This window comes from Rhipicephalus microplus, chromosome 7, assembly GCF_043290135.1.
Source record: "Rhipicephalus microplus isolate Deutch F79 chromosome 7, USDA_Rmic, whole genome shotgun sequence".
NCBI classification, from domain to species: Eukaryota; Metazoa; Arthropoda; class Arachnida; order Ixodida; family Ixodidae; genus Rhipicephalus; species Rhipicephalus microplus.
Genome location: NC_134706.1, coordinates 54,373,207 through 54,434,154, shown reverse-complemented (window position 1 = coordinate 54,434,154; position 60,948 = coordinate 54,373,207). Strand labels below are relative to the sequence as shown.

General features: G+C 45.2%; 2 protein-coding genes across 2 annotated transcripts in view; one reads left to right on the top strand and one right to left on the bottom strand.

Moving 5' to 3' along the window:
- Positions 1-8,100: 8,100 nt before the first annotated feature.
- Positions 8,101-33,689, top strand: LOC142767770 (uncharacterized). Its single transcript, XM_075870005.1, has 6 exons — positions 8,101-8,299; positions 10,467-10,629; positions 16,908-17,017; positions 17,915-18,068; positions 28,487-28,523; positions 33,682-33,689. Exons 1-6 carry the CDS (start codon positions 8,289-8,291, stop codon positions 33,687-33,689), a joined length of 483 nt encoding a protein of 160 aa, XP_075726120.1. The 5' UTR covers positions 8,101-8,288.
- Positions 33,690-57,919: 24,230 nt separating this feature from the next.
- LOC142767769 (uncharacterized) overlaps positions 57,920-60,948 on the bottom strand; it is a 4,962-nt gene continuing 1,933 nt past the window's right edge. Inside the window, exons 3-4 of the mRNA XM_075870004.1 lie at positions 58,755-58,848; positions 57,920-57,928 (exon numbers count right to left, since the gene is read on the bottom strand). Coding sequence (XP_075726119.1) covers positions 57,920-57,928; positions 58,755-58,848 — 103 coding nt within the window. The remainder of the gene's footprint in view (positions 57,929-58,754; positions 58,849-60,948) is intronic.

The following is a 60,948-nucleotide window of genomic DNA, read 5'->3' as shown; positions in this document are numbered from 1 at the left end:
ACTTTGGCATAACGTAATGACTTATGCCACAGTGCGGGGGTTCTTTGCCAGGAGCATGGTGAAGGCATCGTCGGCGATGCCTTTAAGAACATGCGTGATTTTGTCACCCTCTGACATATTCAGGTCGACTTTCTTGCACAAGTCAAGGATTTTCTCGATATAACTTTTGAAGGACTCGCCGGTCTGCTGGGCTCGTTCACGCAAACGCTGTTCAACTTGCAGCTTACGAACGGCTGGATGGCCAAACACGTCGACGACAGCGGCTTTAAAAGCGGACCAAGTTCGAAAATCAGATGCGTGGTTGTTCTACCACATGCCGGTCACACCGGTGAGGTAGAAAAACAGGTTGCCGAGTTTACCTGCCACGTGCCAATGGTTTGGGACGCTCACGCGTTCGTACATGGCCAGCCAGTCCTCGACGTCGGTGCCATCCACGCCGGTGAAGACAGGAGGGTCGCGGATGCTGGGGACACCGGGACATGGCGTCGGCATAGGAGAATGCGTTTGCTGGGCGGCGTCTTGGTGCATGGTGTAAGGCACGGTACGGGTTCGAAGCTCCAAGGGCATCGAATTCAGACCGAAGGTGTTGGAAGGGCACAAGCACTCTCAGCACCTCCACCAAATTGTTAAGAGGTTTATTGGCGGACACTCCGCGATGATTCCTGACAGCGACAGTCGATGCGGGGACCGACTCTCTGCACAAGCTGCTCTTCTTCTTATGAAAAGCCTTTGAACAGTGGGTCGTCCTCTCCAGTGCCACTAGAAGGCACTGGAGAGGACGACCCACTGTTCAAAGGCTTTACCACGAATGCAATATATGAAAATATCCAAAAGACTAAGAAATGATAAGGTGTTATTTGTAAAATTAGATGAATTCGTGAATCTGCACATCGCAAATACTCTTCGCAATTGTCCAACCGCTGTATTGACTGATATATCAAGCGTCACAACTGCAAATGTTTTGTATGAATAATCGGAGCGTGATATGTTCTTGTATATATTAGCCCAGATGCGTATTCTATCCACACAAAATTCCCAATGTGTGACGTAAATTATTCAAGAGCCAGAGAAAGGGAAAGTAACTTTCTAACGAGGTTTGCACCATGTAACCGTAATCTAGTACTGGCTTATATAATTACGAAATGTGCTGTCGCGGGCACTCTATTTTTTCTCTGTGATGCTTTGGCAAAAATACTTCTCAAAGGCAGCCCCAGGGGCGTACTTGTTCTCCATGAATGGATGAGATGTAATTTGAAAGGAAATGAAAAGTGTAACCCGTGCTCTCACTATATATAATCGAACTGTTCTGGTTCGAGACAATTGCCTGGAAACTGGCCTAAATATTCACAAAGAACAGTGTAGAGCAAACAGGAAGCGTTTACAGGCAGCGAAATACTCAAGAAAGCTATTTTCTCAATCTGTCTGAGAACACAGCCTCTAAGTAAATCTGCAAGGTTGTAGTCAGAATCACTACCTATAGAGTCATCTGCTAGATCGCAAGCATTATGCACAAATACTAGAGAAATTTCCTTCAATTGTGCAGATGTCCCATAAACTTTGCTCTTTGTTGTAGAACGAGCAAAAAATTTAAAGGGACGTGGGCTTTAACGCAAAGGTGAGTTTATTCTTTAATTACTACAGGTCGAAACATATATTTCGGCGTTATGTTTCGAAACCAAATGATCATATAGCTTTGCCAAAGACAATGTGTTTTGAATAAACCATGGTTATATTATTATGAATCAAACGTCCCGTCAATGCTGAGGTTTTTTGTAAACATGAGAAAAATTCGTAAAGCTGTACTTCGCAAGTGCGCTTCCCCATTGCCAAACTGATCATCTATTGCTTGGGAAGGCTCGTGTTGGCTTGGCCAACGATTATAGCTGAATCAATGTACGCTGAACTGAGTAATCTTTGAAAGCAAGAACATTATTTTTGGCCGGCCACATACTTGCGGTCGCGCTTTCTCTCTCCAAATACAAGTAAATTGTTGACCGGTGAAATGAAGTCTTACAGTGAAATGAGCCTATGCGACAAGTATGTTGACTGAATGTCCCACCATTCATAATGGAAGAACTCACCTCAGTGAACCTTGTGGCTGCGTCTTCGTAAACTATGGTGAGCCCAAATGGCATTAGCTGTGTGGGCACACGCAGATGAAGTCCATTTAAACGAGCAACAGTTGTTGTATCATGGCAGACTACACTTGCGTTGATGACAGCGTGCACGTTAAACGGACCACAAGCTCCACACTATCCTATGTAGCATAGCGCGCTTTGATGATTAAAATTGGTGATAATGTTGCTGAACTAAACGAAACAAGGCACTAAAGCTGTAAACGAGTAGCCTAGCACACTCGAACACTTCGACCGTTCCAATTTATTCATCACCTTCGAATGCTATAAACACAATCTCACATCAGAAATTGCATGAAACCGAAGGAGCAAGATGACATGCCATTGTACACGACCATAATGTCACCCTCTATCCCCCCCTCCTGCACGGCAAGGCTTCTCTGGTGTCTTATCAATTTACGAAACTAAACTGTGGCCGTCACAATAATAAATGCTTATTACTACACGTTCTCGCATACAAACTAAATACCGAAGGGCGCAGAAAATGAGTATAGACATGACTTAATTGTTTTCCGCTAAGCACTCATCAAGTCACAATAGAGTGTTTGTTTTTACAATCGAAGTAACATGTACTGAAGTTATGAGCTAGTGGTAGCATGCTGTATATTATCATAAAATAGATTAGCAAGTGAAGAACTGAGCCTAAATGTCACAAGATTAGGACACAGACAAGAGAGGACAAATGACAGGCTTTGGTTCACCCTTGTCTACCTGGATTATTGAGCGCTTCGCCTTTGTTAATAATGAAAACAAGAACTAGAACACCCAACCACCCAACTAAATGACGCAGTGAAGAGACGCGAATTTTTTTTTTTTTTTTTTTTTTTTGCAGGGCAAAAAGTCTAGCCCCAGCGTGACGACAAACCTAGCGAGCAACGTTACAAGCAGCAGCAGTAGTACCGACCAATCGGCGAGTGAACCGCAGGCTACCACTGCGGCTGCCAGATCAGACGCGGCAATTATGCCCCAAGCGGTGCCAGCACCAGCCGAAGAAGCTGCTGGAGCACCCATCGCAGATACGACTGTGTAAGAGTGCGAATGTCTTGTCTTTATCCATGGGCCCGAGTTATGCGATTTACGTTATGGCGAGACGCGATAATGTGTCGATACTACCTACGACGAAGCTTTGAACGTTTGTTACAAGCAATTGAGAAGCAGGCTAATGCTACTTGTAAGAGTTGATATGAAAGAATACGTGTAGAGTTCGTAAATATAACCGTGTGCTGTGCATTGTTTCTTGTAGGTTCGAGCTCTTAAGCACACATACTTGATCTAACAGCACTCATCTGTGTCTGACTGAAAAAGGAAAAAAAACATTACACCATCTACCAGCATTTAACAGTATCTACTAGCACTAGCATCTACAACCATCTACTAGCATGCGAAGCACCGCATGGTTTGACTGAAAATTCCGTTCACTACGGGCACCTTGCCCGATGCGAACACTTCTTTGCAACTGGAGCCCAGCACGAACTATTCGTAGTTTCTCTTGCTGTTACTCGTCCCGAACACGAACACTTGAGGGAGCACCCCGCGCGGGTTCATCGCCACGCCACGCGGGAGCACGTGGGTCCTTCGGGAGTCCGCAAAATCTCGTTTTCCTACACCAGAATGTGCTTGCTGAGAAAATATAAGGGGGAGTGGTCACAGCACCTTACACGGCCGAAGGAGGATTTTAAAAATGGCTGGAGTGGAAATGACTGCGCAGAAGTGAAGCCGTTCCTCTAGCAAGATGGTGGCTGTGGCGGCCATCTTACTAGGGGCGTGATAAGTTATCACCGTTCAGTGAATTAAAATAAAGCATTTCCCTCGCAGGCCCATCAAGTTTAATGTGAGAACTTTTTTGGACCACATAGTGCTCCTAGTGCGTCTTAGTGTTACTAGTTTCCCTTCGTCAGCCTCTGATTGGAGGCAAAGTTCTTTGAAGATACAGTCATTCATACCAGTTTCTGTGTGTTATTTCGTCAGGAACAACTATCTTTTAATACAAAACTAACATAGCATTCACGCAACATATCAAAGTTACTTGATTTTTAAGTGGGCACTATCAGAAAAGAGCATGTTTCCGCCATCTTGGCAGTGGCAAAAGGTGGCTTCAATTCTTCTGGCAAGGCATTGCTAGAGCTTCCACTCCAGCAATTTTCCTTTATTCCTTTTTCTTTGACACGGCCCTTTACATAGCCAGGAACGTGGTAGAGCATGAGCGAGTTTTGGCATTGCTTGGGCCAGCTGTTACGCATGCGCACTAAATGTGGTCCCGCCGAACACGGAACGAACTCCGCCATAGGCTGCTTAACGTCTAAAAATTTCATTTCTCCTCGAAGCGAACAATGGCGGCAAATAACTAATTTCATATATCATGCCATGATGTGTCGAAATTTGTGGTGTCGTGAATAATCATTGTAGATTGCTCAAAGGGGTGTAGAGTTCTTTCACGGAGCCCCACTATCTGTAAAAAATGCCAAAGTCAACCTTCACAGAAGTGCGCTCTTGACCACCACTGGTCTACTACGTTCACAGAACCGAATAGATCTACTTTTTAAACGAAAATGGCCACTCATCTGCACAATATTTATTGGTCAGAATACTTTGCTTTCACGTATTTTTTTTTCACTTGCGCAGCTATTGTTGTTGATATCTTCTTCGAACGTTTATGCAATACTCGTTTTATTATAAGTTAAAATTTGATTGGTTCTTCTGATTGATTGATTGATTTGTGGGGTTGAACGTCCCAAAACCACCATATGATTATGAGAGACGCCGTAGTGGAGGGCTCCGGAAATTTTGACCAACTGGGGTTCTTTAACGTGCACGCAAATCTGAGCACACGGGCCTACAACATTTCCGCCTCCATCGGAAATGCAGCCGCCGCAGCCGGGATTTGAACCCGCGTCCTGCGGGTCAGTAGCCGAGTACCTTAGCCACTAGACCACTGCGGCGGGGCTTGATTGGTTCTTCTAAACATCAACCGTTAGTTCTTGTAGAATTAAAGGGCCTTCCTCTTTTATTTGATCACATGGGACGGATAGCCTTCCACAACCATTGATAGTTTACTTTTTCACCGTGCACTATTCTATTTGGTCTTACTCGCAGGAACAAATTCAGGGCAGCATAAGCTTTTAGGCAATAAAAGTATATAATAGAGGGTCTTAACTCATAGAAGAAACTTGAATGGATGTGCATTTTCAGTTCTAGTTTTTCGCTGCATATAGAAACCTTGTGTTGCAAGCAAGTTTATACTGCCAGAACCAAACGTTTAAGCTGTCTTTTTTGTACGCATAAGAAAGGGTCAAAAATTATCATTACATCATTTTTAGTTGGCACGGGACAAATACTCCCTCATATCACGTTCACTTCTGTTATTGAAATATTTCAATGATTGCCCCTGTAGTGTGCGTTACAGTTCGAAGGTCTAAAATTCGCCGAACTTAAAAAAAAAACAGTTGCTTGGAAAGCAATGGTTTCAAAAGTGTATTTGATCGCGTCATACGAAAATCCACCTAGTTTTTAAAACAGGTAAAGGAAGTGATCTCGGAAAGGTATTAAGTATTATTCAATATTTCTTGTGATTTCGTGAACTACGATTACCATTGCTTGCTTACCAATATTGAGTGAGCTTTGTTCCGAAGAACGCTTTGAGAATAAAACATTATCTAAATAGGTGGAAGTGTGTCCCGAAAGCACTCTACATTAACTGAAAGGCCAACAACTGCGCTGAGGTTCATTTTTTTAGAAGGAAATAACACTTCCCTAATTAAGCGACAGCTGAATGAAATCTCCTCGTTGGTTCATGCGTGCCTGGCTGGCACTCTATCACTAGGAGTAACGTTACGTAAAGCACAGATCAGCACGCATTTACAGCGAGATGCAAGTGAATATCTCCCACATTATATTTTCCTTCAGCAATTCATTCTAGAACATGCATCCTACCTATGCTTACCGGTCGGAACTTTTTTTTTCTGCTGAGAAGTAACCCACAATAGAGACTATGGATTGAACATCCTGGTAATGTCCATTGCCCGTAACAATATTTCACCATTAAGATGAAACATGTCCCGTCATATTGCTGGATATTGTTCTGACCGCGGTAGAGCCAAAGTTGGTGCCTTAATGAATTCTCAATTCACCCATCTTAAGATATTTTGCCTATCGCTCCGATTATACAGAAAGTCAGTTTGCCCATGAACAGTTGACTACCATGAACGAACACTTGTGGACATTGTAAGGGGCTTTCCTAAGCCAGATAATGCGCCTATGATGTACATATTCTAATGGTGTAACTGTTCTCTTTCGACCACGGTTCCCGGTAGTCGACTGCATGCACATGCAAATGTTTCTCGGTGAGAGATGTGACTTTTGCCACCATACCTCCAGAATATACCTCCAGACATTCTATATAGACATAGAATGTCTTTCACCATCGTGGTGGAAGACATTCTATCTCTATGTTGGGTTATGAGAATGCATAAGAGCGTATGTTTACTAGGGTCATCATCTCAGTTCTTTTCGTGCGAACTTTTTACAGCATTGCCGCAGATGCCAGAAAGTCGCTTTGGCCTCACTTCGTGGCTGTCTGCTGCCTGGTCACTGTGACTGTGTCGGGGGCCATTGTGTTCTACGTTGCATTTTTGTGTACGTAATTGCCCGCAACGGGTAGTTCAAGATGCCTTACATAGCGACATACATTGTTGCTTTCGCGGTACGGACAACACAAACACGTATTTAATTTTAGATAACTAACTACAGTTTATCTCACCCTAGTCCCTTCATTCGTCTCTAATGTACATATGAGCCGAGCGTAACAAACAAACATCATACTTTCCGAACAATGATTGTCCATAGTCGTTGCTGTAGAAAGCGCATCAAATGCCAAGGGAAGAGCAAGTGGTGTCAATACAAACAGTCCACAAATCATGTGAATTGTTTGAAACGTTTGCTATATTTTTTCTGCAATTTTCTGGAGAGGTCATGCTATATGAATATCGTATCTGTAACACAGCCTGATGTATATGAGCAATAGGTTGTTATCAATTTCAATATACTGCAGGCCAACTTGGCCCTAGAAGAAGGGGCAGTGCACACATAGAAACAAAATACATGGATGACTTATTACATGCAATATTACAATTTTGATCAAGGCCGTATAAAATAGGGTGCGTAGAATTGTTAACGCCCATAGCCAAATAAAACAACACCAGCGCTAAGAACACATATATTCTAACAAAAAATACACGCTTCCAGACTTTGAATGAAGTGTGGTGATGTAATGACTAAATATGGAAGTCTGTTCTAGTCCTCTAAAGTTTTCTGAAGAGAGTTGTAGTGAAATGACTTAGTTTTAGGGAAAATCCGTTTTGGTTAGTGGGGCCAACTTTGCCATGTTCATCTTGTTGTAACAGGATGAAGGTATGGCAAGTGACCTACATTCAAGCCACCAGCTAATATGATATTTAGGGTCCTTATGCGAGGAAGATTTCTTCTGCACTGTAAAGAAAATGTTTTGTTGTTTTTTTGTCATCAGAGCACTAGGTGAATATGTTCGTTTATATTTAATAAAAGTGGATGTAACAACCTTGAGTTGAATTATTTCCAGCTGATTAGTGTCGTTTAACCTATAAGGGTAACATTCTGTGTGACCTACAGTAAGCCCGAAGCCTCCACGTGTATACCCCTTCCAGGGTAGCCAATACGCCGCGCCGAATGTAGTGGCGCTTCTTGGGCGCGATCAAATGCGCCGTGTGCTCCCTAGCTGTACTGATAGCTGTAAGCTACAAAAACTGGACACAAAACAGCGACGTGTGTTCTTTACACTATTGCTGACTAGTCTATGCTGCACGTAATGCAAGATTCCAATGAGAATTGCAATTTACAAACCACTGACAAGGTAAAAGTGCGTAATCATTGAGTCCATCGCTATTGACGCACTCGCAAATGTGTGTGTGCAGCTCCCCGTGTGACCGCTACACCAAGTACAACTCCAAAAGCAACCCTACGCCCGCGTGCACCAACTACGACAAGTACGACCCCCAAATCTAAGCCAAGTCCGAGTCCACCGACTACAAGTACGACTCCTCAGGCTACGCCAAGCCCGAGTACACCAACTACAAGTACGACCATTGCAAGTACTTCCCCAGCACCACCTACTACTACGACATGGAAACCACGTAAGCAACACTGTAGAACGTCTTAATAACCAGAAGTTTAACCATCGTTCTCCTATAGAAAAAAACAATCATCTCTCACGCCTGAGCGCTTGGAATTATCTAACCTAAAAAAACTGAAGAGCTTTTATGTTTTAATCAAACTTCTTGTTTAGGAAGGACCGACATTGTTATCCACGTTGTCATTATTTTTTATTTGCGGTTATGGCAGCGTCAGCTTTATACCACGTGGAATAAAAGCTTGTCATTCTACGCTGTATACCCCCGTGAGCACTCTGAATGTGTGGACGCGGAAACATACGTCATCTTTCTTTCCTTTGCCCCGGAGCCAATCCTTAATCTGACGCTAGGTTCAGCCGCTCAATGGCGCCGCGTTTAGCCTTTGGTTTAGCTGAGCTTACACTCAACTAGGTGCCGATGTAGCACCTTGAGACGGCTTTTTTTTCGTTCAGCGGCCGTGGCTTATATAGGCACTCGGCGACAAATTTTATTGGCACTGAAGGTAAAGCTACGGAGGTGGAGTTTCTGCACATGTAGCACTACGCGAAGTAGTCCGTTTTGGCACGCGTCTTGTAACACTGTGGAAAGTGACGGGGACGCACCGTCAACGTTTCATGTAGACGTAGACGCCGCTTAGCGTTTGAGGTGCACGTAAAAAAGGCAGGACTTTATAACGTGTTCCATAATGTAAGTCACAACAGATAAATTAAAAGAATTACGAATATCTTACTGGTGTGGGCTGCGTCCTATCTCAAATAGCTCCACGTAGAAAATAAAGGAGGGACATTTTTATTTCACGTTGAAAATACGGGCGCTACTTTGGAACTACTTTCACCGGCGGGACGATACACGTGATTTAGCTCCGTAGCTTTCCCTTATGTGTCAAGAAACGTTGTCGCCTAGCGTAGTGCAGGGGATTTTATGCGTAGATATCGCTTTCTTAATGATCGCTTTCTTAATGATCGTTTTGGACAAAAAGCGTTTCATTGTATGAATATCAGTGACCTAGTGCGCCAATTCAGCAATTTTTTCGTTCGATGAGCACCAAGTAGCATATCAGTGATTGCTAAGGGCGAATACTTTTCGTGGTAATTTGGCGGTACAATATTTTACCACCTTACGCGCAGTGGGGGTTGATGGCGACTCATTTTTCTGCACCACCTCTCTCGGACTCGTTCCGATTACGGTGCCAGCTGACGGTATCTGTGACTACGTGTTCTTCGACTCACTCTACACGAACGACGACTTTAAGTTTATTGACGATGCACCGAAGGGAGAACTACTTACGTTCCTCACGGTCGCAAGGACCACGCGCAGAACGGAGTATGGGTGCGGCATCAACGTACGGTAAGAGGGTGTTACCTACATGCCTAATACTCCTTGTTGGTCAGCTAGTTCGTCTTGAGGAGAGCTCACGTGAAGGACTCCCTAACGAATGACCGAATGGTTTAGAATTAAGCACACGATGTAACCAGACAGTCCTTCTGTACGTTTAGCGGGCACGAAGTTTCAGTGAAAGATTGACGTTGGGGAGAAAGAACCACTAGGGGTTCTCTCGCGCATGCGGGAGAACTGCAGTGACCCCGCTGCTGTAATAATACTGCACGTATCAGAACTGTGAAACGTGATTAAATGCACCCGTTAAAATGCTTTAAAATTTATGACGGGGTCCGCCAAGACTTGAGTGACGTATTTTTCCAAGATTCGTGAGTTATCATGACTTCTGCCTCGTAGTTAATTTCGGCAAATAGCCAAGACATTCTCTGTGATCTTGCAGTAGACTCAATAGAATAACACAGCAATGGACACATATCCAGTGCAGGCGTGAATGCCACTAGGCCTCAAAAGCTTTGTTCTCACAGAAACTAATGTGCCTTAGGCACATTACTTTCTCAACGCTTCATTTGAAATTCATAACGCCGCGTGTAATCAGCAGAAGTATTCTGCACGTAATGTGGCGGACTTCTCTAAAAAATTTAGCCACAGTTGTGTAGATGATGAAGATAGTTCAACGAGCTAAATTTGCTATTCCGTAAGCCTAGAAATTGTATAAGCTGTCTGGCATTTAGGCTATCGCTTATGATTTTAATGAAGTGTCACTCATGCTTATATAGACAATGCGTTTGTTCGGGATCTCTAAAGGTATTTCTCTAATTTCAACTTCCATTAGATATACTTCTGACGCTCGAAGCCACTTACGAACGCAACCAGCCGAGTGCATGAACTTCCTTCAGGCCCTGATCAACAGCAACATTATCGGATTTGGCGTCTTAAGCATCAACAAGAACCAGTTTTCTGACGCCGTCTTCCAGGGAGCCGTCTCACTTCTCTCGGTACGGGTACATATTCCTTTCTTTTGATATGTAAACTCTAAATCTGCCGAAGAAACCTCGGTAATCCAACAAAATAAAAGCTTAAAAGTAAACTATAGTATTGGCTTCCAGACACTACTGATGTCATATGTATAGGTTTCGGCACGTCAGGAAAGCCCTACACGTTGAGCGATGGAACGTTTCCATCCCTACGATTCAATCTATGCCTCGTAGACTGTAGCTCTAGCGATTCGAGATACAAGCGTGACTTTTCGTTTTAATGCGATAGCGTCAAAGCGCTCGTGTCGCAGAAATTCTGCCGTCGGCGCCGGCACCGTTGGCTGTGAGCAAAAAATCATCCGTGAGAAAAAAATGAGAAAGAAGCTAATAAAATAAAATTTTCTGTCCCATTGAGGATCGAACACGGGCCGTTCGCGTGGCAACCAGGTATCTCACTACAAAGCCACTAATGTTACTTGAAGCTGCTGCGAAAAAAAAAAAACACTGTATAAATGCCATGTAGAAAAAAGGTTCTCCTGAACACATTTTGTTCGAAAGGTTTCACTACGAAAACGAGCCCATTCTGCGATTCGTAGGCACACTGAGAAGGCCAGCAGACTACGTCAAAAAAGGCCGGGACAGTGCAGCCATCGCCGCTAAAAACACACAGGAACTTTCAAACAGGTCTAAAAATGGGCAACTATATCCATCTAGGGAAAAACTTATCGTGCCTTTCTAGAGGCATTCATCGAGCAAACAGCAAACGCTAGATAAAGTGCTGCAATTTGTGAGGCATTGTGAAACTCTCTATGGCCATCCGAGATGACGAGCGCGCGGCGTGCATCTTGGAGGCCATGCAACTCTTGCTTTAGATCGAAAACCTGTACCATTCGCGCGCGCGCGGGCCTGTTTGTGTGTGTGTGTGTGTGTGTGTGTGTGTGTGTGTGTGTGTGTGTGTGTGTGTGTGTGTGTGCGTGTGTGTGTGTGTGTGTGTGCGTGCGTGCGTATAACAAAACATATAAATAAGTATGCACTTAGTGGTTGAAGGTTGTGCTAGGGGCCGGATTTCGTTCAACTCTTGGAGGCGAAGCTTGAGGGATCCCTATTTTCTTTTTTATTTCAATGATAATCACGTTTGTCCACGCATTGCTAGATCAGTCATGGCTGCATGCTCGGCCAGTTATTTGTTGGCCACTTTCTCCTTTTCGACAACGTTCCGATGCAGGCGCACGCGCTGTCTGAAGTAGCCAGTTTTCCCGATGTAAACCTTTTCGCCGTTCGAATAAGAGGCCTGGTAGACAACTTCAGGAGACTTTTCATTCGGTAGCTTTTCTTTCCATTTGCAAGTGGTTGCCTTAACCAATTTCCGTCGAACACTCGACTACAAAGTATTATTCTGTAAAGTAACCGCTGATGAGTTACGCAAGCATAGCTGGTAAGCACGATCACGGCCAATGCTCGCAAACATATTTTGATTCATCACACAAAGGAAAAAACGAAACTATAAAAAGACTACATCTCTTCAGCCTTAGTACACCTTGAGAAAATGGATACATTTACTTGCCGTGGGTGTAGCCCGGCAATGTTTTAGCTCAACTTTTTTTATTGCCTGTCGAAAATTCCGTATTTTTTATTGCTGATTTCTAATCTGATTGCACTAAAAGTAGCTATTAGATGTTGAAAAAATATTTCTCCCCATACTTAATCAAACACACATAATAAAGTTTGCAAATGAGTTCTGCGGAAACCCGCAATGTGGTGGATGAGTTAATAAATGCAAAAAAAGACAACGACCTTTTACATCACGAAGCCACAAAAAAATCCGTACAAAGTTCTCAGAAAGAAAAGCTCGTTAGTTGCAGAAAAAACAGATTTTTTTTGGCAAATAAGAAGGTACTCTTTCTAAATAAAGCTTTTTTTCTTAACGATACAAAGGAAGCCAGCTAGCTTCTGGTGATAAAACTGAAAACCTTTTAAATGAAACTCCTGCGGACGCACACATCTTTCTTCACTTCTGTGGACTAAGCACCCTTGGGCTAATTCACTCGGGAAGGCTCGGGGTTTTGTGAAAAATTTCAAAATGAGGAATTACTCGAAGGTGCTTCTCTGGCGGTCATTCGCAATGTTCGCGTCCGAGCTCTCTTCATAGTCACCGGAGGAGCTACTCAATTTACCGTCATCGTCGTACACAGCATAAATATCTGCACTAGAACCATCCTCACTTGAAGAAGAAAACGAAAACGAATTGGTTCTTTTTCTACTACCCGGGCCACCTGTGCATGAGTCACCAACCCCGCGCGCCGTCTTTACATACTAAAACCGGCCTTCTGGCACTGGAGCAAACTAAAGTGAATCTTCGAGCCAATGCTACAATCTCGTGGACGGCACGCAAAGTAAACACTATAAGCGCGTTTTTCCGTTTAAAAACTATAGGGGTGTACCTATTTCCCCAAGACGAGTTCTGCTCATCCAAAGCAGATTGGTGACACTTTGGGTCGGACGATCTCTATCGTCCGAAGCGCTTAATGGGCTAGTGATAGAACGTTTCAGTCACGTGAACGTGCCTCGCCGCCTGATGCTGTCCGCGTTTACTGTAGTGGCATCGCTGCAGTCCACTATAACACTGAAAACGCCACGCACCGTTCGTAAGAGCTGCTATATATGCGCTTCGGCTCCCCCAGCACACTTTTTTGATCAAAGTATCTTTGTGCCTGCCCAACATTGATGTTTAGCACATGCTGCCATAACGCCAAAGTACTGAAGTTGGTGTGTTTAGAAAAGTTTTACCGGTTTAGAGCACGAGGTACTGTACTATGGGAGAGCATAGCCGTACCGCTCCGTAACCACCCTTGCAAGAGATCGATACTTTCTGATTTACTTGAGGTTGATATGTGGGGTTCGATTGATTGATATGTGGGGTTTAACGTCTCAAGATCGCCATATGGTTATAAGAGACGCAATTTGCTTGAGGTTAAACTTTCATACTGTTAATATAGCTACTGTAGGTATGAAACCTATGAGAAAAGAATACTTGATTGGCACACGCAATCGTTATAGCCTAGGCACTGTTAGACACGTTGCCTAAAAGTAGGCGTGTTTTCAAGTACTTTGCTGGCGTGATCATCAGCAGAAGCGCTTGGATTGAAAGAGCTGGTATCACGGTAATTGTCAGAGATGTTTGCTTCGGAGATTTTAACAACAAGAATCATTCGTGTAGAATATATTCTGTCGAAAGCGCACCGAGCAAGGAGGCCTTAAAAGGGGGAAAGGGATTGAATCTAAACCCTCTCCACCCCAAATTTTCGCTGGTTTCAAGGGAATACTAAAAACTTACGCGCATTTACAGCGACCACCAATTGCCAAAATAAGCCGTTGTGCACACATCAAACACCCCGCTTACCCCATCCCCCCCCCCCCTCCAAAAAAAAAACAACGCTGCTAGCCCTGCACAGAAAGGTAATTGTTGGCGAAGCTGATTAGCCACTCTCTTGTCTTTTCGCAAATGCGCAAAGTGAATTGTACTTCTTCGGCAGTATGAGCTAGGCCTGAATAATACGGCTAACGTGGTCGGATGAGAGGTGTAACAAGTACTAATTGCGGCCGTTTTACGAGGTATTGCTCAGACATAAATAGTGGGGCACGACGGCGACGTGACCCAGCTATATATATATATATATATATATATATATATATATATATATATATATATATATATATATATATATATATATATATATATATATATAAATTGACCCGTGTCTACATGTGGACAAAAACGATGATGGGGGGATTTAGCGGACACCAGGTAGTGGGCCCAAAATGTCCATGCCTATCTGGTAGAATGGAGCTGTTGGGACCTGCACGGGTTGCAGTAGGCCAGCTGGTTTAGTCGGTGGTGACTTGCGTCGCTGGCAGTCGAGACAGGTACGAACGTGGTGCTTCACGGCTGTGGTTAGTCTCGGCCAGTAATACCTTTGCTGTACTCTGGCCTACGTTCCCATGTAACCCAAATGGCCAGAGGTCACCTAGTTGTGGCATGCTTTGAGTATTTCGGTACGAAGGGCTGCTGGTATGACGAGCAGATAGGCGGATCCTGTCGACGAAAAGTTTCTTTTGTAAAGTACTCCGCCCCGTAAACAAAATGATGACAATACTCTTGCGAAAACTCTTGGCGCCTTCTGAGATCTGCCTTCCAAGTAGTTAATTAAGCCAAGCAACTCAGTGTCGTCACGTTGTTGCTGCGCAATGGCGGTCGTGTCGAGGACACCGAGAAATGCCGGGCCCACTTCCCATTTCCACTGCAGGAAACCGCTGGGTTATCGTCGCGACGGATCATCTGACCCGTTATGCCGAGACAAAAGCTATTCAGAGAGGTACAGAAGCGGAGGTGGCAAGATTTTTCATCGAAAATATTGTACTGAGGCATGGTGCACCAACCGTCTTGATCACAGACAGAGGAACCACATTTACGGCAGCTCTTTTGGATCACGTCCTGATGCTGAGTGGAACAACGCATCGCAAGACCACTGCCTACCACCCACAAACAAACGGGCTGACGGAGCGTCTGAACAAAACCATTGAAGACATGCTTTCGATGTACGTAGACATTGAACACAAAAATTGGGATGAAATCTTGCCATTCATAACGTTTGCGTACAACACGGCCAAGCAAGAAACGACCCGCATGACCCCGTTCAGCCTCGTTCATGAACGAGAAGTACGAACTATGTTAGATGCGATGCTGCTGCACGAAAGGGACGACATTGACCCAGACGCCAACACGTTTACGGAACGCGCGGAAGAAGCTAGACAACTGGCACGTTTACGGATCCGCCAGCAGCAAGAGTACGATGCAGGCCGCCACAATGCTCACCGCAGAGCAGTTGCCTATCAAACTGGCGACAAAGTATGAATTTGGACACCCGTACGGAAACGAGGACTATCAGAAAAGCTCTTAACAAGATACTTTGGGCCATACCGAGTGCTGCGACAACTGAGTGACGTCACTTACGAAGTTGTTCCCGACAATTCGTGTAGTACCAATCGTCGCATGCACCATCCTGAACTCGTTCATGTAGTGCGCATGAAGCCTTACGTCAGCGAGTGATTGCGTGAGACTTATCTTTTAACAAAAACTGCATTATTGACTCAGCATCGGGTCGATGCTCTTTGAGAGGGAGGCAAATGACCCGTGTCTACATGTGGACAAAAACGATGATGGGGGGATTTAGCGGACACCAGGTAGTGGGCCTCTGGCTTGACGCGAGAACGAAGATCTTGTGGCTCAGCTGTTGAGAACACGCTGCTTTCGCTGCCTCAAAACGTACTTGTGCTTTGTTCGCGTTGCACTGCGACAATATATATATGTGCAGGCATGGTGACTGAGTGGCCGTAGCGTTGCATACAATCCAGTAGATCCTCCGTGAGCGGTCACAACGTGATTTATTTCGACGTTTCTGCCTAGAGTCTGGCCTTCATCAGGATGAAGGCCGGACTCTAGGCCAAAACGTCGAAATAAACCACGTTGTGACCGCTCACGGAGGATCTACTGGACTATATATATATATATATATATATATATATATATATATATATATATATATATATATTTATATATATATATATATATATATATATATATATATATATATATATATATATATAAAATATTTAACAGACAATGTTGCCAAGGAAAGTTTAGGAGAGGTTCTTAGACTGAATTGTAAGGTAAATGTGAAGAAAGAAAAGTGGGTGAAAAGATAGCTTGCCATGGGCAGGAACAGAACCTGCGACCTTCGAATAACGCATTCGATGATCTACCACTGAGCTACCACGGCGGCTACCCTCCCAGCCACTTTATTGGGTATATGTGTGAATTTAAACGAGGGAATGTCAGTCAGCTCCATCTGTAGCCGTGGCGGTGACTGTGGCACACACTTTTATTAGCCTGTGTGCCGTCACGTAGCACGTGAACCTATTAAGAGCTCGCAGCTGACCAATAGTCCCTCGTATACAACCTAAGGCACCAAGTCTGCCAGTACGAGACCCTTGTTAATGAATAAGGGAAAGAAGTGTTTCCTAAGGGCTCGTTTTTCCGTGTTTTGACACAATAATAATCAAATCCAACAGACATAATAAAAATAAGACGTAATAATATTAAGAGCTACTGAAAGCTTGTGTACCGCTGTCTAGACGCCTTTCGCACGTTGAAGAATTGCTCTTACAGGCATCTCACGTATATCAATGCTCTCCCTAATATGTTCACACATTATGTTATACTTTTTGCACTTCATTGTCAGGAGCTGAAGGCGTTCCTCCTTAAGGAGCTAGGCCGCGATGACCTGTTCACACTCATCGGAATCTACATCAGTGGCACGGATACTAAAGACATGATGACAAAGTTCTTTAGGTAAGTACTGAGTATATTGATATACACTACTGAAGCGTATACTGCTGGATCCTGTCACGTAAAGAACGAAGGGTGACGTGCTCTTCTGAGAGCCTTATAAAAACTATTTTTATGCCGCACATTATCAATCTTACATAAAGCACGATGTTATGGCAGACTGCACTGCAGGTTAGTGACACAACAGACGAGGCATCGCTGATGAAACTTGGAACTTTTTTCATATTCCTGTTGCTGGTGAAAAGACAACTTCCGCCGGCAGTAACTAGTTCGTTGGTAGAAAGGAACGGAAACGAAAGAAAGGCGGAGATGTTAACCAATCTAGGAGGACTGCTATGCTCCCCTACGGAAGACAGAGAAGTGGGTTGAAGTGTTAAAAATGGAGAAAGAAAAAGTGAGAAGAGACCGCGCACAAAGTCACAGTTTACAGTGACACTTGTGGTGACTCTTACGGGGATATGGCTGATCTAAGTTGATTCATGCGGATATTTTTAGTTACGCAACTCCGCTCATATTTTTTCTTAATACGAACTTGTTTTTGGGCTAATTGGTGGTTACACAAAATGGGGGCTATACCTTCAAAAGACGAACACATTTTGTCCTCTCTCACATTTGTTCTTCGTGTCAGCGTTAAAATCAGCATGTCATGTCTTATTTTTTTCTTTTTGTTATTTTTAAATGAAAACCGGGGGGCTTGAGCTTTAGATAAGCCTATTGACTTTTGAATAATGTCACGTAATTGAAAAGCTTCGTGAGGGGCAGGATGCATATATATGAACTACGTGCTTACGTTTGTCGCCCCATAGTCATGACTTAGTCGTGAAGTAACGCTCTCTTCTTGATCATCATAACGATCGATTGCAATAATTGATGAAATTTATATCTGAGTGATTATTTCAGCACTGTCAGAGCGCCTGACGTCATCATCGGGCTGGGACACATTGCCTACGTAACCAGCAACATGACAAACTGCGAAATGTTGCCTCATAGCACGTACAATAACACGCAGAAGTCACAGCAGCTGCGAGCGAAGTACGGCACTCTCTATGAATTGGTAAGTTCAATAATCCTCCTACACAACGTTAAAGATGTAATGTTATGACACTAAAGTGTTTGTGCTGCGGTTCACCAAGCTCCCGCTGACTTATTTATATAACGAATATGACGCTGTAACAAGTGTATAATGAGAGATTGAAAAGTTAAAAAATTAAAAGGAAAAGTTCTGTTGCGGGGCGTCGAACCAGCGACCTCTCGTTCCCCATGACGCTGCGTTGACATCTGAGGCACAGATCGTGTGTTGCCAAGTTAGTCAACGGCGAGTTCTTATGTACACCACAAACCGTTGGCGGTACTAGAAGCTCAGCAGCATCAGCGCATTTTGTGATCAGTAGCGAGATGGCACGAAGGGCGCGCACGCAAATGAAGGTTCTCAAGCGCGTTCTCAAAGTCGTTTCACCTGTGCGTTGTCAAGTGCACACGCCTCAGAATGACTTGTCCATGCGTTTTTTTTTTTTGCTTTTTTGGAATAAGAATGCCTTGTACCAAACCGCGTTTGACCTAGTGAACTCAATCCTACACAAAAGAAAGGTGTTTCCTAAAATGAATTATTTAGCCAAAAGAACTTCGTGAAAGTTACCTAGCACCTGCCCTAAGGTGCCGTGTCTCGCTTGTCTCATTTTGCTCTCCTCCTTCAATAACAAGTATAAGTACCTAAATGAAGGACATGCATAGTAGTACAAGGAAATACACCGGAAATAACTGCAACATTTTCGGCATGCATGTGCCAGAGTCGGCAATGTACAGTCAGACTGAATTGGATACTGACATAACAAAGAGCAGAATATGTGAGAAAACTAAAATCGAAATATCAATAATACCATTCCTTTTTCTCTTTACTTAAAATGGGTCGAAATCTGCCGGCTACAAAACGCTGAAAGCAGTGGTTGGAGGATGTGGTTTCTTTTTGTGGCGCATCCTAACATCACCAAAAGGCATACACATAGGCATAAACATGCACACACGCATTCTCTGTGCATCGCATCTACTTGCGCAGTGAAGACTTCGCGCGCAGTTTTCATCGCGTCTTTCTTCCGCTTTGGCTAACCAATGGGTTGAAAATCCTCCTCTCTCACCGTGTCATGTGTTCTCGAGCACGCGCTTCCATTGGTTGACTTCTTTCAGCGGCACAACCAATCACGATTTTTTTCTCTCCTACACTTCACGCAAAGGCACCAAATTTTCACTCCAGCTCTCCTCTGTACTGAGCTTTTAGCGACTCGTGTCATATAAAGTTGGTTCTAAGTGCTTTCTTTAACGATACATTTGAGCATAGTTACTTCTGCAGTTTCACGTTGCAATGCATGTTACAACTTTTCAATGTCCCTGCTCGAAACTTGCTCTCACATCCTCACACGCCCCTGTTAAAGCTTCCGGTGGTTCCATTTTTTTTTATATTTCATCCCATTACGCCAAATAATGCTTCTGACACATACGTTGTGTCCCATGCGTTACGGATGGGTGTGTTTATTTGAATAGGTAATAGTGCTCTGTTTGAATGTCTTTGTTTCTCGCTGGAAGGGAACAAATGTCTTGTAATGCTTTAGGCACACATCGAGAGTTTGAGATAAATTTGTATTGATTACTCCCAAGATTGCTAGGTAAAATATACAAGCGAACCTGAAAGCGCCGTTAAATTATTGCCGTTTTAGCGCAAACACCACCTATTCTGTAGGGTCATGAATAACTTCAAAAACCCAACTTTTAACTCTCCAGGAAGTGTTAATTGAGAAACTGTGAACCACTCCGTGAGTGCATACTTCTTTCGGTTGTACAACCATCGTTTTACTTCGTCAATTAGGGCGCTTTTATTGGTTTCAGTAATGTTACAAAACATATTGTCGCAGTGCGACGCGAACAAAAGATGACAGCAGCTTACGGCAGCTAAAAGAGCGTATTCAGGATCAGCTGTACAGCAAGATGCCTGCTTCGTTGTCGTCCCGAAAAAGCATCTGACCCACAAACTGGAATCTACGGAACATTCCTATCATCGTTCTTTTTCATATAAACACGTGTCACTTGCCCCTCCTTATAAGAGCATCGCCCCGATGCTGATGCAGACGCACAGTATTTTTTTTAACGTGCAGTCAGTGACTCACGTACGGCTTCATACGCACTACAGGAACAAGTTCAGGCTTGTGCTGGCGACGCCTAGGGCATTGGGGACTGTCGGAGACAACCTCGTAGGTGACGTCACTTAGCTGGCGCGATACTCGGTATGGCCCGAAATATCGCCTTAGCAGCTTCTCGGACAGTCCACGTTTTCGTACGGGTGTCCAAACCCACACTCTGTCACCGATTTTGTACGTTACAGTTCTATGGCGAGCATTGTAGCGGCCTGCATCGTAGTCTTGTCGCTGGTGGATCCGTAAGCGGGCGAGCTGTCTAGCTTCTTCCGCGCGTTCAATGAACACGTCAGCGCCTGTGTCGGTAGCGTCCCATTCGTGTGGCAACATCGCATCCAGCATAGTCCGTACCTCCCGTCCGTGAACCAAGCTGAATGGAGTCATGCGAGTCGTCTCTTGTTTAGCCGTATTGTATGCGAACGTGATATAGGGTAAAATCTCGTCCCAATTCTTATGTTGGACACCACGTACATCGACAGCATGTCTTCAATCGTCTTGTTGAGGCGCTCCGTTAGTCCATTTGTTTGCGGGTGGTACGCAGTGGTCTTACGGTGAGTCGTTCCACTAAGCATCAGGACGTGGTCTAAAATAGCTGCCGTAAATGCTTTTCCGCGGTCCGTGATCACGATAGTCGGAGCACCGTGGCGTAGCACAATATTTTCTATGAAAAATCTCGCCACTTCTACTGCGGTGCTCTTTCGAATAGCTTTTGTTTCGGCATACCTGGTTAGGTAGTCTGTTGCGAGTATAACCCAGCGATTGCCTGCAGTAGAAGTAGGAAGGGGTCCCAAAATATCCATTCCTATCTGCTGAAACGGTGTACGTTGTTGCGCCTTTGGGTAGCGTGGTGCGGACTCGGGCCATCCGAGTCCCCGGAGAGGACGAGTAGAGAAGCCGGAGAAGGAGAAAAAAATGTTTATATACAGTATTTACATGGTAGCGTGGTACACCATGAAAAGAGAATCACCCACGAGCGCCTCTGCGCTAGCGTTTTTATACATCGTCCGCCTTCCCAAGATCCCTTGCAAAGAAAATTTATGCGCAGGATACTCCAATGAGATCGTCGTCTTCCTCTCCGTCCCCGAAGAGGGAAAGCCAAACACCGCCTCCCTCTGAACCTAGGAAAGGGGCAAGACATGCCCAGTTCGCTGTTTGGTGAGGGAGACCCCACGCGCCAGCGTGGCACCACAGTGAGATGACGTGGAATCCCATGCGCAAAGTCGCTCCCTGATGCAGCCAGGTTGACTCAAGCAAGGCAGAATACCCCGTACAGCTGCTGGGTCGACGCTGCTTCGGAGTGTTGCTCTCGGCGGCTGACAAAAGCTTGGCCAACGACTTTTGTGTCAAGAGGAGCCGGCGACGTGGTTTTTCCAGATTGTCCGCGTCCGTCGCCGTCCCGGTGCAGGGTTGACTCATCAACAGCTGCCAGGTGCCAGCAGGCCGCGAAGACCACGTGGAACTTGGGCGAGGCACAACAACGTGGAACCTGGACTGGTTGCAGCTGACCGGCGGGTCTCTTTGGAGGCGACTTGCGTCGCTGGCAATCGATGCAAGTGTGAACGTGGTGCTTGACGGCTGTTGCGAGTCGTGGCCAGTAGTATCCCTGCTGTACTCTTGCCAATGTGCGAGTGTAGCCTAAATGGCCAGACGTCGGCTCATTGTGACATGCTTGGAGCACTTCAGTTCGAAGAGGTGCAGGAATAACGAGCAAATAGGGAGCTCCGATGGACGAAAAGTTTCTCTTGTAGAGGACGCCATTGCGTAAGCAAAACGACGATAATGTCCTTGCAAAGACTCTAGGTGCCCTCGAACAACGTCCGTCCACGTAATTAATCAAATCAAGCAATTCAGGGTCACTTCGTTGTTGTTGGGCAATCGTGGACGCGTCGAGAACCCCAAGGAAGGCCATATCATTGTCGTCAGAAAGAGAAGCTGACTGTACTGGTGATCGAGACAGGCAGTCGGCGTCCGTATGGCGCTTCCCAGACTTGTGTATGACCGTCATATCAAACTCTTGTAACTTCAGACTCCACCGTGCTAATCGGCCGGTTGGATCTCTTAAATTAGTCAACCAACAGAGGGAATGATGGTCACTTATAACTTTGAAAGGGCGGCCATACAAGTACGGGCGAAATTTCATAACTGCCCAGACCACGGCGAGGCATTCTTTCTCAGTTGTTGAATAATTGGCCTCAGCGCGTGTTAGCGTCCTGCTTGCGTAGGCGATCACTCGTTCCGTGTCTTCTTGCCACTGCACAAGCACAGCTCCGAGGACTACATTGCTTGCGTCAGTGTGAAGCATTGTTGGCGCTTGTTCGTCGAAGTGAGCAAGCACTGGGGGTGTTTGAAGACGTTGGCGGAGGTCATTAAACGCTGCTTGCTGTTCGTGATTCCACTCAAAGGTGGCGTCGTCTCTAGTGAGGCGAGTTAACGGCGACGCAAACCGTGCAAAGTCGGCGATGAACCGGCGATAGTAGGCGCATAGGCCCAAAAAGCGCCTGACAGCTTTCTTATCAGACGGTACTGGGAATTGTGCCACAGCCGCAAGTTTTTCGGGATCAGGCCGAACGCCGGTACAGCTGACGACATGACCAAGAAACAGCAGTTCTTCAAAACAAAAGTGGCATTTCTCTGGTTTCAATGTGAGGCCTGCGGAGCGTATGGCTCGTAAAACAACTTCTAGCCTCTTGAGATGCTCTTCAAAAGTTGGGGAAAACACTATGACGTCGTCTAGATAAACTAAACAGGTCTTCCATTTTAACCCTGAAAGTACAGTGCCCATGAGCCTTTGAAAAGTAGCGGGCGCTGAGCACAGAGCGAAGGGTAGAACTTTAAATTCATATAAACCATCCGGCGTCACAAAAGCGGTTTTTTCCCGATCTCTTGGGTCTACCTCAATCTGCCAATATCCACTTCTGAGGTCCATTGAAGAAAAGTAGCGAGCGTTTCGAAGCCTATCGAGGGAGTCATCAATACGTGGAAGCGGATACACATCTTTCTTAGTCACTTGATTCAGCTTCCTGTAATCCACGCAAAAACGCAGGGTACCGTCCTTTTTCTTAACTAATACTACAGGCGATGCCCACGGGCTCTGTGATGGCTGAATCACATCATCTTCAAGCATTTTAGCGACTTGTTGCTGTATCACTTCCCGTTCCTTTGGAGCCACACGATAAGGATTCTGGTGTATAGGCCTTGCTGCGTCGTGGGTAATTATTCGATGCTTTGTTAGCGGCGTTCGACCGACCCGTGATGTCGATGAAAAGCAGTCCTGGAATTCAGCTAGCAGCTCAAGAAGTCTAGTTCGTTCGTCCCTTGACAACGTAGTACCAACGTCAAGATTAGGTAGTGAATCTTCTTGAGGTGCTTCGTCTAGGGCCGATAAACTGCCTTGGATTTCTGCAGTAGTGTCAAAGTAAGCGACGGCTGTACCCTTCGGGAGATGTCGGCGCTCAGTGCTGAAGTTAGTAAGCAGCAAGTTTGTGCGTCCAGCAGTGACAGTGACAAGACCTCGAGCAACTGAAATACCGTGGCTAAATATCAGTGAGCTTATTTGGTCAGCAATGCCGTCGCCGTCAAACGGCTCATCCCCTGCCACCGAAACAAGCGTACACGATCGTGGCGGGACGACCACATTGTCATCCGTCAGACGCAAAGGCCCTGAAAAAGACGTATGTCTCGGCTCTGAACAATCGACTAAAGTAGGGCTGTTGTTGCGAAATGTAATGACACTCTCAGGGATGTTGATCACAGCGCCATGTTCTCTCAAGAAATCCATTCCGATAATCAGGTCTTTACAGCATGAAGCGAGAACGACGAACGTCGCCACGAAAGTAGAGCCACCGATGTCGAGCCTTGCTGTGCACATTCCGACAGGCATCAGTAATTGGCCGCCTGCCGTCCTTAAGTGAGGTCCCGTCCACGCTGTCTTTACTTTCTTGAGGCGTACGGCAAGGTCATCACTGATAATAGAGAAGTCAGCCCCGGTGTCGACTAAAGCTTTGACTTGCTGTCCATCCACAAGAACGGTAAGGCCTGGGGTCACGGTTTCGTCGGTATTACGTCTTGTCGGCTTTACAGCATCCTGAGGTGGGAGTAGTGGGGGCTTTTTTTCTTCGTCTTGACAGCCTGCAACCTTACCCCCTGAGGTCACCACCTTCAGTTTCCCCGGTGTGGGCTGGGTGACCTCGCTGCTCTGGTGTCGACAAAAGTGCGGCGCTGCAACGAAGGTGACTGGGCAGGAGAAGGAGAGCGTGGTCGATGGCGGAAGACCGGCTCGTAATCAGTTGTAGCCTCGTTATCATTGTTACGGCGGCGGTCGAATGGGTGTCGAGGCACCGGAGGTCCTTGAGAACCGACATCTCCACGGCGGGATACGTACTCGTTGGCATGTCGAATGTCAAACCGTGGCCTGAGAGGGCGAGACGGATCGGCGCGGTGCCAGCAATAGCGGGCTATGTGGCCTACACCTCCGCAGTTGAAACAGAGTGGACGCCTGTCGGCAGTGCGCCAGGTGTCTGTTCGGCGAAGCTGTGGTTGCCGTGATGACTCCTCACGCGACGAAGGCCATGGCAAGCCAGAAGACGACTGTTCGTATGGGGGCTGGATGGATGGGCACCACGATGTCTCCCCTTGTGGTGGTGACCAAGGAACAGTTGCAGGTGGCGGGTAGTATGAAGGCGGAGCGGGTGGGGAGCTTCGAAGGGCGGCGGCGTACGTCATGGGACGTTGTTCGGGGGCAGGATCAGCTGTCGAGAATGCTTGGCGGATTTCGTCACGGACGACTTGAGCGACGGATACCATGGGTGTATCCACTACCGGAGTCCGCAGCCTTTGCAATTCTTCACGAACAATGTCTCTAATCATGTCACGTAAGGAGCTATGACTGTCAAACGTCACAGCGGCGGCCTCAGTTTGGGGGCTGCTGCACAAGCGGTCATATTGTCGGCAGCGTTGGTGAAGGGCCCGCTCGATAGCCGACGCTTCTTTAATGAAGTTCTCTACAGTGCTTGGCGGGTTGCGCAGAAGTCCGGCGAACAGCTGCTCTTTCACGCCACGCATGAGGTAGCGCAACTTCCTATCTTCAGTCATCTGCGGGTCAGCCCTCCGAAATAAACGTGTCATGTCTTCGGCGAACATGGCAACCGTTTCATTGGGTTTTTGGACCCTTAGCTCTAGTAGTTGGTGGGCGCGGTCACGTCTGTCGACATTGGCAAAAGTTTCAACCATCTTGTGGTGAAAGTCGGTCCATGTGGACAGGTTGCCTTCTCTGTTCTCGTACCAAGTACGAGCGCTGTCATCGAGATAGAAGTAGGCCCGGCCGAGCTTTTCCTGTGCAGACCAGTGGTTGATCTTTGCAACACGGTCATAGTGGTCTAACCAATCTTCTACATCTTCGTGTGCGCCACCACCAAAGCGTTTAGGCTCCAGCGATTGAAAAAACGTTACCTGGGATGGAGCGGGAGCACTGGTGCCGAGAAGTACAGGCTGGGGGCTGGTGTTAGCCATTTCTAGATGTCTGGTAGAGGTTTTCTGCGAGGGGTTGCAGTCTGGAGGAATACCTCGTAGCCGACGACTGAATCGATGGACAGGGGTTGCAGTAGGCACGTCCGGGCTAGATGAACGGCTCCCACTAGGACTGTGAAGCATCGGGCAGCGTCACGGCCCAGCTCCTCCACCAGTGTCGCAGTGCAACGCGAACAAAAGATGACAGCAGCTTACGGCAGCTAAAAGAGCGTATTCAGGATCAGCTGTACAGCAAGATGCCTGCTTCGTTGTCGTCCCGAAAAAGCACCTGACCCACTAACTGGAATCTACGGAACATTCCTATCATCGTTCTTTTTCATATAAACACGTGTCAATATTAAGCTATTTAAAGGCTACAGCTAACCAGCAAAGCAGCTGGCACTTCGGTATTTTGGTGCCTACATATTTTTGTCCAAATACTACATCGAGATTTGTTATGAGATCACAAAGGTCACATGCGCGGTAGTTGTCCGTTAACGCCATAGGCCCTGGTATCCGTAACCACTATCGTAGGAAATATGAAAAAAAAGTAATGAAGAAACACCATGAAAACAGTGGGACTCGAACTAGGGTCCACTTTGTGCCAGTCCAGTATTTCACCACTGAGCCTCGCTGGCACTTGAAACTTTGTTGCGAACTAGTTGTTTGGACTCAGACATTCTTCTGCCTGAAGCTCTGTGGCGAGCTGACCCTACAAGCCAGTTTCATCTCGAAAAAGGAATCACGTTGATAAAAGTAATAAAGCGTTTTATAAGTGCAAAAGAACAACCAGGCATCACAAAATGTGAATGCCGTAGCTAGTGAGTCGTATTATGCACCAACGCATTACAATTTGATCACGCGTAATTCTTGATTATCGTCAGCCACAGATTTAAAAAAAAACTTCGCGAAATTTCTTGAAAGTGTGTAGAGGATACCTAGCCTCTCCGAAAAATGACGAAGTATAGCATGCGAAATCTGTTCTTACTAAACATAAGTTATGATGAATAATGGCGTAGTGAGTGTTCTGCAAGTGTCTTTGTAGCAGTTACCCAAAGAGTGCTTAAAAATGAGTTTTTTCCAGCTGTCACTTTGACTGTGCTGGGCGTTCCGCGCAGGCCTGGCGTTTTCTTTTTTTTTTTACCTTACAGCTTTGCGCATAGGGCAAATAGCTAATGTCAAGAAATTATCTGCGCGTAAATAATCATTCGTTTTGCTTATTAAGGCAGCTCAAAGAAGGAAGTGCGAATTGGCGATAGAAACTTTGGCGATATGTTTTTTTTTTTGAAACAACCTGAATAAACACCTAAAAATTGGCGATAGAAACTTTGACGATATGTTTTTTTTTGTTTGATACAACCTGAATAAACACCTAACGACAAAGAATCCACTGCAAATATAGGACAGAAGGTCTCACAGACACAGTAGGCGGCGCGCCTCTTCACAAGGAAGAAATGCCTGTGCCTTTTTTTTAAATGCATGGTGTTCACTTCATTCTGTCGCCTATACGAATATTTGCGCTTTCTTCGAGTAAGCTATGGATACTGAACATGTATCAAGCATATTTTGTTTCGTCGTCATCCTCATCGCCATCAGCCTGACTACGTCCACTGCAGGACAAACGCCTCTCCCATTTTCCACCAGTCAACTCGGTTCTGTGCTTGCTGCTGCCACTTTATACCCGCAAACTTCTTGATCTCATCTGCTCACCTAACCTTCTGTCTCCCTCTAACTTGCGTACCTTCTCTAGGAATCCAGCTAGTTATCCTAATGACCAGTGGTTATCCTGTCTACGTGCTACATGCCCAGCCCATGTCCATTTCCTCTTCTTGATTTCAACTATGATATCCTTGACCCTGGTTTGTTTCCCAAACCACTCTGCTCTCTTCTTGTCTCTTAAGGGTACACCTACCATTTTTCTTTCCATTGCTCGCTGCGTCGCCCTCAATTTAAGCTAATTCCTCTTTGTAACTCTCCAGGTGTCTGCTCCGTAGCTAAGTACCGGCAAGATGCAGCTGTTACATACCTTCTTCTTGAGGGGTAGTGGCAATCTACCTGTCATGACTTGAGAAGCAACACAGTGGGTCACTGCGTGCTCATACATAGTCGAATAACAAACTTTCGCAATTGTCATACAGGTTTCAGTCACTCTCGAGTACAGGACATATATGCTTCTCAAGTCTTGACACGCATGCCTTTCAGAGATGATCTATATATGAGCTATAGACAATTTGTTACTTCAAGTGACAGTAGTAATATTTTAACAACCCCTCCCCCCCCCCCCCCCCCCGGCGTCAACCTGATTCACCGACCGGATCTTTGCGGTACTGCATTTCGTGACAGCGGCTCGCTATAGATGATTTTGAGACCTCCGGACTAGGGTGTCATTGCGCTGTTAGATTTCATATAGATGCGAAGGAAGCAAAGTGTATACGAAAAGAAAACTTGTCACGTTTAGTGATCAAACCGTTTACCTTCGCATAGCGAGCCTGATGCTGTACTAATTGGGCCACAGTGGTGGGCCTTTTATACCGCGCGAATACGCAAACCTAAGTCAGCGCTTTTCGTACCCATCCAACAAATTTAGAACAGGCTCTTTTTTTTTACTGCAGTACACTCAATTCAAAACAATTATTGTCCCCTATATTATTCGTGACATCATTATCGGTTGGTTTTGTCAAAGGTTGTAACAATAAGAACGACGTTCGAAAATTGCTTTTGAGCAAAGTAAAATTTGTGAAATCTTGAAACTTGTTTTGTATTATTTTTTCCCTCTGTATAATAGCCTGTGAAGGTAGCTGATATGGCAAACGTGATGCAAGGTATACATGGGCCGGTTTGGGCAGTCGCTTCTACCCTATCAGCGAGAGTGTACGAACCCTCTTCGAACTATACACTGTACGCGAGCTGCAAGCGCAACGATGAACAATACAACACCCCTATCACAGTGACTGCGAAAAGATTTCTTTGTCTTAGTGTATTGGAAAGTCGGGTCACGCAGACCAAAACATAGCCCTACAAGTGTAAATGCGTCCTATAAAAGGTAGTCCATTGCGTGAGCCACCGAATGACGTGGAAAGCAGAACTACCTTGTTTTTGGCCCACATTAAAATATTGAATTCTGAACTTTGGCTGGGAGACCCAACTCATTCAAGGCAGACACAAACACGCGCTGTTCAGGCTGCGAACTTCAAAGGCCCTGCAACACATTTGTAAAAGGGTAAATTGATTTCACCATTGCCTTTCGTTGGATCCAATCATACTTCAACATAAGATTCGGCGTAGTGAGCACCCTGCGTCCTGTGCGCTTCTTTTATTTACTGATTATAAACAAACTCAGTTGTCTGTTAACCTTTGATCTTCAATGCTTTCTGGTAACGTAATGTATATGTGAAGAAGCCGAGAAGATAACTTGCCAGTGAGCTGACAGCTCGTAATGGGATCACCTGCTACGTGAAGCCGACAGCCATGAAAATGATTCCATTGATTTGATTGATATGTGGGGTTCAGCGTCCCAAACCCACCACGTGATTATGAGGGACTGAGCAAACGCGTATCCAGCGTTCTTGCCTCTATTGAAAATGCAGCCGCTGTAGGCAGGTCAGCAGGCGAGTACCTTATCCACTGGACCACCGCGGAGGGGCTGAAAAATTATTCCGCACTCGCCATCATGGTTAATGGTGGTGATGAATTATTCCACACTCGCCGTCATGGCTACTCGCGGTGCTGACTGACGATCCCACGCTATGCACATGTATAAGCCATAAAGTGGACGAAGCATAGCGAATGCTGTAGCTCAGTTGATAGAGCATCGGACGCGTGGCTCGCAGGTTTTGTGTGCTGCCCGCGGCAAGATATCTTTTCATCAACTTTTGTATCTTCACAGTTAATAAATTTACTACGAATAGCTTTCATTAATACAGTTTCACATATCACAAAAAGCAACGATGTTCAGTCAGCGAATTCGCTCACAGCGAAAAAACGGCCAGTTCGCTCCCACCGCAGTGGTATGCGGCGAGCTACCAACACGTTGAAAATATTTGCTCTGATCACAGCGGCGGCAGAAATTTTTGGTCGAAACCGGTCGAAATAGGGCCGGGCCGGCCGAGCCGTAGTAATTGCGTCGACGTGTTTGTTTTAGTTACGACCAATGCTGTGCATTTTAAAATTAATGTAGATTCAAAAGTATTCCTAAATATTGAAATTCGCAGGCCCTTCATTACCGTTCATGGAAACTTTATGATGTCATCATGCACAGATCATTACATTACATTAAAAATCCCATCATATCCATGGAGTAAATGATGATGAGTGGGGCACAGCGTCCGTCAGCCCGTCTGTGCTTCCGTTCATCCGTTAATTCTTGCTTCCTTCTTTCTGCGCGATCATCCATGCGTTCATCAAAGCGTCCGTCCATCTGTTCACCCGTTTTCTAGTCTGTCTGTCCATCCGTCTGTGCGTCCATCTAGTGAACACTCCAAGTACTGCCATCTCGCATTCCCTGTGGCATATACCTACTCCGCGCGTCCAACCATTCGTCCATCCGTCTGCTAGTTTGTCTGTCCATCCATCCATCCATAAGTCTGTCCATGCATTTATCTAGTGAACACTCCAAGTTACGCCATCTGCCATCTCGCATCCCTGTGGCAACGTACGACAACGATGGAGAATAGACAGACCCACGCCTTAAATAGCTTCGCCCCTGAACGTGCGGCAGTGTCTGTCACAAAAAACGGTGGCAAGAACTCACCGCTCCAGTCGCAGAGCAAAAATCGCGGAGCATTTTGCAGTACACCTGAAACAAAACCGCCATTAGCGATGGCTGCGAACAGAGCGAATGGAGCGAACGGAACGACTTTTTTTCGCTGCAATCACGGCATGCGAAGCAGCCTTTACAATTAGCATCATTTTCTGTCCGTTATCATCAACGTAATATGCATATGTGATTTCGGTCTCTGTCTGTCTGTGCCACTAAATTCGTAAATCTATCAGCCAAATTTTTACGCACTTCCTGAACGCCCACCCATCTTGAACTGGTGGCTGCGTTCACACCTGTAAACATAATCGATGAAAAAGCAAATACTACGCATATCTGAGACACAACATCGATACGTGGGTATGAGGTGGTGTATTCGTTTACTAGGAAATACATTGATACGTATGGCTAAAGACCCTTGTGTTTCTTTGGCTGCGATAGAAGTGAAGTTATGCACAAAAGAAGGCCGGCAGAAGGCTATCGTGTTTCAAAGACGTTTGCATTAAAACGCTTAGATGTGCAGCCATTTCTTCAGATGTGAAGCAGCTCTTTGACTCACGTGTGTCGCCCCGTCCATACATGAGTCCGAACTGACGTACTGCATCACATTCTCCTCGCCGTAGGTGTTGGAGCGCTGCAAAGTAGGTCACACCGTAGCTCCATGATGACGTCACTCTCTCCCTCACCCGCAGCATGCTTGCTGCAACACCCGCCGCTGCCGGCTCCTCCACCCGCTCGACACCCACCTCTCTCGCCTCACCCCCTCCAGCGCCCGCCACGCTCAAGCGCGCGTCGAGTGGAAACACTGTTTCGGCTTTTTTATCTGCGATAGAAATAACACCAAACCAACGACTCCTAAAAAATTCCCAAGCATTTCCCCGAGGGTGAACATGGTTAAGTGCGAATGCACCGGGTGATGGTATGAGGGGTATTTATCAATTCGCACTATTATATTTATTAATCACACTATGGTGCCTTTATGGTGTAATGGTTCCTGGAATCGCAATTTGATCACACGGGGGAGTTTACGTTAACTCACTGGCGAATGCCAACGGATTTTAACTTTACTCCCCCTCAGAGCATCACCACGTGCATTCGCACTTAACCAGGTTCACCCTCGGGAAAATGCTTGGGAGTTTTATTTCTGATGATGATGATTAAAGTGTAATTAATGAATTTAAGTGTTGTTTGTCATGAAGCATTTGTGCACAGATACATTATATACGAAGTATTATTTATTTACACTTCACGATGCGTCCGGACGAGCAAAGTCCAGGGCTCGCACCCTCTCCCGCGCGGCACGTTCACTGGCTGGAACGGCTTCGGGAACGTCCACTCGCCGTTGACGATTGCGAGCGGCGTCTTGACACCGGCCTTCATCGCCCTTCTCCGCCTGACGCTTGCTTTGTCGTTCCGCTTCTTGGGCCGTGTTCGCGGCTCGATGCTGACGCCTGATCTCGGCCTCACGAGCGCGCAGTTCACCATCCGCTGAACGCTTCGCGCGCTTGTCCTCGGCCTCGCGAGCGCGAAGTTCGGCATCCTCTGCACGCTTCGCCCGCTTGTCCTCGGCCTCACGAGCGCGCAGTTCGGCATCCGCTGCACGCTTCGCCCGCTTGCACTCGGCCTCGCGAGCACGCAGTTCGGCATCCGCTGCACGCTTCGCCCGCTTACGTTCGGTCTCACGAGCCCTTCGCAGCGCCGCCTTGTCTTCCAACGTCGGCGAAACCACCGCGGTACCGTCACCTCCAACGACGGGTGCAGTGCTGGCATTCGGTTGTACTGCATTCGTTGTTGATGGTAGCGTTGCCTCCGGGACATCCATCGCACGACCCGCTCTCGACGGGAGACTGAGAGAGAAGGCGGGCGCGCGCGAGAGAGGGTGCGCACGCAGCTGCAGCGAGCGAGGAGAGCGGAGGAGCGAGCGAAGGGGGTATAAGGCGCGTTACTGACACCGATATCAGCGTCGCGTCCGTGGCTTATTCGGTAGAGCGTCGCGCTACGGCCCGCCAAGTCCTCTTTCTTTTAAAGTTAGAGAGAAGACTGTGGACGCCGCCGACGGCGGTGGATGGTTTGGGGTCACTTATAAAGTGTATTCACACTTGAAAAATATGCCTGGAACGTGGGCCACGAACGGCTGCTCTACCCTTTGAATTTACCCTCCTCCTTCGGTACGAAGACGAGCGTCTCCGACGGCCGCCCTCTGCGAACGCAGCAGTACTCTCATCGTTGCCTCCGAACAGCCGGATGTCACGTAACAAACCGGTACGGTTATGCCACGTGACAGAGCGGTACGGAGGCGAGCGATCTCATGCGGCGGCCGGTCGCAACACAAGGCAGGAGGCACGGGCTCCGAGATTGCGTGCCGGCAGGAGGCTCTTAATGGAAAAGAGAGCGACGTTCCAGGCGTAGTGTTCTAGGAGGCGTTGACCAAACCATAATAAAGTTGTTTACTACTACAACTACTTGACCAAACCCAACCCGCCTGCCGTGTCCTTGCGTTTTAAACGGACGTTTACTCGAGTAAACGCTACACCGAGTTTCGCTTCAAATCGTTCTTCCAGCAGCCGCATCGCCTCCCGTTTCAACCAGGTCAACGCCGTGCGCACCACTGCTGCTGTGCATTCCATTAGGGTTTCCTTCGGGGAAGTAGTCGACAATGTTTTCTCACAGCTTTATGAAGCGTTCAGTGCGGGCAAGAGCACGTGTCTATACATTTACTGTTTCTTTTCTCGTGAGCGCACAAGGAAATTGAGGAGGGCCATGGTTCAATCTGAGTTTTAACATGCTTTCCGCACTAAAGCGACGAAAAAAAAAGAACGAGACCAAAATTTCAGCAGAGGCCGAAAAGCTGGCCATGAGTGAAGCACGTCCTTGTTTTATTTTCATAAATGTATTCATGACGGGGCATTTTTTTTTTCAACTCGGACAATTAGACTAAAGGGTTCGGCACTGCAGTAACACTGTATTAATGACCCATTCCAATGGAGAGTCCTGCGCACCCCTACGGCTCTACAGACAGTCTGCGCATAATTTAATAGTAACGAAACGGAGATAATACATTTTCATTCAGGAAGTTCATAGAACCCATGCTATTTTACACCTCTAGTGACACAATGACGATGTGTTATTTGTCCGGAAAGGTGACTTCTTTCGTATACTCTTTTGGCCTTTGAAAGCAATTAGTATCCATTCACAATAAATGGAATTCTTCCATTTCTTTACAGGGTTGTGATGGCATCGACAATTCTTCAATACAGCGAGGTGCTCCTTACCCTTTCGAAACGCTGGCCGATTTTGAAGGTGCACGAATATACAATGGCATCAAGAATAAATATTACGCTTTCGATAACGCTGAAAGCCTCGTTCGAAAGGTAAGCGGCGATCGGCACACCTTGTAGTTTGACTCGTCATTGTAAAACTTTTTCTGTGATTCTGAGGGAACTGAAGATGGCGTTGTCGTTGCTATGGCGTGACAAGTGATGTCAAAGTATTTGCAATAATATCGCACGGTCAATGTTGGACGCGTTAACGAGGTTAACCTGGTCTGCAAGTGAAGCTCTTGTATCCTCGACACAAGGCGCTGCCGGTGTGGCGGGTCATTGCTACGTGCATCGGTGGTTGCAAAAGCGTGTAGTAGGTATGGGAGCCGAGTGTTCCACTTTGACCAGCCACTCCTGTTGTTCAAGAACATCAAGTTCATCCAGATTTTTTCTGCATATAACGCAATCATCAGCACAGGGCCGTAAACTCGAGGTTTATGCAAAGCTAATTTCAGTATGCATTATAAATAGCAGAGGATCAAACCGAGACCTCCGTGAGACGTCTAACATGGTATCGAGAAACTCCCACTTAATATCCTTGACCGCCACGCATTGGCCGCCTTGTGACTAGCAATTCCCGATCCAGTTGAGATTTCCTCATTGTACAATTCATATTCGTAACTTTTCCAACACCAGAGGCTGCAAAGCAGTGTAACAGCCTCTGCTGGAGTTCAAAAAGATGCTGTCTGCTTGCCTACGTAAATCAGCTGCAGTTTGTTGTACAGCTCAAGAGGTTTCGTGGTATATCAAAGCAAGTTCGGAAAAACATGTTCATTTCGTAGTGTAATGCCTCATTGTAGCCTCCTACGCTTTGTGCTCAGTAATCTTGCACAGTTTACACATGAGTGAATTAGGTCTATGTGTTATAAATTCTTTCTTGGAAAACCTTTTATGAGTCAGCATTACATATTCTACTTTCCTACTACGGAAACCGACATGTATATAATTATTTTTCATAGATTACGTGATGGCAGAATCCGTGTCTGTTTGAGTGTACCTATACCTGCGCTTTCTGCATAATGCTGCTGACGTACAGAGTGTGTTGAGAAAAGAATATAGGCAAAGTATGCGCGTAAATGCCTAAGTCACAGGTCGGGGACACGTGTCATAGCTGCCTTGTTTGTTTCCTTATCCTACACTGCGTACCCATACATGCGTTGTATACTAAATGCTGCAGACCTTGGGGAGAATGTGATGGAAAGATCATAGGCAAAGTATGTCCGTATATTCTTAGATCACTTGAAAGAGACACGCGTCATAGCTGTCGTGTCTGTTTGTATGTTTCCGTTTCCTACACTGCGCTGTATACCTATTGCTGCTGGCGTAGTTGGAATGTTGTGAAAGACCATAGACAAAGTATGCGTGTGAATGCCTAGGTCACAGTAGGGGGCAATATCCTTAAGAAATCAGTATCTGTTTCAGAGTCCTACACTATATACCTGTACCTACACTGTATACGTAACGTCACTGACGTGCTGGGAATGTTGTGAAAAGACCATAAGCAAGGCAGGCGCGTATACGTATAGGTCACAGAAAGAGACACGCATGAAAGCCGTCGTGTTCGTTTTCATGTCATTTAATCTGTACCCGTACCTGTGGTGTACACGTAATGCTGCTGATGCGCCGGAAGTATTGTGAAAACACCATAGGTGATTGATTGATTGATTTCTGGGGTTTAACGTCCCAAAACCACCATATGATTATGAGAGACGCCGTAGTGGAGGGCTCCGGAAATTTCGACCACCTGGGCTTCTTTAACGTGCACCCAAATCTGAGTACACGGGCCTACAACATTCCCGCCTCCATCGAAAATGCAGCCGCCACAGCCGGAATTTGATACCGCGACCTGCGGGTCCGCAGCCGAGTACCTTATCCACTAGACCACCGTGGTGGGGCATACACCATAGGCGAAGTATGCCCGTATATGCCTAGGACCGAGGAAGGGAACACGCGTCAAACCTGTCATGTCTGTTTCCACGTCCAACAGTGTGTACATATATCTGCACTGTATACCTAATGTTGCTGACGTGCTGGAAGTGTGAATATACCATGGCCAAAGCGTTCGTGCGATTTGTTCATCTCACTCTCTGTTTGTGTAGTCGCTTCACACTTCACAAATGCATCGCGCCCTTCAAAATACCATGCAGCGTCAGGCGAAGAATAATATCTGAGCTTCCATATCTTTAGGTTTTGAAACGCTTTCTCAAACTTATGCACCCGACAATGTACTTCATCGAGTGCTTTACGTTACCAGCTCATTTAGCAATTAAAGTCACCATGGTGGTATAGTGGCAATACCGCTACACTGCTGTTTGGTAGGTTAAGGTATTGAATCCCAGCTGTGGTGGCCTTATTTTGGAAGAAAGCAGAAATGCTTAAGGCTCATGTATTGATTGATTTGCTTGGTAAAAAGCCCCGATGGTCACGATTTCCGGAGCCCTTCACGGTGGCATGCCGCGTACTCATATCGTCGTCTTGGGACGTTAAGCCTCAGTGGCAGGTTGGACACTGGTGACTACTTTTCGCGGAATTGGCGAATTTCTGAGGCCCATGGTGACCTTAAACAACGAATGGGAATACGGCAAATATCTGGCTACTTTCAGCTTACTTCACGACTTAGACCTTCTGTGTTCAGTGTCTTCGGACAAAAGGGCGACAACACTTTTCCTAACTTTCTTAATTTTCCACCCACCAGTAGAAGGCGCATTTTACGCGTATTTATAAAGTCCCTTTTTCTTTTGCGTAACTCCTTATTCAGTTACATCTCGCACGCACTGGCACACTGGTACATCAGCCAGAAACCTCCCAGCAAGTAAGGTCAGCGAACTGCATTGCGTGTGGCGAGTAGGTGGTGTTGAACTTTGTTTAGGTGCTTCAAAAGCTTTAAGCGTCGTCAATGTATCGCGTCTGAAGTGGCTAATGGACAATCAGGAAGCGTGTTCTAACCAGAGCTCCAATGTAGTGAATAGTTTGTCGACTTCTTCACTGCTCTAGTACCCCCTAGTTTGGTATGTTCTATGACGAATTTCGCTCGAAAGTCAGTGGCAACCCTGCTCAACGATTACTGTTCGTCTTTTATTACATCTCAAACATTCCTCTCACTTCCTGAGTCCTAAACAACATTGTGTGTATGACAACCGATTCAAAAGTCGTCTTGGTATTCGCTGCAGTATTGCAAGGCCCACGTAGACCTCCCCGGCGTGAAATTTGGCCTCGCTGCCTACGACGTCAACTATGACAACGGCTTCAGCAACTCAGTCTTTTGCGAAGCGAGAATCACCAAAATCGGCAATTTCATTCGAGTCCAAGTCATGAGTAAATTGAGGGACAGCTTCCGGAACCAAGTTTTCGAGGACGTCGATGAATGTTTCAACGCCGTTGCCCCGTAAGGTAAGTGCATGATTCACAGACGCTTTAATATCAGCACATGCTGTATTTAACTTTCAATGAAAAAATGAAAAAAATACTCAGTGCGAGGACTATATATGTATATATATATATATATATATATATATATATATAATAATAATGAGATATAACAGACAGTAATGCCAAGGAATGTACAGGGGAAGTTATTAACATTAATGGAATGTAAATAAGAAGAAAGAAAAGTGGATGAAAAAATTACCAACTGTAAGCAGGAATCGAACCTACGACCTTCGAATTACGCGTTCGATGCTCTAACCACTGAGCTATTACAGCGGCACTCCCTCCATCCACTTTTTTTTGGGTTTATCTGTGAATTTAGAAGTAGGAGCGACAGTCAGCGCCATCTATAAGCCAAACAACGAGTGTGAAAACACTCTTATGCGCATGTTTGGCGTCACGTAGCACGTGAACTTCTTATGAGCGGGCAGCTGATTAATTGTCCCTCTTATACAACCTAAACACACCAAGTCTGCCAGTACGAGACCCTCGTTCAATGAAATAAGGGAAAGAAGTGTATACCTAAGGGCTCGTTTTTCCGTGTTTTTAACACAATAATAATGAGATATAACAGACAGTAATGCCAAGGAATGTACAGGGGAAGTTATTAACATTAATGGAATGTAAATAAGAAGAAAGAAAAGTGGATGAAAAAATTACCAACTGTAAGCAGGAATCGAACCTACGACCTTCGAATTACGCGTTCGATGCTCTAACCACTGAGCTATTACAGCGGCACTCCCTCCATCCACTTTTTTTTTGGGTTTATCTGTGAATTTAGAAGTAGGAGCGACAGTCAGCGCCATCTATAAGCCAAACAACGAGTGTGAAAACACTCTTATGCGCATGTTTGGCGTCACGTAGCACGTGAACTTCTTATGAGCGGGCAGCTGATTAATTGTCCCTCTTATACAACCTAAACACACCAAGTCTGCCAGTACGAGACCCTCGTTCAATGAAATAAGGGAAAGAAGTGTATACCTAAGGGCTCGTTTTTCCGTGTTTTTAACACAATAATAATGAGATATAACAGACAGTAATGCCAAGGAATGTACAGGGGAAGTTATTAACATTAATGGAATGTAAATAAGAAGAAAGAAAAGTGGATGAAAAAATTACCAACTGTAAGCAGGAATCGAACCTACGACCTTCGAATTACGCGTTCGATGCTCTAACCACTGAGCTATTACAGCGGCACTCCCTCCATCCACTTTTTTTTGGGTTTATCTGTGAATTTAGAAGTAGGAGCGACAGTCAGCGCCATCTATAAGCCAAACAACGAGTGTGAAAACACTCTTATGCGCATGTTTGGCGTCACGTAGCACGTGAACTTCTTATGAGCGGGCAGCTGATTAATTGTCCCTCTTATACAACCTAAACACACCAAGTCTGCCAGTACGAGACCCTCGTTCAATGAAATAAGGGAAAGAAGTGTATACCTAAGGGCTCGTTTTTCCGTGTTTTTAACACAATAATAATGAGATATAACAGACAGTAATGCCAAGGAATGTACAGGGGAAGTTATTAACATTAATGGAATGTAAATAAGAAGAAAGAAAAGTGGATGAAAAAATTACCAACTGTAAGCAGGAATCGAACCTACGACCTTCGAATTACGCGTTCGATGCTCTAACCACTGAGCTATTACAGCGGCACTCCCTCCATCCACTTTTTTTTGGGTTTATCTGTGAATTTAGAAGTAGGAGCGACAGTCAGCGCCATCTATAAGCCAAACAACGAGTGTGAAAACACTCTTATGCGCATGTTTGGCGTCACGTAGCACGTGAACTTCTTATGAGCGGGCAGCTGATTAATTGTCCCTCTTATACAACCTAAACACACCAAGTCTGCCAGTACGAGACCCTCGTTCAATGAAATAAGGGAAAGAAGTGTATACCTAAGGGCTCGTTTTTCCGTGTTTTTAACACAATAATAATGAGATATAACAGACAGTAATGCCAAGGAATGTACAGGGGAAGTTATTAACATTAATGGAATGTAAATAAGAAGAAAGAAAAGTGGATGAAAAAATTACCAACTGTAAGCAGGAATCGAACCTACGACCTTCGAATTACTCATGACTTGGACTCGAATGAAATTGCCGATTTTGGTGATTCTCGCTTCGCAAAAGACTGAGTTGCTGAAGCCGTTGAAGCGTAATTCGAAGGTCGTAGGTTCGATTCCTGCTTACAGTTGGTAATTTTTTCATCCACTTTTCTTTCTTCTTATTTACATTCCATTAATGTTAATAACTTCCCCTGTACATTCCTTGGCATTACTGTCTGTTATATCTCATTATTATTGTGTTAAAAACACGGAAAAACGAGCCCTTAGGTATACACTTCTTTCCCTTATTTCATTGAACGAGGGTCTCGTACTGGCAGACTTGGTGTGTTTAGGTTGTATAAGAGGGACAATTAATCAGCTGCCCGCTCATAAGAAGTTCACGTGCTACGTGACGCCAAACATGCGCATAAGAGTGTTTTCACACTCGTTGTTTGGCTTATAGATGGCGCTGACTGTCGCTCCTACTTCTAAATTCACAGATAAACCCAAAAAAAAGTGGATGGAGGGAGTGCCGCTGTAATAGCTCAGTGGTTAGAGCATCGAACGCGTAATTCGAAGGTCGTAGGTTCGATTCCTGCTTACAGTTGGTAATTTTTTCATCCACTTTTCTTTCTTCTTATTTACATTCCATTAATGTTAATAACTTCCCCTGTACATTCCTTGGCATTACTGTCTGTTATATCTCATTATTATTGTGTTAAAAACACGGAAAAACGAGCCCTTAGGTATACACTTCTTTCCCTTATATATATATATATATATATATATATATATATATATATATATATATATATATATATAAGCCTCTCAATTCTCAACCCAGCCTCTCGGCAAGGGCAAAATCTGTACAGGTGATTCACTTCCCCACAATGAAAACACAGAGGCCTGCGCTCGTCATCACGCCAGACGTCAATTTTCCTGGGCCTATATATGCTCCACCTAGCGATGTGTGCTACGTGCTCCTGGGGGCAGATGGGTAGCCGTTGGTTTCCGGGGACGAGGTGCGCTGCGTGCTGCCGGTTGGAAGAGGAGTCGCTGCCATCGCAACTGCTGCATTGCTGTGTACTGTGGGTTGTCTGACAACTTCAGAGTATGTTTGGATAGGTCGAATCGAACCGGCTGCAGTTCACGCTCTTGCTCTCGTAGTATGACCTGCCTCACTTCGTCACGAACAATATATATTGTGAGAATTCATTGTACGTCATCTTCCTCATCTATCAATTATCATCATCAGTCTTCGGCACGTTCCTCTTCATGATCGGCGCCATTTTGCTGTTGCTTCAATAAAGCGTCAGCTGCACCGTTGTATTTCAAGTGGTGGAAGGTGCTTCCCGATCTCTTCGACCTCTCTCCATCCAAAGCCAGCCCCTGGAGCTCCGTTCGGGACGTCGCTTGCGCCAGCAGAGCACCATGGCCCAAGAGCAAGCCCAACCGAACCACTCGCCGGCGCAACCACCAGCCGCCAACCCTAGCCCGGTCAACAACCCCCCTCGGGAGCCTCCAATCTTCTCCGGTCTGCCTGGCGAAGATGTCGAAGACTGGCTCGACAACTATGACCGCGTAGGTGTCTACAACAACTGGAACGAGGCATCGAAATTAGCACGCGTCCAGTTCTACGTCTCTCAGGTTGCCAAGACGTGGTTCCTGAACCATGAGAGCGACTTCCGCGATTGGTCTTCCTTCAAAGACCAGCTCCGACGCATTTTCGGTACACCAACCGTCCGTTCAGAAGTTGCTCGCAAGAAACTGGCAGAACGCGTTCAACATTGCGGTGAGTCCTACACTTCCTACATTGAGGATGTGCTTGCACTTTGCCGCCGTATCGACGACACCATGCCAGAAGGTGATCGTGTCCGGCACCTTCTGAAGGGTATCGGACCTACCGCTTTCAACGCCCTCGTCGCACACAACCCTTCGACGGTTTCCGACGTCATCTCGGTATGCCAGCGGCTTGATACCCTGCAGTCAATCCGCCTACGACCCGACTTCTCTGAGAACCCCCTGGCAAACAGTATGGAGCTCCGAACCATCATTCGAGACATTATTCGTGAGGAACTGCAAGCCTACACTTTACCTCCTTCTAACAACGTTCCCGCTCAACCCGCCTCTAGCGATCTGCGTGGAATTATTAGGGAAGAAATGTCAGCGTTCCAAAGCATTCACCGTGCTCCACCATGCGCCCAACCCCCCTCGTATGCACAGATCGCTGCAATGCAACCATCGCCGTCTCAAGCACCACCACCTGTACCTGATCACGAACATCTCGCACCTCTAGTCGCCCGTCCACCGAACCCTACCTACCATTCTTCCTGGCGGGCCCCACGTCCTATTTGCTACTACTGTGGAATTCGAGGACACATTTCCCGGGTCTGTCGACGTCGGCAGCAAGATGAACGTCGTGGTTATGCCGCTTTTGAACGAGACGACACATATGCTCGAGGTTACTACCGTTATGCCGACAGTCCTTCCAACCACCGATCACCGTCTCCTGTGCGCATTTCCAACACGACCAACAATACACGTGCATCCCGACCACGCTCCCCTTCGCCACTCCGAGGCTCTGTTTCACCACTTCGGCCTGTCTCTCAACTGGCTACCCAGCGATCGGAAAACTAAACAGTGCAGTTTTTGGAGGGAAAACTGCATCGCGGCGAAATGACCCAAGTCCTCCTGAACGACCGTCAAACATGTTATTGGTAACTGTGGAAGGTGTGCGGGTGTTGGCTTTGGTGGACACGGGAGCAACTATTTCAGTTATGCGTGCCGACTTGTGTTCTCGATTGCGGAAAGTGAAGACACCCTACCTTGGATCATCTTTGATTGGGGCCAATGGAGCAATAATTAGACCATCGGCCCAATGTACAGCGCGTGTCTTCATTGATGGTATTCTTCATCCCATCACCTTCGCTGTCTTAATTTCATGTGCTCATGAACTAATTTTAGGCTGGGATTTTCTCTCATCAGCATCTGCAATAATTTCTTGCCGTCAACGTGTAGTCGAAATGACCGAGACCGATCACTGCAGCGAACGCGTCGACGAAAGACCATTGCGTTTCTTCACAGCTTCCGAATCCATACTACTCCCGGGTCAAGAGCAACTCATCACCATCACTTCTCCGAATATTGTCAATGGTGACGTCCTCATCACCCCTTCCAGCAGCTGTCTAGCTCGCGGCGTTGTAGTCCCCTCCAGCCTGGTGCGGTTCAAAGACAGTGCAGCGATAATCATTGGCCTGAACCCTACCCCAGAGCCCGTCCTCCTACCCCAAGGTTCTGCAGTGTCATGTTATGTGGATACCCAACCGGTTTCTTTGGTCTCTCTTGACGCCTTGACAGCTCAGCCACAACAGGCCCAGTCTGTTACGTCCTCCTCCTTTGCTCCCGGGATAAATCCTGACCTTTCTGCTTCTCAGCGTGAGGCGTTGCTGAATTTGCTCAGGAAACACCAGACCTCCTTCGACGCCAATGCTTCGGCACTAGGACAGACCACAGTTGCGCATCATCGCATCGACACTGAAGGTCAGACTGTTGTACGCCGTCGTCCCTACCGAGTCTCCTTAGCCGAGCGCAAAATCATCGAGGAGAACGTGACCGATATGCTAAACAGAAACATCATACGACCCTCTACCAGTTCTTGGTCATCACCCGTTGTGTTGGTACAAAAGAAGGATGGATCGGTACGATTTTGTGTTGATTACCGCGCGCTCAACAAGATTACCCGAAAGGATGTATATCCGATGCCCCGTATAGATGATGCACTTGACTCATTGCAAGGCGCCCAATACTTCTCCACCCTTGACCTTCGGTCCGGGTATTGGCAAATACCAATGGACGAAGCAGACAAAGAAAAGACCGCCTTTTCTACGCCGGACGGTCTTTACGAGTTTAACGTAATGCCATTCGGTCTATGTAATGCTCCCGCCACATTTGAAAGGATGATCGACACTGTTCTTCGTGGCCTCAAGTGGAAAACTTGTCTATGCTACCTCGATGATATCGTAGTGTTTTCTTCCACTTTTGATGATCATCTGCAACGCCTAGATCAAGTGCTTACATGTCTCTCCAACGCTGGACTTCAACTAAACACAAGGAAGTGCCATTTTGGCAACACAGCTATAAAAGTACTAGGACATCTCGTTACTAAAGATGGCATCCAGCCCGATCCGGACAAAATTTCCGCAGTCCTCAACTTTCCGCGACCCTTTCGCTCCAAAGAACTACGCAGTTTTCTTGGACTCGCATCGTACTTTCGCCGCTTCATTCGCAACTTTGCCACTATTGCCGCTCCTCTCCACAAGCTCCTTGCTAGTACCGGTTCCTTCGATTGGAATGATCAATGCGAAGCCTCATTCCAAGAACTCAAGCAGGCACTGACATCCGCACCGGTGCTTTGTTATTTCGATGACAAGGCACCTACGATATTACACACTGACGCGAGTGGACAAGGAATCGGCGCCGTACTGCTCCAGCGCGACCATGCCTTTCGCGAGAAAGTTGTCGCGTATGCAAGCCGCACTCTGACCACTGCAGAGAAGAGGTACTCGATAACCGAACAAGAGTGCTTGGCTGTTGTCTGGTCCATCCAAAAATTTCGTCCGTACCTACATGGTCGACATTTTACTGTTGTGACAGACCACCATGCTCTTTGCTGGTTGTCCACAATCAAAAACTTGTCGGGACGACTTGGCCGCTGGATTCTCCGATTACAATCTTATGACTTTGACGTCATCTACAAGACTGGAAGACAACATCAAGATGCCGACGCTTTGTCACGATGCCCTTTGCCGCAGTTTTCGGTGCACGTCACATCCCCTTGTCAAATTGGCTATACGGAGGACGCCTCGTCGATATCATCCATTTCTTCCCTACCTTCATCCACCCGTCCGTCAGCACTTGCTACTCACCAGCGAGCCGATTCTTATTGCACTGACATCATTGGTCGGCTTACCGGTGCTTCGTCTTCCCCTAATGCCAGGCTCCGGAAACAACTCCGACTATTCAAGTTGGAGGACGATGTGCTATATCGATACATTTTGCACCCGGAAGGCCACCGATGGGTTCCCGTCGTACCACGCGCACTACGCACTGAAGTTCTGCGCGCTTCCCACGACGACCCGACGTTAGGACACTTGGGTTACTACAAAACATACGAGCGCATCCGCAGTCGATTTTTCTGGCCAGGTCTTTCCACGACAGTAGCTAAATATATTGCCTCGTGCGCACTTTGCCAACACCGCAAGCGGCCCACTACTCCTCCAGTCGGTACCCTACAACCACTTCCTTGTCCATCGGAGCCGTTCTCTGTCGTCGGAATTGACCTCTTCGGGCCCCTCCCAACTACATCAGACGGCAAGAGGTGGATAGTCACCGCGGTTGATCACTTGACCCGGTACGCTGAGACGGCCTCAATCACTTCAGGAAGTGCTTCGGAAGTAGCAACTTTCTTCTTGAATGCTATTTATCTACGTCATGGAGCCCCTCGTGTCCTTTTGAGCGACCGGGGAAAGGCATTTCTTTCAAGCACGCTCAGTGAAGTTCTTCAAGCATCAAAAACAGTTCATAAAACAACATCTAGCTATCACCCGCAAACCAATGGCTTAACGGAAAGATTTCATCGCACGCTGTGTGACATGCTGTCCATGTATATCCGACCGGACCATCGCAATTGGGATGCCATACTACCCTTTGTCACGTATGCATATAATACGTCAGTTCAACGAACCACAGGCTATTCTCCATTTTTCCTAGTATACGGACGCCAACCGACATCACCACTCGACGTTTCATTCTTTTCTGGCCCCGTCAACTCTTCACCATTCGTTTGCGACCAGTTTCTGTCCCGCGTTGCTCGATGCCGTCGTCTTGCCCGCGTAAACACCGAAGCTAGCCAAGAAGATCGCAAACATCGTTACGATGCCACTCACCGCGTCGTTCTCTACCGCCCTGGCGACAACGTACTTCTGTGGACTCCTGCGCGAACGCCTGGCTTATGCGAAAAGTTTGAGTCACGCTATCTTGGCCCTTACAAAGTTATCGAACAGACCTCACCGGTGAACTACCGTGTCACACCTGTTCATGTTCCCACTGACCAACGCTGCCGCGGGACAGAGATTGTGCATGTTTCGCGTCTCAAGCCCTATTGTATGCGTTCCACAGCGTAATTCGCGGCCAGGCTGGCCGCTTCCGTCGACGGGGGAAATTAGTGTGAGAATTCATTGTACGTCATCTTCCTCATCTATCAATTATCATCATCAGTCTTCGGCACGTTCCTCTTCATGATCGGCGCCATTTTGCTGTTGCTTCAATAAAGCGTCAGCTGCACCGTTGTATTTCAATATATATATATATATATATATATATATATATATATATATATATATATATATATATATATATATATATATATATATATATATATATTCTTTTTTATAGGCTTACTGAATGTTTTTAGGCTGTGATTATCTCGCAGAACGTATGACCAAGTGAGCTGTGAGCTACTGCGTGCGCAGTCTGTTATTTTGGAGACCTGTTTCATTCCACACAAGTTGTAGGGTATCTAATACGTGCCAATTCACTATAGTATAATGATACGCGTTTTCAGCTGTATATGCACTATAGCCACGTACCTTTGGTGATATATAATCTTGTTTCTTAAACTACTGATGATGACTTAGCAGTGTGATACGCAAAGAAGCGGCTTATATATGTGCCCTGTGTGCCATGTGTAACCATTCACTCCGACGAAGGCAGGCCCACCTGCCGAAACGTTAGTAAAACTAGTGTTTTTTCGCACGTTTGTCGACCTCTTTTTCTACCACATTTTCCACCGGATCCATTGAATTTCACCCCAATATATATATATATATATATATATATATATATATATATATATATATATTTATATATATATATATATATATATATATATATATATATGCAGGCATGATGGCGGAGTGGCCGTAGCGTTGCAAGTAGTCAAGTAGATTCCCCGTGACTATATATATATATATATATATATATATATATATATATATATATATATATATATATATATATATATATATATATATATATATATATATATATATATAATAGGTGAGACACAACTGAGTGGTTGTCTTAATTTCATTACCGATGGTTTCGAACGGTGCACTGGTATTCGTCAGGATGTGCGTTGCGAATAACTACGAACAAACTGTGTCACGCGTGCGTCTGCTTAACATTTCTGCAAATTTTGCTCCTGATTTAGAAGTAACTTACCATAATAATATAATAATTGTACGGGTTTCATGATTTAAAACCATCATATGATTATGAATGGTGCCGAGAGGCACTCCGGAAAGTCCGAACACCCACTGGCTTCTTTCTCTAACGTGCACCCGAATCTACGCACATGGGCCCCAGGCATTCTCGCCTTCGTCGAAAATGCAGCCGCCGTCACTGCGATTCAATCCGGCGGCCTGCGGGAGAGCAGCCGAGTGCCTTATCCACTCGACCACCATCGCGGGTTTTCAAAAACAAAGGAAAATAGGACTGGGCCAACAAACAGAAATTGTGTACATATACACACGTGGTCTACATTTGCTTATGTCACATCTCCTCATTCGCTCGTGAAGGAGAGTGAGAAAAAACTTCACAACAAGTGGTGAGCGCTAAAAAAAAAAGGTGAACAGTCTAAAAGCTTAGTACAAGTCACGAAGAAGGTACAGAACAGGTGCATTCCATGAAAAACGCAGAGCTACATCCTTCCACTTATGGATTAAAATTGGCTACAGGAGAGATTGGAAAATAGGAGAGTGGTGAATATCTTTCGTTCAAAATTTTGCAGCAGAAGAGTGAATTCTCTTATAGTGTGAATCATTACCAGATTCGGACCACTTCCGGTAATACTTTCTTCTGCTCTATGCGGAGCAAGTCTCTTCCATTGGCGGATTGAGAGTGCTCCTTGTATGTGCCCATTGGCAGATCTGGAGCAGCTCCGTCACGAGAGCTACTTCACGGAGCAACTTTTTCTACTCCACGGAAATCGTTGGATTCGACCGTCGTCGCAAGCGCCCCATCCCTTGAAACGGTGCCAACTTAGGCCGCGCCAGCGTACGGTGGTGGCGTCGATTGCGCCTCCCGTCGAGGCGTAAGGTTTGCCAGCGTGCCCACTAAAGCAAGAAGAGCGACGCGATATCGCCTTCCAGTCTGACTAATGGGTTTGCTCCAGATAGAGTTCGTGCATTTCATTGGTAGATTAGCTATCCGACAACGTGAACCTGACAATATCTTAGAGGGAAAAAATAACAAAGAGAGAGAGAGAGAGTAATGGTTAAGAATAATTTACCTTGCATCTTCCAAAGCGCTCGATGTTCGAAGTATGCCTAGATTAATGTTTAGTAGAGGCTTCATCACCTTGGATTTTTGAACCATATTTGATTCGCGCTCTCCTTGCTCTATAGACTGGAGACACCGCTTCCTAAGAGCATAACCTTGACAGAGTCAAACGGTTTGTATTCGAAACTTATATGCCGAGACAAAAGGCCGATCCGGTAGAGATTGAACATGTGAACGATGGTTCTCAAATAGGGTGCCAAAGGCCGCGTCAGTCTGGTCAATATATTGAACCCTGCACATTGCGCACTCAAGAAGGAAGACTAAGTTTGATCTGTCCCATTTAGGGTTTGATATAGAGTGCTTGAAATTGGGATGAGTGGTTTAAGCCACGTGCAGCCTGTATGTATTTGTACACCATGCTGTGAGCTTTGCCGCATGGCTGACATCTACTTATGGGCGTCTTATCACTTTACAAACGCACAAGATAATCCTGATTATTTTGGGGCGTCTCTATACCCCTCACTTAGGGGAAGGAAAGATTTCGAATAGCCGTTCCCTCTCTTCTAAGGTGATGAATTGTCTCTTTAAACTTTCCTTTCTGTTGGCAGGGAGGAGGAAGGTTGCTTTGAAAAGTTCGTTCTTAGTTTTTCTGTCTCTCGTCTTTTAATTATTTCTGCTGGCAAAGTAGCTGCAGGCGATCGAGGTTTGCTTTTTTACGTACGGAATTGTTGACTATGGAGGTAGGTTAGTGTTGCTTTGCAAGTACGTGCGCATGTTTTCTGCGTTGACCTTGAAGTCTTCGTGGTGGAAGCGAATTCTGAATCGATGGGCCTGCGAGTAGTGGCTGCTCGTTTTGCAATGGTGAGGTTTACAACTATTTTAGCGAAGGTATTGCTTCATATCTGTAAGTTTTTCATTTCAAACATAGTAGTTAGTCTTTTACTTGTGCATGAACGTGAATAAAATAAGAAAATATATTTCACTTGTTGATTACGTATATGTGAATGTTATGTGGGGATGAACTTTATTGTAAAAGTTTATATACTGAAGCCCTCCTCTGTGTCGGTCCAAATCATAAAGTATTGATCTAAGAAGCGTTTATAAAGAATTGGCTTAAATTTCGAGGTTGAGTTTAGGGTTAAGAGTTAGAGTTCCGAGTTTTGAGCTCAAATTTTTCAGTGTAGAGTTCAGAAATTCTACACCATGAAGCGAGCGAAGTGACCCAGTCTATTCGAGACAATATAAGAAGATCGAGTGCGCGGTAGATTTTACTTATTCTTCCTGTTGCTTGCTCTTACGGAGCATTCTTCAGGCCGGCGAGTTGATATTCAAGAGATGAGAAGTGAGAAAGGTTTATCTGTCTGTATTCCAAAATAAAATTTTGTTGAAATGAATTGTATGTCAGAAGATTCTTCGCTTTTTACAAGACACTTTTCGCGGTATTAATGTAGATTGTGTTCGTTCTTTATGCGGAACCTTATTGAAGTTTTTCTATGCCAATAAACAATAAATATGTCAAGAGTGCTCATTATAGCCCATTTACGGTGAACAGTGTGCAACATTTTGACGTCGTGTGAAACCATCGCAGATGATGTGGACAAGCATGACGTGTTGTCTTTACGTATCAACAGAAGGTAACTTCTATAAGAAATGTTCGAGCATGAAGCACCATTCAGAAATGTTGCGCAGTATAGTTCCGCTGAAACTGACGCATAATCAATAAGTTTGTTATTGCATTGAATTTTCACTGAGTGTGTCACTGACTCGCTATACTGTAAAGCTGACTGCAGTGTTCGCTCGGCTTTATTTCCATCTTTGCATGCATAAAATGGCGCACCTTTTCACATTTCTTTTCAGGCCACAGCGCCGCCCGGCTGTCTGCTTTTGGTTGCGGCACTTACCTTGTTTATCGGAACGTGGCATGTCCCTTCAAGCACAGAAGTTTCGTTCCCGAAGTTTTGTATTTATTTATTTATTTATTTATTTATTTATTTATTTATTTATTTATTTATTTATTTATTTATTTGCACATACTGCAGCGCTCATGTCGATTTGGCAGGAGTGTGATCAAGAATATATTTGAATATGTTTTGATTCAAAGCTTTCGCATGAGGTGTGTCAAAAATGCGTGATTCTTTGTTGTGTGCTTTCATTTCTTCTGCGGCACACCTAACTTTTTTCCTTCCTAAAACATTTTTTTTTTCAATTTACGAAAGATAGTTCTTGCCAGTACGTTGATTTGAAGTAAAATAGGTTCACTTTGAGAAGTTGCAAGTTTAATCAACTGTTTTGTTTGCTTTATTTTTGTGTACTGGTGCATGATGATTCAAAAACGAAATGTTTCAACAAAAAAAACGGTGTTGCAAGTTCAAATATTATCACAAATTTTGCTTCGCGGCTGCAGTATTTTCATTCCAGTGCTGGCCACACGATGTCAAGCGACACGGTTATTTCATGCGTACTGCTCTGAAAAAATAGTGTACTACGGGTAGACCAAAAATAAATGGCACATTTTTTTTTCTTGTATTGTTCACGCGAATTTGCAGCATAACGTTTAGGAAATTTTTGTTGATATTCCGAAAGAGTAAAAAAAACGATTTACGTAGATGCGCAGAGTTAACAACACCGTCGCGAGTTAATACTACAGCATTGAGAAATTTTGGCAGCGGCGCTGGTGTGGGCATTGGCGTCGTAGATTGAGAGTGAAAAATTATGGTCTTGTCCGTCCATGACAAATCGAAAACCATGAATAATATCAAAATTCGGGCCATCGAGAGGCTCAAAGCCAGGCTCACTGTGTTACAAAGAGCTGTTCTCAGAGCCAGGACGTTTGATGGAACTGGTTCAAAAAAAAGGAATATAAAAAAACACTATATCTGTCGAAAAGACTTTTTAGTGCGTCAAATATTACGTGGCAGGAGCGTATAATCGTGCAAGTTGTCAGAATATTTGAAATTAACTACTAGTGGGAGTCTTAAATGTCTATTTGTAATGAAACACTCCAACATATTTAATCGTCACCAGAAGCAGAAATTTCGACAAAATGAGCAGCTGCATCGGAACGCGTATTACCATGCGGATGCGTATTGGGCGGTCCGCCTATTTAGAAAAAAATAATAATCATGGCGTAGTGCACAATTAACATTGCTTGCAGTAAGATGTTACTCTGTAACGGCCATTCCGATGCGCACAGTCATTTGTTTCCTCAGGGCAAGGTTGAGGCATGCACCGAAAATGGAATCAGGCTAGCCAATCAGACGGCGATGTGCTCCAGGCCTGATTACGCTATTGCTATCTACTCTTCAAGTTATGTGATCGCGATCACGGATAACGGAGCAACTTACATCACGAGCATGATAATGTGCACGGAAGAAACGGAGATGGCTGAAGATGCGATGATAGCACTCGGAGTAGCTATACCACAGACACCGGGGTGATAATGGGCGATCCTCTGGCAAACAAATGCGACAACGCCAGAAACCGGACCTCTCCTGTAGTTGGACCATATGCCGCACAGACTGAAATTTCCACGTGTGGAGTCCTACCCCCCACGGACACTCCTCTCCCAGGCAGCACTAAGGACCACGTGGTGACTCCAAACCGTATACGGTGAACTGGTGCACCTGCGTGCATTCCCTACATGTGACGCACCTCGAGAACTCTGCGGGAGTGAAAGTTCGGGGATTGTAAGGCCTCCTTCAGAGGCACACACTGCTCTTCAGTTTAAGCAGACTAAGCATTATTTTAAAACGTACTAATGTCTTGACAGAGGAGACATAGCAGGAGTTCACCACCCAGCTCTAACTAAACAAGAAACATCACGTTGCCTGGAGACAACTACTGGTTCGCATGTACCCAAACCTAGCGATCCGACGTCTCTGTCAGCGACCAAAATATGCATTTGACAAGTACACAACGTGCCGAGCCGAAACGAGACTGCAGCAGATGCTGCCGCAGTGTACTTGCAACGGGAGCTTCGCCTCTATAGGAGTAGAACGCGAGAGCGATATTCTGTTTCAAGTGGGTACTTCAAACACTTGGTGAGAGAAATACTTTAGAACTGGCCTTCAGGGTGTAGTAACGTGTGCGCCTTTTGTAGTGGGTGAGTGGCTTTTAACTATGAAGTCAAATTCAGTATTTCATAATGTGATCTAAAGAAGGAACACAGGACGTGTGTGTTTTCCAAGCGTGAAAATCACTTTCACGACATTTCAAAGCAGTGGAAGCAATCTTCACTACAATCACTAGCAGAGGCGTGGCTTTGTCGTAGAGCACACGCTTGTCACATATGTGATCCTAGTTAGATCCCCACTCAGACCCACAATTTTCAGGATTTATTCTATCTGCACCTTTCCGGATTTTCTGGTCATGCAGAAATAATATTTCCTCACTCACAACCAATGATGTCGACGCCGACGCCAGAACTCCTGCAAAACGAGCTCTTTTACGCTATAGCGTTAACAAGACAGAGGACAAGGTGGCTGTCCAGTCACCTGCCTAAGTTGGCTACACTAAGCTCAATTGATTGATTGATTGATTGATTGATTGAATGATTGATTGATTGATTGATATGTGAGGTTTGCGTCCCCAAACCATCATAATATTATGAGAAACGCCGTAGTTGAGGGCTCCGGAAATTTCGACCACCTGAGATTCTTTAACGTGCACCAAAATCTGGACACACGGGCCTACAACATTTCCGCCTCCATCAGAAATGCAGCCGCCGCAGCCGGGATTCAATCTCGTGACCTGCGGGTCAGCAGCCGAGTGCCTTAGCCACTAGATCACCGCGGCGGGGCTACCCTGAGCTCGGAAAATAGGAAACGGGAGTATAAAAATAAGATTGGGATAGGAAAAAAAAGAGAAATGAGAGAAAAAAATTGTCAGTGAATGCGCTGACGTGCGTAAAGCGGCGGTATTACATCAAATCAGGCATTCGCATAAGTTCGTAGTCCTCAAAAAGCACAGAAGAGCTTTGGCTGCCTTCAGAGCATCTGCACGGTGAGCGGGCGATCGTCCAATGGTCGCAACGCGTTGGAATGCTTTCGTCTCTCAGAGGCAATGTAATTTAGAAGAAATTTTTTTGGCAAGTTGATGCGTACGTTCACTGGCCATGTTATTTGGGGTGCAAAGCTGGTAACCCTCAGACTTGCAAGGAAGACAGACAGATGAGCACCAACTACCAACTGTTTAGTAACGGCAAATGCTGCAGGCCAAAACTTTCGAGTATGTGCAGATGCGTGAAAAAGTGACATGCTGTACTCTAGAAAGTTGTGTATTAAAAAAAGGTTAATTCAGATACAAAAGCCACGATTTATGTGTCACTGACAATAGCTAACACCTTCTCTCTAAAGTCAAACGCTCGTAATTGCTCCCTCTCTGTTTGATTGTTGCTTTTGCCTAATGTCCTAACTTGCGCGAAACCTGGCACACATGAGCATTACTTGACATGTGCCATAAGATGCACACCATCTGTTTCTGCTATTGTGTTTGCATGCTACATCAGGTTGTCATCATTACAGGACAAACCGGGTGGTGTACTTATGATCGCCCGAGGGAGATTCCAAAAGCATAGCTAAAAGATATAGTGAGCATCTTGTGGCGCCTGTCAAGTCATGCTCATGTGTGCGAGATTTCTCTCAAGTTAAGATTATAGGCAAGACCAGAGATCAAAAAGGGGGTGGGGAGAATCCACAGTTAGCGCTCAACTGTTTTTTTTTTCTATCCAGTCCCGGGCTGTGTGCCTCAAATAAGATGTTCAGCAAACTTACGCACCAGCACGCTCGGGAAAAATACTTCTAGAATACTTTTCTCGTACAGTGGGCCAGGGGTTGCCAGTTTTCGGAAATCTTTCTTCTAGACTTTCTGACCTGCATAAGGTGAAGTGAAATGTAGTTGTTTCGATATGTCAATCGTGCTTACACTTCTGCATCCGAAAAGGTTTACTACCTCGTGAAGTCACTGCCATCTTCGGTTGTCTTCTGTCTTCTTGGGGACACGTAAAAAAAAAGGTGAGAAATAGTTTACGCTAGTAGTTGGGGTATGAAGCTTAGATTTGTAGTCGTCTTCTGAGGTGCATTTGTTACGCGATCGAACTTGCTTGAATGGTTTGCTCTGAAGAAACTAAAATGCACTGTGGGCTTATCAGTGCTGAAGATGTGGCCCTATAGAACAGCATGCTTACCTGTCTTCTTAGAACTTCTTGCCGTACTTAGCCAAGTTCTAACCAATCTAATCTCTCTTAAGAAAGGTTACTTAAGAAAGTAACCGGTCTTTCTAGTAACCTAGTGACAATTGAGACAATGTTGTAGGATTGTATATCTCGGGTCACCATGGTCTAGATCTTCCACGAGGAGTGAGAAGCGTAACAGCTGCTATTATTTTCCGAATTGATGAGCTGGAAGGTCTGTCTTGTAGGGGTAAATTGAAAATTTTCGATATTGTCGACAATGTTTCTAAAGGTAGGGTGCAGTACGACAAAATAATAGCTGACCTTATATCTCAAAAACTTCACTTCAACTTATCAGATGAAGGAATACAACGTGCACATATCCTTGACCTCTATGTTTCCAGTGAATACCGGGCTGACATTGTAAAATTTCAGTGATCAAAAATGAATAAATTTTTTCGGAGGTAAAAATTACAATCTTCTAACGTTTATTTGGTGAAGTCTTTTTGAGAGCAACACGGCACTGCCCAAAAACGCTGTATGACGTTGGTAAAATCTCTGGGCAGCCACTCTTGCTACGCCTTAATAAATATAATAATAAAACTGCCTATTTGTATCATCCCGTTGCCAACCGTGTGTGCGAGCTTCAAGCTCGCGAAAAGCACTACAACGGTGAACATCAACACTGGTAACCTGTCCCTCGTCACACTTCCAGCTTGCGGCAGTTCACGTGGCACCAGCATCTTAGCTAGAACGAACGAAACGTGCTATACAGGTGTTCCTGCTGCATTCTAATGTGCGTGCTCTGTCACGCCTCGGCGCGAAATTTGCGCCGATGCGTTACACCGCCAACACTGCGTCTCCTTTTCGTGACGGAGAGATTTCGGACGTGCAGAAACGCGCATGCGTCAAAGCAATAAAGCGCGGTGCACGCCTGCGAGTATATGGCAAAACCGGCGCCTGGCGTCGAAATATACGGGCGCCTTGACTGAGGTATGTAGTCATGTTCTCAAATGACACGCATCTCATGATTATCATGATTCCATTAGTCACATACCTTTGTCATTCATTGATGTCATGTAATACCAAGTTTGGCATATGCGAAGCTAGCGAAACGGCCACCAGGGCATCTTGAGCGTGGCATGCAGTCATATTGTTACATGACAGGCATCCAATGATCAACATTTTTGCACCAGTCACATACCTTCGTCATCCATTAGGGTACCGTCATACCAAATTTGGTATATGGGACGCTAGCGAAACGGCCTCGTTCACATCATGAGCGTGGCATGTAGTCAAGTTGTTACATGACACGCATGTCGTGATTTTCATGTTAGAGTCTGTCGCTTGTGTTCGCCATGCAATCATGTCATACCATACCAGTTTTGCAACATGCCATGTGAACGAAGCCATCGCAAGAGCTGCACAACTATGAAATGTAAATCATGACTTTCATGACATACTTGTCATGATTTTTGTGTCATGACTAGTCAAATATGTCCTTCATACACTCATGTTATGCCATACAAAGTTTGGTACCAATACCACTATCGAAGCGGCCAGGAAAGCTAAATGTCGTAGGCGGCTAGATAAATAGATAGATAGATAGATAGATAGATAGATAGATAGATAGATAGATAGATAGATAGATAGATAGATAGATAGATAGATAGATAGATAGATAGATAGATAGATAGATAGATAGATAGATAGATAGATAGATAGATAGATAGATAGATAGATAGATAGATAGATAGATAGATAGATAGATAGATAGATAGACTCAAAGTCGGCAAAGTTCATTAAGAAATGCTTCGCATATAAAAGTGGATAATATTTCAAAGGACTCGCTACTGTACTATATAAGAGCTGAAAGCAGTCCCGTGGACGTACCACTTGATGAAGCCGCATCCTCAAACAATACACACTCTGGCGAGTCCCGACATAGTCAAACACGATACAGATATAGAGAAACTGCATTTGCTCTAACTTTATTTGTGTATTTCCCCGCACGTTATCTGAAAAGCATCTAGTGCGCAAGCTATTAATTGACGTAAGGAGATTTGCCAAGTTACGCCCGGAATAATTCCTTTCTATTTATAATGAAATGAATTGTACATTGTCTAAAAAAACGTGTTTATAAATCGTAGTTTGCACAATCTGCAGCAGCGGTGACAAATTCAGTGACAGGCAAGATTTTTCGTTAGTTCGGGTAGCAGTGGGCTCAGTAACCACTGGGCCTCCCCGAGAATATTTTATTATTAAAATAGAGCGATCTACTAGTAACGCAGTCGCTTTTAATGCCCGATGGGTCGGTGACGACGGTGACAGCCTTTCGTCATGATCGGGTGCTGCCGACGCATGTTTTTTTGCAAGCCTCCAAAGAGACGAAGCGGTTCTTCCCCGCGATGCACAGATGACCGGCGAGGCTCTGGACTGAAGATTTCAAACATCGTTCGGCCATTCCGGATGCACCCATATTGGCGAAGTAAGGCTGTTTCAGCCTATCTGGCGTGCAGGCCACCCGCGATGGCACTCCACAGCGGCCGTTGCGTGCTCCCGGCTCCTGGCAGGAGCGTTCACATTCTTCGGGCGTCTCGAACAAACTTGCCCTGCTGTCGTTTATGCCCGGACAAAGGCCGCCCACGAAGTTCCACCGTTCACACCGATCACCGTTAAAGAACCACAGTGGACCATTCACGTCCTGACTGCGAACGAATGTTTAAAAGCAAAGTTGGTACCAAGCCTTCAGCATAATCAGAGTAATCTCAAGTAAAAATTGTTTGTGGCCTGCTGTGTTTGACATGCTTTAATAATTCACAAGGTTGCGAGAAAAAAAAAGTGAGCACATTCACAAGCGAGCTTACAGGGACAAACGTGAATTAGCGCTACGCTATTTGTGGATGAAGCCACTGAACTAATAGGAAATATACGAAAACACCAAGATGACCTGCATGTACGCCAAAGGAGATATGTGGTCGTTTGTGTTTTCGCAGACAACCTGTTCGAAATTACTCATAGAGGTATTATGAATAACGACAAGGCGAGCAATCAAATGTAGCTACAAAGAGTTCAACAAGATGACCGCGTAGTGAATATGCATAGCCTATGGATGTAGTCTTCATTAAAAGTTACAAAGAAAAAACTAAAATTACATCGAAGAAAGGAGCAAAGCGATCAAAATAATGGTGATGCACAGCCTGTACAACAAAATGCATGCGTTCAAACGAATGACCTCCTGCTGTAGTCTTTATACACAGTACTTATGCGTGGAAACACGACATAGGTTTTTTTGTGTGTGTGTAGGAGCTCCTGTAAGCATCTAGCATTTTGTTAGATGTAGGAGCTCCTGTAAGCATCTAGCACTTTGCTAGACACTTGGCTGCTAAACTTTACATTAGCACCAACGTAAGTGCTGGAACAAAAATTACTTCAAAAAATGAAGTGGACTGTAGGCACTGTAAATAAAAATATGTGCGTTAGGCTACTCAGTCCCAAAGTTACACGTTTCAATCGGATAGTCTCTCGTCCATTACAACAGACACTTGTTTGACTCACTCAAACTATCGGGGTTGACCTCCAGGCTACCCCGGAAACAAAAAAGAAAAAGCGATTCGTGTAAGCTTTAAACTTTGATATTGAACGTTCAAGGTATAATTTCCCTGACACGTACTATTGAAGAATGTACAACGTACACCTCAAGAAAATGTCTTAGAGAGGCCTTCTTACCTTTTGCATTCAGTGAAAAGGACATCTCCATTGCATTTTGCTTCAACGGTGTTCGCATTTAAACCACAGGCTGCGTCACAGCTGGCCAGAGAAGCAAACTTGTTTGCTCCTCGGTTACATAGGGCGACCCTCTTCGATTCAGCTATCGAGAGACAGGCCTCTTCGAAACCATCAAAGTAAAATTCTTGCTTAGGAGCACCACAGAAAGTGAAGGACAAGACCCCACATTTTTGGGGGTTTTTAGCCTGAAAATGAAGAATTACGGTTGCTGTTTTATGTTGCACTCACCAGGTTTTCTGATGGTAGTTTGGTGCATATCTCAATGAAATATTTCTAGTGATGAATGTGACCGAAAAAAAATGCAGCGAAAAAATATTACGACGCAAGTCTTTCAACTTGTTTATTTACGCACACCACCCAACTGTAGATATCTCAGGAATTCTGCACCAGAACAGATGCAGTAGATTTAGACCCTCACGTAGCACTAACTTCAAATGAAAAGCATTCGCTATTGTAAAACGATACCGTATCCACCTCACTACTACAAAACGGGTCTTTAAAGAACCATTGCATTAAAACCAGAAGTGTGGGCATAATATACATATTCACAAAAACTTAGTTCGTTAAGGAGTACTGAAGTTGTTTGGATTTGCTGCCATTCAATTTTTCGTGCGCACTGCACACATCTCCGTGGAAAATTTGCCCATGATCCGTTACTCATACACACAGTCATGATGAGCCGTCATCCATCGCAATGACGGGCATTGTAATGGATATGGTGGAAGGTGAAGTGGTTGGCTTCTCGCCTTCCGAGCAAGTGAACTGCCCTAGACTGAGATTGATGGAGAGCAGCAAAGCCCATGCACTAACACAGCAGGCGTCTCCGAGAATCAGAAAAGGGGCTTACCGTCTGAGGCCGTTACTATTAACTAATACTACAAACCCACCTACGTTTGGAGGTAGTCGCGTGCTCGCAAACGCACATGTTATCAACCAGCAATATTCACGACTGCAGATACAGGTGTCTTTCAGTTTCCACAAATATGCTAGAAAGCTTTGATTCAGAATTGTTGGTTATGGTAATGGATCAAGGAATAATTTTAGTTGGGATGTCATTTTTTTATTATTCAAACTCATTACTTTGTCTTATTTGTAAAAGAGGAGCTGAGCGGTTAAGTGCGTCACTGCGAAATTGCTTTCGTCACTTGAAACAGTAAACATAAATGTCCCGAGGAAATCCACGACTTTAAGTGAAATTGCAGCTCACCCAATGCATCACCTTCTGAGGCATATCCACTAATGTGCTTGTGAATTCTTCTGTGGTGTCCATTTCCTGTGTCGATGTCTTAGCGGTCCTCTCACTGAGCCATGCAAAAACAAAAAAAACACAAGAACGTCACTGCGGACAAGTGTGGTCAGCAGTAAACATAAAAAACAGACAATAAAAGACAAGGCTGGTGTTTAAAGCACTGCCATATTCCTCGTTTTCAGTGCTGTTTGCAAATATCTTAAAGTTTATATAAATAAATAGGATATTTACAACGTTGCAATGTATACTCAAAATATGAAACATTTTCAACAGCTAGAACAGACAAGAAAACCACACAGAAATGACGTGCTAGAATAGTGAGACGTCTGTTTTTACATTATTTGAATTAGAAAGATGTAGGCAGCCCATGCTTTCGCCATACTCTCGACACAAAATTGACGACTAGATAAAAGTTTTCTGCTTACGAGAAACATGTAGTGAAAGAGTGTCAGACTGCTATCATACATGATCGCGAGCTTGGTTATTAGCATAAAAATATGGAGACAATGGTTACATTTAGCTTCGAAAATGGTATTTAGGTACAAATTCAGATGCACAACAATGAATTCTAGGCTGTGTTAGGGTAACATACCGCAGTAATTGATTCTAGTGTTACCTGCTCTTGATTTTACATTTTATTAGCTATTTTACAATTTTACATCTTTACTATTTTCTCTGTTTTGTTACCCTGTTTACATGACACGTTGGGTATGGCACGACAGTGAGTCATTTTATGACACTGTTTTATTTAGCAGCCGATATAAAAGTACTATAATGATTTTCGTTGTGACTCCCGTGTTTCATGATGAAGGGACAAAATTTCCCAAAGGGCTCATTGCTTCTTTATACGAGATTGCGACTGTTGGCATAATGATGGCGTTTTGCGGTTAGAATGTGGTTACTGCAGTAACGTTACTGCAGTAATTAACACAGTAGATGTACTGCGTTAATATATGCCAATATATTTTTCGAAGAAAACGTTCTGAAAACTAAGAGCTATTCTTATAGCCCTCGACTGAATATTCGACAGTTATTCTAAACTGTTGCAACACAATTCATATTAAATTTGGGTCTCAGATTTTTTAACTCATACACCACTAAACGTTGTTCTATATTTTCACCTGGTACAGTATGGTATTTGGCTCTTTCGAATCTTTTCAGTTTTGCGTTTGTGAAAGCGCTCTGAAAGTATTTTTGCATATTGCGCTGTTATTGCCTATTGCACTGTTACTGCCCAATTCCATAATATATGACAGAAGTTGTGTTGTGAGTACCTGTGATGGGCTGGTTCCAATGACGCTGACCAACAAGAATGTATTATATACAAGAAGAACAAACGTTAACAACTAGTCGAGTCCTTTAAAGCAATGCGGTGACCCGCAACGACTTAGCCTGTATCTTTTTTATATACTCATAAAATTGGAAATAATGTAGTCAAGAACTCCTGCAGTCGGGAATTCAATTTATATTTGTTTTTTTTCATTGAAGCCTTTATTTCTAAACGTAGAGGTAGCTACATTTGTGAGTGTGCTAGCAGTAGTTCTTCTGTTTATTTTTTAATTGGTGCTCTTAACATTCGTTACTCATCTCCATCGCCGTTCATTTAGTTCCATTTCAGAACTAGGGATTCAGGTAAAAAAATGGCAGCATATCCACGGAGTGAATGATGGGGAGTGGGGCGAAGCATTCGTCCGTCCATTCGTTCTTGCTTCCGTCCGTTCCTGCGTACGTCTGTGTAACCGTCCATGCGTCCATCCACCCGTCCGTGCGTGCGTCTGTTCGTGCATCCGTCCCTGCCTTCGTCCATGCATCCCCGCCCGCGTCCGTTCATGCGTCCATCCATGCATCTGTCTGTGTGTCCGTTTGTCCATCTATTCAGCACTCCAAGTACCATCATCTCGCATCTTTTCATCTTATATTTTCCATATAGAAGCACCGTCATCCAGCGGACATTTCAAGGACTAAACGGGAGGTGGCGCATGGACACTTTCTTACGGCTTGCGCTTCGGGTTTACTTCCCACCTTTAACCACCTCGAGTTCATGGTATATACTAGTTCACTGTATTCATGGCTATGCGGCCCAATGCTCGCTAAACCTTTCTAAAACCAAGGAGGTTTCACCCAGCGAGTATAACGTAGCAACCCTTTCTTG

Bases quoted from the DNA above. Each gene is read 5' to 3' on its own strand.
- LOC142767770 (XM_075870005.1), top strand. The intron at 10,630-16,907 runs GTACGGGTACAT...CTTCATTGTCAG, and splicing joins GAGCCGTCTCACTTCTCTCG to GAGCTGAAGGCGTTCCTCCT. The intron at 17,018-17,914 runs GTAAGTACTGAG...TGATTATTTCAG, and splicing joins ATGATGACAAAGTTCTTTAG to CACTGTCAGAGCGCCTGACG.